This window comes from Staurois parvus, unplaced genomic scaffold (genome assembly GCF_062004578.1).
Source record: "Staurois parvus isolate SC_StPar_1 unplaced genomic scaffold, SC_StPar_1.0 ptg000756l, whole genome shotgun sequence".
Taxonomy (NCBI): Eukaryota; Metazoa; Chordata; class Amphibia; order Anura; family Ranidae; genus Staurois; species Staurois parvus.
The window spans coordinates 113495-185583 of NW_028318552.1; the positions used below are offsets into that span (position 1 = coordinate 113495).

Sequence of the window (72089 nt, forward strand, 5' to 3'; positions counted from 1 at the left end):
CATTCTATGAGAGCAGCTTCTCCCAACCATCCTCCGAGAGCAATTTCTCCCTACCATTCTACGAGAGCAGCTTCTCCCAACCATCCTTCGAGAGCAACTTCTGCCAACCATCCTCCGAGAGCAACTTGTTTGGGGCATCTGGAAAAAAACTTGTCCGGAGAAGAAAAGGTGAGCGCTACCATCAGTTCTGTGTCATGTCAACAGTAAAGCATCCTGAGACCGTTCATGCGTGGGGTTGCTTCTCAGCCAAGGGAGTGGGCTCACTCACAATTCTGCCTAAGAACAAAGCCATGAATAAAGGATTGTCCAAACACATCTTCCGAGAGCAACTTCTTCAAACCATCCTCCGAGAGCAACTTCTCCCAACCATCCTCCGAGAGCAACTTCTCCCAACCATCCACCGAGAGCAACTTCTCCCAACCATCCTCCGAAAGCAACTTCTCCCAACCATCCTCCGAGAGCAACTTCTCCCAACCATCCTCCGAGAGCAACTTCTCCCAACCATCCTCAGAGAGCAACTTCTCCCAACCATTCTCCGAGAGCAACTTCTCCCAACCATCCTCCGAGAGCAACTTCTCCCAACCATCCTCCGAGAGCAACTTCTCCCAACCATCCTCCGAGAGCAACTTCTCCCAACCATCCTCCGAGAGCAGCTTCTCCCAACCATCCTCGGAGAGCAACTTCTCCCAACCATCCTCTGAGAGCAGCTTCTCCCAACCATCCTCCGAGAGCAACTTCTCCCAACCATCCTCGGAGAGCAACTTCTCCCAACCATCCTCCGACAGCAACTTCTCCCAACCATCCTCCGAGAGCAACTTCTCCCAACCATCCTCCGAGAGCTACTTCTCCCTACCATTCTACGAGAGCAGCTTCTCCCAACCATCCTGCGAGAGAAACTTCTCCCTACCATCGTCTGAGAGCAACTTCTGCCAACCATCCTCCGAGAGCAACTTGTTTGGGGCATCTGGAAAAAAACTTGTCCGGAGAAGAAAAGGTGAGAGCTACCATCAGTCCTGTGTCATGCCAACAGTAAAGCATCCTGAGACCATTCATGTGTGGGGTTCTCAGCCAAGGGAGTGGGCTCACTCACAATTTTACCTAATAACACAGCCATGAATAAAGAATGATACAAAAACATCCTCTGAGAGCAACTTCTCCCAACCATCCTCCGACAGCAACTTCTCCCAACCATCCTCAGACAGCAACTTCTCCCAACCATCCTCTGAGAGCAACTTCTCCCAACCATCCTCTGAAAGCAACTTCTCCCAACCATCCTCCGAGAGCAACTTCTCCCAACCATCCTCTGAGAGCAACTTCTCACAACCATCCCCCGAGAGCTACTTCTCCCTACCATTCTATGAGAGCAACTTTTCCCAACCATCCTCTGAAAGCAACTTCTCCCAACCATCCTCCGAGAGCAACTTCTCCCAACCATCCTCTGAGAGCAACTTCTCACAACCATCCCCCGAGAGCTACTTCTCCCTACCATTCTATGAGAGCAGCTTCTCCCAACCATCCTCTGAGAGCAATTCTCCCTACCATCGTCTGAGAGCTACTTCTCCCTACCATTCTAGGAGAGCAGCTTCTCCCAACCATCCTTCGAGAGCAACTTCTGCCAACCATCCTCCGAGAGCAACTTGTTTGGGGCATCTGGAAAAAAACTTGTCCGGAGAAAAAAAGGTGAGCGCTACCATCAGTTCTGTGTCATGTCAACAGTAAAGCATCCTGAGACCGTTCATGCGTGGGGTTGCTTCTCAGCCAAGGGAGTGGGCTCACTCACAATTCTGCCTAAGAACAAAGCCATGAATAAAGGATTGTCCAAACACATCCTCCGAGAGCAACTTCTTCAAACCATCCTCCGAGAGCAACTTCTCCCAACCATCCTCCGAGAGCAACTTCTCCCAACCATCCGCCGAGAGCAACTTCTCCCAACCATCTTCCGAGAGCAACTTCTCCCAACCATCCTCCGAGAGCAACTTCTCCCAACCATCCTCCGAGAGCAACTTCTCCCAACCATCCTCAGAGAGCAACTTCTCCCAACCATTCTCCGAGAGCAACTTCTCCCAACCATCCTCCGAGAGCAACTTCTCCCAACCATCCTCCGAGAGCAACTTCTCCCAACCATCCTCCGAGAGCAACTTCTCCCAACCATCCTCGGAGAGCAACTTCTCCCAACCATCCTCGGAGAGCAACTTCTCCCAACCATCCTCGGAGAGCAGCTTCTCCCAACCATCATCCGAGAGCAACTTCTCCCAACCATCCTCGGAGAGCAACTTCTCCCAACCATCCTCCGACAGCAACTTCTCCCAACCATCCTCCGAGAGCAACTTCTCCCAACCATTCTCCGAGAGCAGCTTCTCCCAACCATCCTCCGAGAGCAACTTCTCCCTACCATATATATATATGGTATATAGACACCTTTACGGAAATGCTGTTACAGGACCACTCAGTGGATCTCTAAATCTTCATGAGGCCTCCTGGGGGCCAATGAACCAAGGGTAAATATCCCGTATGTTTCTCTTTTACATCGTTTTTGGAAACATCTGCCACCATCTGTATCCCCTTCTATCACCTCACTGACAAAAACTCTTATTCTGGACAGATCACTGTTGGGGTGTTGTTTAAAATGTCGGGATGCTGAATATGTATCTTTTTCCTTCTCCTCACCATTGATGATGCTACACTTGTGCTCCCCAAACCTGACTCACAAGGGACGTATAGTGCGACCAATATAAAGGAGGTCGCATGGGGAAATAAGCGCAGCCTGTACATGTATGTGGAACTGCAAAAAAGAAGTCACAAGTACTGATGGCCACAAGTATGTGATTAAGCAATTTATCGGCTGTGGAACCTCGTACCTAATCTATGGGCTTATTTGCCCATACGGCCTCCTTTATATTGGTCGCACTATACGTCCCTTGCGTTGTCTGTTGGCTTGTGAGTATGATATTTAACACGTTTTTATCAGCAAAGTGAAACCAACCATATGCACTAGGCTGGTGCGCCCTCTTTTTCTTTTTTACTTGTCCAGTATCCATAGATGTCCCAAGTCTTCAGAGGGCAGCAAGGCGAGGCATATCCGGCAGACCCAGGATTAATATCTAGTCAATTACCACCTATAGGGGATACTTCTGAGCACAGGAGACTGTGTGAAGTTGTCCCCTTTTGCGTGTGGGGGTGTCCTATATCTGCCCAGGGGCGGACTGACAACTCATGGGGCCCCCAGGCAATAGGGGATCATGGAGCCCCTGTGTCCTCACACACACTCAAACCACACCCAAAAAAGCCTATTAAAGGTACTAGGGGCATCTCATGGGGCCCCCTACTGACCCTGGGCCCTCGGGCAGCGCATAAGGGGGATATGATCTCCATGTATGATACATAAGGAGGGGATATGATCTCCATGTATAATACATAAGGGGGGTATGATCTCCATGTATGATACATAAGGGGGATATGATCTCCATGTATAATACATAAGGGGGGATATGATCTCCATGTATAATACATAAGGGGGGATATGATCTCCATGTATAATACATAAGGGGGGATATGATCTCCATGTATAATACATAAGGGGATATGATCTCCATCTATAATACATAAGAGGGGATATGATCTCCATGTATAATACATAAGAGAGGATATGATCTCCATGTATAATACATAAGGGGGATATGATCTCCATGTATAATACATAAGGGGGGATATGATCTCCATGTATAATACATAAGGGGGATATGATCTCCATGTATAATTCATAAGGGGGGATATGATCTCCATGTATAATACATAAGGGGGGGTATGATCTCCATGTATAATACATAAGGGGGGATATGATCTCCATGTATAATACATAGGGGGGAAATTACCTCCATGTATAATACATGGGGGGGGATATGATCTTCATGTATAATACATAAGGGGGGATATGATCTCCATGTATAATACATAAGGGGGGATATGATCTCCATGTATAATACATAAGGGGGGATGTGATCTCCATGTATAATACATAAGGGGGATATGATCTCCATGTATAATACATAAGGGGGATGTGATTTCCATGTATAATACATAAGGGGGGGATATGATCTCCATGTATAATACATAAGGGGGATATGATCTCCATGTATAATACATAAGGGGGGATGTGATTTCCATGTATAATACATAAGGGGGGGATATGATCACCATGTATAATACATAAGGGGGGATATGATCTCCATGTATAATACATAAGGGGGGATATGATCACCATGTATAATACATAAGTGGGGATATGATCTCCATGTATAATACATAAGGGGGGGATATGATCTCCATGTATAATACATAAGGGGGATATGATCACCATGTATAATACATAAGGGGGATATGATCTCCATGTATAATACATAAGAGGGGATATGATCTCCATGTATAATACATAAGGGGGGATATGATCTCCATGTATAATACATAAGGAGGGATACGATCTCCATGTATAATACATAAGGGGGGGTGTCAGGAATGGACTTGTGGGCTGCAGTACCAGGGCTGGCCAGCGGGTGCTCTCAGCAATCAGAGACTCAACCCTGCAGTCAGCCAAACACCTGAAAGCTGATTACGGAGGTGTATTTAAGGGATGGCCAGACCTGCAGTCTGTGCCTTGGTGTGTGTTTGTCCATGGGCCCCTGTATCTTGTTACCTGCGTTCCTGTTCCTGTTCCTGCCTGACTGACTTGTCGCCGACCCTGCCTGATCTTGAACTCTGCTGACTTCTCCTGTTTGATCCCTGGCTTGTGACCCCGAAAATTCTCTGCCTGACCCCCTGTACCTACCTGCCCGTTAGTTGCTGTACCCGGCTCGTGACCTGACTACTCTCTGCCTGCTCCTCCTGTTCCTACCTGCCCAATTGTTATTGACCCGGCCTGCCTGACGACGCTTGCATTGTATGTATTGTTATCTGTGGGTGGTTTGGTTTGTTTGCACTGTGTTTATGTTTTAGTATTGCACTGCGTTTTGTATTGTTAGTATCAATAAATTATATTGTTTATAAGGTATCTGAAGCCTGAGTTTCCCTGCTTCAGTTCACATACCTCTGGTCATACCCGGAGCCCTGACATTACACCAAGGCCAATCCTGACCAGAAGTGGCTGCGCAGGGAGGCCATCTTGGCTTATTGTTGCTGGGAAGGATGGATCATGATGAGGTTGTGTATTTATCTTTGCTAGTGTTTGATGACAAAGAGTATGCTTATCAGACTCTGAAGGAGTATCCCCGGGATCAACTGCTAGAGTGTATAAGGATCGCTCGTAGATCAGGGCACAGAGTTTTCTGAGGTGCAGCCATTGATCCAGGTTTGTGCTGAGTTGGCTCGGTCCTGTACCCCTAAAGCAGGGATGACTTTTTTCCCCATAGTGTGGATCAAGTGGAATCACTGGTATGGTTGTTGGAGGAGGATCCAGATTGTTTCCATGAGCACTATGCAGCATGTCCATCACGTGCTTATGGATTGCATAAACGCAGTGCAGTCTTTGGTCACACAGGCTAGGTGTAAGCTGAGTTTTGTTAAACCAGTACTGCAGACATGGACAGATTTGTTACACCCAGCCTCAGTCGGCTTGCAACATCATTCCTCCGCTCAAGGCACTCTTCCTGCATCCCCGACAGCACCCCCAGTGACTGCCCAGTATACTCTAACTACCACATACCAGTCCCCTGCTCCCACTCGCTGCACCTATCCTTTCTTCAACCCCGTAAAGAAGTCCTCTGTAGCAACTGCTAATCATAAAAAATAATAATATAATAATAATAAATTGAATTCAAGAATATAATCAAACCAAAAACACAGAAATTTGAAATAGAGCGCCAAGTTCGCACATTGCTCAGTTGCAGAATCGTTTTCAGTGTCTGATGAGGAATTTCCCCCAAGAATCATTATCACTCAATTCTGCAAGTGGTTCTGATTTACTATCGCTGTTCTCTAGCCGGTCTAAAACCGCGTCTGACCTAAAGGGACGCTTTTTGGACGCCATGGACGTTTCTCAGTTTCCAGGCAGAAAGAACAGTAAAAATGCAGGCAGGGCGCCGGACAAAGCACTCGGGACACAATGTATGTGAAATGGTTTGATACAGGAATGTTATACTATGTGATTTTAGTGTATTTAGTGAATGTCACTTTTAAACATTTTTGAGTTTCCCGCCAGTTCTGTCCCCCGTACATCCCGACCTCGCAGGGACCGGAACCTGGAAGACGGATGCTGTCATCGGCCGGGGACACTGCAGGAGGGACATCGCGGGAGCGCAGGACAAGGTAAGTGCTGGAGGGAATCCATGAGAAACACTGCAGTGAATTCCCGAGCTCAGGGTTACCACTTTTGGTACTGAAACTTTACCCCGACCTACACTCGGGAATACCTCCAGGGGGGTTAAAAAAATGATGTTTTAATGTTGGTAAATGTGATCTCCTGTCCGCTGCTTCCGTAGCAATCAATGACAGCAGGAAGCATAAATATCCAAACAGCAAATGTTCAGTCCGAATTTACATTCAGATGGAACACTCAGCTCAACACTAATCATGATCCAATAAGGTCTGGGGTAGGAGCGTTGCCTCTTAAGCTTTGTATGGGGAGTACATTTTCCAAGAAATACAACCCAGCACTATAAGGAATAAGAAAAATAATCAAAGATTTACAACCCATCAAAACATAAGATGGAACGCTGAAAGAAATATTCCAGCAACCCCCCAATACTGGCTTTCAGACAACCCCCCCAATCCTCATACATAAACTGATCAGTAGGAAACTTCCTTCTGATTATGATGCCAAAAATAATGGATGTAAACCTTTCAATAAAAAGACTCTGCAAACAAATTAATCCAACAAAAAGTGTCACACACTCAAAAGGGATCTTCAGTATCAGCCCTTATGTATTATACATGGAGATCATATCCCCCTTATGTATTATACATGGAGATCATATCCCCCCTTATGTATTATACATGGAGATCATATCCCCCTTATGTATTATACATGGAGATCATATCCCCCCTTATGTATTATACATGGAGATCATATCCCCCTTATGTATTATACATGGAGATCATATCCCCCCTTATGTATTATACATGGAGATCATATCCCCCTTATGTATTATACATGGAGATCATACCCCCCCTTATGTATTATACATGGAGATCATATCCCCCTTATGTATTATACATGGAGATCATATCCCCCCCTTATGTATTATACATGGAGATCATATCCCCCCTTATGTATTATACATGGTGATCATATCCCCCCTTATGTATTATACATGGAGATCATATCCCCCTTATGTATTATACATGGAGATCATATCCCCCCTTATGTATTATACATGGAGATCATATCCCCCCTTATGTATTATACATGGAGATCATATCCCCCCCTTATGTATTATACATGGAGATCATATCCCCCCCTTATGTATTATACATGGAGATCATATCCCCCCTTATGTATTATACATGGAGATCATATCCCCCTTATGTATTATACATGGAGATCATATCCCCCCTTATGTATTATACATGGAGATCATATCCCCCCTTATGTATTATACATGGAGATCATATCCCCCCTTATGTATTATACATGGAGATCATATCCCCCCTTATGTATTATACATGGAGATCATATCCCCCCCCCTTATGTATTATACATGGAGATCATATCCCCCTTATGTATTATACATGGAGATCATATCCTCCCCCTTATGTATTATACATGGAGATCATATCCCCCCCTTATGTATTATACATGGAGATCATATCCCCCTTATGTATTATACATGGTGATCATATCCCCCCTTATGTATTATACATGGAGATCATATCCCCCTTATGTATTATACATGGAGATCATATCCCCCCTTATGTATTATACATGGAGATCATATCACCCCCTTATGTATTATACATGGAGATCATATCCCCCCTTATGTATTATACATGGAGATCATATCCCCCCCCCCCCCTTATGTATTATACATGGAGATCATATCCCCCTTATGTATTATACATGGAGATCATATCCCCCCCTTATGTATTATACATGGAGATCATATCCCCCTTATGTATTATACATGGTGATCATATCCCCCTTATGTATTATACATGGTGATCATATCCCCCTTATGTATTATACATGGTGATCATATCCCCCTTATGTATTATACATGGTGATCATATCCCCCTTATGTATTATACATGGAGATCATATCCCCCCTTATGTATTATACATGGAGATCATATCCCCCCTTATGTATTATACATGGTGATCATATCCCCCTTATGTATTATACATGGAGATCATATCCCCCCCTTATGTATTATACATGGTGATCATATCCCCCCTTATGTATTATACATGGAGATCATATCCCCCCTTATGTATTATACATGGAAATCATATCCCCCTTATGTATTATACATGGAGATCATATCCCCCCCCGTATGTATTATACATGGAGATCATATCCCCCCTTATGTATTATACATGGAGATCATATCCCCCCTTATGTATTATACATGGTGATCATATCCCCCTTATGTATTATACATGGAGATCATATCCCCCCCTTATGTATTATACATGGTGATCATATCCCCCCTTATGTATTATACATGGAGATCATATCCCCCCTTATGTATTATACATGGAGATCATATCCCACCTTATGTATTATACATGGAGATCATATCCCCCCTTATGTATTATACATGGAGATCATATCCCCCTTATGTATTATACATGGAGATCATATCCCCCCTTATGTATTATACATGGAGATCATATCCCCCCTTATGTATTATACATGGAGATCATATCCCCCTTATGTATTATACATGGAGATCATATCCCCCCTTATGTATTATACATGGTGATCATATCCCCCCTTATGTATTATACATGGAGATCATATCCTCCCCTTATGTATTATACATGGAGATCATATCCCCCCTTATGTATTATACATGGTGATCATATCCCCCTTATGTATTATACATGGAGATCATATCCCCCCTTATGTATTATACATGGAGATCATATCCCCCCTTATGTATTATACATGGAGATCATATCCCCCCCTTATGTATTATACATGGAGATCATATCCCCCTTATGTATTATACATGGAGATCATACCCCCCCCTTATGTATTATACATGGAGATCATATCCCCCCCTTATGTATTCTACATGGAGATCATATCCCCCCTTATGTATTATACATGGAGATCATATCCCCCCCCTTATGTATTATACATGGAGATCATATCCCCCCCTTATGTATTATACATGGAGATCATATCCCCCCTTATGTATTATACATGGAGATCATATCCCCCCTTATGTATTATACATGGAGATCATATCCCCCCTTATGTATTATACATGGAGATCATATCCCCCTTATGTATTATACATGGAGATCATATCCCCCCCTTATGTATTATACATGGAGATCATATCCCCCCTTATGTATTATACATGGTGATCATATCCCCCTTATGTATTATACATGGAGATCATATCCCCCCTTATGTATTATACATGGAGATCACCCCCCCCCTTATGTATTATACATGGAGATCATATCCCCCCCTTATGTATTATACATGGTGATCATATCCCCCTTATGTATTATACATGGAGATCATATCCCCCCTTATGTATTATACATGGAGATCATATCCCCCCTTATGTGTTATACATGGAGATCATATCCCCCCTTAATCTACTCTTCTCAAGAGAGAATAAATTCAGTTCCTCTAATCTTCCCTCATAGCTGATCTCCTCCATGCCTCTTATCAGTTTAGTTGCCCTTCTCTGTACTTTCTCCAGTTCCCCAATGTTCTTTCTGTGAATTGGTGCCCAAAACTGAACTGCATATTCCAGATGAGGTATTACTAATGATTTGTACCGGGGGGGGGGGGGGGGGTGGTATGATATATCTCTCTCTGGAGTCTATACCTCTCCTAATACAAGAGAGGATTTTGCTTGCTTTAGTGCAGAAAATGTAGCAAAGGATCTTATGTTGGAGAAACAGGACAGAAGTTGCAAACAAGGATGAATTTGCACAGACATACCATCAAGGATCATAAAGAAGATGAATTCTGCACACCTGTGCCACACCATTTCTCACAACTGGACCACACTATGGAAGACCTCAATATCTTAGTTCTTAAAGGAAATTTTAAAACTATCCAGGAAAGGAAAACTTTTGAACTAAAAATGACATTTCTATTTGATAACGGCTTTGGACATGGGACTCCTCACTCATTATCCAACTGTTTTACGACCCCCCCTGTGACTGCTGTCCCAACACCCCCCACAGTCTTTGCTTTTGCTCTGTCTGATCTCTAGTCCACTCCTAGTTTTATAACCATTGCTGTGTATATTTGTTTGGGTGTGTTTTTTTTCTGCCCCCCCCCCCCAGAGATTGTTTCTTTTAACATTCAAAGCTAAAACTTTGTCAAGTAGTACTGCTTGGACCTTGAAGAAGGGGATATACCCTGAAAACTTGTCCTGAAAATTGTATGTTAGTGAAAATAAAAAAAGGATCACAGACAATACTACATTGTTTCTGTCACAAGTGCACTAATACGGCTACAATCACCCCAAGAAATGTATAAAAGCTTTTTTTATCCTATAAATGAGATAAAACTCATCACTTAAAATGCGAGCTTACTAAGAACATGACTTCATCGGCTTCAGCTATCATTAGAATGAGCCAAGCAAAATGTATTTATTAATATAACCAGATACATCTACATACAATATTTTTAAAGTGATCCTGAACCTAAAGAAGTATTACATGCAGCTTATCAACATATAAAAGAAAATGTTTAACTCCTTCCCGCAGGCTGTACGCATATATGCAGCTCCTCGGAGGGCGGGCCTTACTGCAGAGAGGCCGCATATATGCGCACCTAAAGATAAACGGAACTGTGCTGAGAGTGCGCACTGTGCATGCTCCAGGCACGGTTACCTGCGGATAACAGAAAGCTCCAATCTCTACTTGCGATTGGGAGCTTTCCAATCATGTGACCGCTGTGACAGCCAATTACAGCGGTCATATGACCAGACACCCTGCCCCGCCTCCCAGCATCTGAAACCCTTTAATGGGCTGGGAGGTGCCTGTGCCAAGGGGATAATATCCACCTTTCTGGAAGGTGGTGAATGAAATCTTCGCTCTCTTGAAGTGCTATGGGGGTTCAAGGCCAGTGCTTCTATTAGGCAAACTAGGTCACCGACTAGGACGCACTGTCACCTAGGGGTGCCTGGACGTAGCACAGGCTGGGACTCTCTCTGTGTGGGATGCCTCCACGTCATGAATGATCCTTCAGCTGAGGGGAGAGGTGGAAGAGGGGAGGAAGAAGAGACAGAGGAAGATGCGGGGTGTCTGGGGCCAGTGTTGCAACTGAGCTGCCTCTCCTTCCAGTGTTCCTCTCAGACTCAGTCATTTACTGCAAGCCAGCTGGCAGCTGCTGATCACTGTGGAGTTCCAGCCCCTCTCTTCCCATTTATCAGCGGAGGCGGCGCTGCTCCTGCGGAGGGAGGTAATGTCTGACGATGATGTCTCATGTCTGTGTGAGTGTGACCCGACCGGCCGGACATCCATCACATGTGTAAAGTGTCAGCGAGTGGTGACATCATCACAATCCCACAACCTGCTCTTCTAGTGCGAGCATGTGTCAGTGTTGGTGGTGGCGCGTTGTGTTGGATCTGTCACTGTGTGGGATCGCTCAGTTCAGCTGCCTGCTGGTAGTGTTTTACCTCCCCTCATTGCCTGAGAAAGTCCAGCTTGGGATCTGTCAGAATGTGGATCCATCATCCTCCACTCCCTGCAACTGTCACCCTGCCACCACCAGCCACAGACACAGTACACCCATGACACTGATTTTGTCTTTAATGTTGGTGCTGGTGGCATCTTATGGTACTTATCTTTGCAAATTAACAGAAATTTAGCAGTTTCATGTTTTGTTGATTTATTATTTTCCACTGTTTATTAAATTATTTATTTATTTATTTATTTTGTGGGGGGCACAAGTAGCTGGTCTTACCTAGAGCGAAAAATAGTCTAGAACTGGTCCTGTGGGGGTGGCATTAGTATCTGACACTTTAAGATGTTTTGGATCCCCCTCTGTTCAGTGTGATTTCTCCTCGCCAAATGATTACTTTATTCCATAGTGATGTAGCAGCTGGTGGGACGAACCATTACCCACGACCAGTGGCGGACAACTCATGGGACCCCCGGGTAACAGGGGATCATGGGGCCCCTGTGTCCTTGCCCAAACTCAAAAAAGCCTATGAAAAAGGTACCGGGGCATCTCATGGGGCCCCCCACTGACCCCGGGCCCTCGGGCAGTGCCCGAGTTTCCAAATGGTCAGTCCGCCCCTGCACACGACAAGGAACAAGGTTTTTAACAAGATGTTGCATACCAGGGATGAGCATAGCTTTTCACAAGAGCAAAAATTAGATTCACCGTCCACCGAAAAGACAAATATTAAATATTACATCATAAATAGGTAACAAAAATTAGCCTCTATGTTTCAGCATAACTGTATTGAGGTCAGGTCTAAACAGAAGTATGTAACATTTTGGGAAAAATATACAGCCAAGAAGTCCAATACTTGATGCCACAATAGCAAAAATCTCCACAGCCACCATGTCTTTCCCTTTAGTGCTCAGATAGGCCGGGATCATGGCAATCCAGACACTGCAGAACACCAGCATGCTGAAGGTGATGTACTTGGCCTCATTAAAACTGTCCGGTAATGTCCTGGCTAAAAAAGCTATAATGAAGCTCACAGCTGCCAGAAGCCCCATATATCCCAGGACAGAGTAGAAGCCGATAACTGAACCCTCATTACACTGAATGATGATCTTTCCCTGATAGGAGTGAGTGTCTTCATCCTGGAAGGGAGGAGAGATAGACAACCAAGTGACACAGATTATGACTTGAATAAATGAACACAGAGAAGTTATAAAAGCGGGCAATTTGGCTCCCATCCATTTCCTCCAGGGACTCCCAGGTTTGGTGGCTTTAAATGCAATACACACCATGATACTTTTTCCAAGTAGGGAGGAAACTCCAACTGAGAAGATGACACCAAAAGAGGTTACACGCAGCATGCAGGTTACATCTACTGGACAACCAAGGAACAAGAAGACACAAAGGAAGCTCAGCATGATGGAGATCAGGAGAAGGTAGCTCAGGTTCCGGTTGTTAGCTTTAACAATGGGGGTGTCCTTGTAATGTATAAATATCCCCAATATTAAACCAGCCAGAAGACAACAGAGGATGGAGAGAGCTGAAAATACTGCAACAATTGTATCCTCAGTGTAGGAGAGAAATTCCACCAGTTTGGGAGCACACCGATCCTTCTTCTCATTGGGCCATTCTTCATCAGGACATTTCATGCAGTTTTCACTATCTGCAGGGAACATATAAAAACAATCAGCATCTGGGTCAGAGTTTCTGGAAAAAAAAGGTTGTCTTGTGTTACAATAAAGCATACTAACAACAACAGGGACTTTAAAAGATAATTTCACCTCTGTAAAAAATAATAAGCGTGCATTTTTTTGCAGGTAAAAATTGCGCATTTATTATTTTTTTTTTTCGTTGCAGGAGCCTGCAAAGCATTGCACCAGTGATCAGCAGATCTCTGGTGCCATGCATGTCTTCTAAAAATCTTTCAGTATATCTTCTTGCCCATACGGGATGTACAGGATGTACGGGATATACGGGACTTACGGGATGTACGGGATATACGGGACTTATGGGATGTATGGGATATACGGGATGTATGGGATGTACAGGATGTAAGGGATGTATGGGGTGTATTGGATGTACGGGATGTATGGAATGTACGGGATGTACAGGATATACGGGATATACGGGATGTATGTGATGTACGGGATATACGGGATGTACAGGAACTACGGGATGTATGGGATGTACGGGATGTATGGGATGTACGGGATGTACGGGATGTATGGGATGTACGGGATATACGGGATGTATGGGATATATGGGATGTACGGGATGTACGGGATATAGGGATGTACGGGATTTACGGGATGTATGGGATGTGCGGGATGTAAGAACAAGCAGATATACTGACAGGAAGAATGAATTAACTACCACGGTGCTCCACATCGGCCACTGAGGCTATCAGGGCTTATCGTCTCTCATTCACAGAGGACTGTGAATGAGTGACGCAGCCAGGTGGGCGGAGCCCAACAAGGCTGAGATTTTTAAAAATTTTACAGCTGGCGAGGGGGGAGAAGATCCCCCGTTAGCTGTTAAAACAGAGATTGGGAGCCAGTCTGATAGTAACACGTCACACCAAGAATATGGGTGTAACATGTTATATGTTATGAAAGGTGAATTTATCCTTTAAATATGCCTCCAATAGTAATATTTTAAGACCACTCTCTGAATTAAAAACAATAACACATTTTATAATTACAAAATTTAAATAAAATATGCCATCCATGGCTTAAAACATACAAAAACTGTAAACACTTATTTGTATTATGGACCCAGGTCAAAATATCTCAAGTACAGATGTCCCAGTTGTGCGTATTAAAGACTGAAGTCTACGAGTTTGGCGGGATCCCCCTCTTTAGGACTCTTTTGGTCTCATGAGTATATCAACAGGTCTTAATCACTATGTGATATAAAAGATAATATCTATCTCATTTAACCTCCTTAGCGGTATTCCCGAGTGTAGTTCGGGGTAACATTTCAGTACCAAAAGCGGTAACCCCGAGCTACACTCAGGAATACCATGCGGCACTGCTCCGGCATGTGTTCTTCACTTACCTTACCCTGCACTCCCATGATGTGTTCCCTGCAGCGTTCCCGGCCATCTCCTCCGGCCGATGCCGGCATCCGGCTTCTGTGTCCTGTCCCTGTGACGTCGGGACGTACGGGCGCCGCCGGCGGCGGGAAATTTAAAAATTTTAAAAAATGTCATTATTTTTTTTTTACATTTTACATAGTAAAACATTGCTGTCTCAACCAATTTCACATACATTTTGTACCGAGTGCTTTGTCCGGCGCCCTGCCTGCATTTTGTCTGTTCTTTCTGCCTGGAAACTGAGAAAAGTCCATGACGTCCAAAAAGTGTCCCTTTACGTCAAAAGCAGGTTTAGATCAGCTAGAGAACAGCGATAGTAAATCAGAACCACTTGCAGAATTGAGTGATAATGATTCGTGGGGGAAATTCCTCATCAGACACTGAAAACGATTCTGCGACTGAGCTCAGCAATGTGCGAACTTGGCGCTCTATTTCACATTTCAGTGTTTTTGGTTTGATTATATTATTGAATTAAATTTTTTATTATTTTTATATTATTTTTATGATTATTTATTAAATTATAATTTATGATTTTGTGTTTCAAATTTTATCCTCCCCGGGATGTTTACTAGACTCTTGTTCGGACAGATTTCAGTGAGTTTTTCCTAAAAATTACAGGCCTACAATTAAAAAAATACATATTTCCATGCAAAAAAATGGTACCGCTTTCAGCACCAAAAATCTGAAATAATCATACCGCCAGGGAGGTTAATACATGATATTTGTGTAGCACCCTCCTAGGTCTATTGGGAGCTAGTGTTCAATTGTTAGTCAGGAGCTATAAGCTGTGTCAGTGGTTTAGTCAGATTTCGGTCAGGGCTGAGAAGCTCTGTAGACTGGTTTCCTGAGACTTCCCCCTACACTAGAATTTTGGAGATAGTTCTAGAAGCAGTGGGAGGGACTAAGGAATGGCTGGTTTGTACTCTTAAGGGATCCTGCCCAATCCCCAACAGGAGGCTTGACATGGGGCTAGGACAGCTCTTAACAGTGACTGAACCTGCTCAGTAGCAGGGAGAGTTCGGATGAAATCACAAAATTAGACTAAAGGAAGCCACCTATAATGACACTGATAGCTAGTGTCATAATCATATCTCCGACTCACTTAACATGTAAGTGTGGATCCATAAACCCAAAAAGAATTGCATACTAAACAATATGGTAGTGTGACCAGAGCACCCCTACCCAAGGAAAGGAGGTTATTAAATGATCCACGCGGAGTAATATGGGTTCAAAGATTACAAACAGTATTTTATTCGATCACATGGATCATAGGGAGGTTAAACATGAGCACGGTGTACATATCAAACAAATAAAATCATTTTAAAAGCACTTGGCGTCCTCATTTCTGGGTCATTTTGGCAAATAGAGTACCATATAAGGCAATGTAAGGTAGTGGTGTGACTTAGATTCTAGGTTTCCATAGATCTCCAGCTTGTATCAGGATAAACCATATATTCGGTAAGTATATTTTCAGTATGAGCCAGGGTGTGTAGAATAGCCTTCTGGCCCCTGGAAACTGGAACATAAAAATAGAAATAAGTATATATGAAGATGTAGGAGCTAATCACAGCTAAGCCCCACCAAACCTCCCTATAAAGTGGTCAGTGAGCACTTCATCACCTTCTCAGTTGTAAGCCTGTCATGCCCGCTTCTCAATTGTGGAGACTTCCTGGGTAGCCACCCCAAGTGAAAAAAAGTCCACAGTACCAAATGATTCTGGGGATATATATAAAAAATTATAATATGGATCACAAAGCATCAATTAAACCCTGAAAACAGAAACAAAATATGGGTATATTACCATCAATAAGGATCAAGAGGACTCCCGTCGACTTGAAATAGGATCAGGTCCTTGATGCTTGTTTAAAGATGCATATGGGGGTGGGAAGCCAGGTGGTCTCAATACGTAATTCCCAACACATATATTATGTATGTAGCAGGCCGTGAGTACCTGAGTCTATATACCCAATGAAGGGTTTCCAAAAATTACTCAATCTGAGAGAAATAAAGCGGTTTATATAGGATATGGCTTTGTCACAGCAAACAGTGCCTCAGTAGGATTGCATATGTATATATATATATTTTTTTAATCCTCTAAAGAGGATTTCCAAAAAAATTCCCCGAAAAAATAGGGTAAATTAGGCACATATAACATACCCTCTTAACTCCATATATGCTCTATGAGTCTAAACAGCAGTGAGCTAAAATAACTTGCCACCGGTGGAAGATATATTCCCATAGGGGATTGCCGTTTGCGGACCGCTGTAATAGTAGCCTTATGGTAGTTTTCAGAGGGCCTCGTGCCTTCCTAGCAGGGAGCTGTGACACCGCCGTTCTTTCCCACCTCGTGGGCGCCGCCCCGGGGCCCTCTCTCTTTTCCCTATCATAGACTGAATTCTTACAATAATTAGAATAATATTGAAATTAGGATCTTGAACCGGGTCTTGATGATCCACCCCTTGAATTACAATGATTACCTTTCTCTATTATCCTTTTCAAAGATGATCTGGTTCACTTTAGTATGGTCCCTCTTCTTTATTGCCAGCAGTCAATTTAAAATTTAAATACATGCTTTTTAATTCACTTTTGATTTTTTGAATGTAGTGATATTTTTTGAACACAAGAGGGCGATATGGAGACTCGCTGGTATGCAATTAGTGCACTATATAAGGCAAAGGAATGAAGTCCCCTCCCAGTTCTGACGAAGTCTGCGGTGATTGGCGGACGAAACGCGTCAACGTAATGACGTCACTACGCTCGGCGTCTTCATAGGGTGCGGCGCCCACGAGGTGGGAAAGAACGGCGGTGTCACAGCTCCCTGCTAGGAAGGCACGAGGCCCTCTGAAAACTACCATAAGGCTACTATTACAGCGGTCCGCAAACGGCAATCCCCTATGGGAATATATCTTCCACCGGTGGCAAGTTATTTTAGCTCACTGCTGTTTAGACTCATAGAGCATATATGGAGTTAAGAGGGTATGTTATATGTGCCTAATTTACCCTATTTTTTCGGGGAATTTTTTTGGAAATCCTCTTTAGAGGATTAAAAATATATATATATATACATATGCAATCCTACTGAGGCACTGTTTGCTGTGACAAAGCCATATCCTATATAAACCGCTTTATTTCTCTCAGATTGAGTAATTTTTGGAAACCCTTCATTGGGTATATAGACTCAGGTACTCACGGCCTGCTACATACATAATATATGTGTTGGGAATTACGTATTGAGACCACCTGGCTTCCCACCCCCATATGCATCTTTAAACAAGCATCAAGGACCTGATCCTATTTCAAGTCGACGGGAGTCCTCTTGATCCTTATTGATGGTAATATACCCATATTTTGTTTCTGTTTTCAGGGTTTAATTGATGCTTTGTGATCCATATTATAATTTTTTATATATATCCCCAGAATCATTTGGTACTGTGGACTTTTTTTCACTTGGGGTGGCTACCCAGGAAGTCTCCACAATTGAGAAGCGGGCATGACAGGCTTACAACTGAGAAGGTGATGAAGTGCTCACTGACCACTTTATAGGGAGGTTTGGTGGGGCTTAGCTGTGATTAGCTCCTACATCTTCATATATACTTATTTCTATTTTTATGTTCCAGTTTCCACGGGCCAGAAGGCTATTCTACACACCCTGGCTCATACTGAAAATATACTTACCGAATATATGGTTTATCCTGATACAAGCTGGAGATCTATGGAAACCTAGAATCTAAGTCACACCACTACCTTACATTGCCTTATATGGTACTCTATTTGCCAAAATGACCCAGAAATGAGGACGCCAAGTGCTTTTAAAATGATTTTATTTGTTTGATATGTACACCGTGCTCATGTTTAACCTCCCTATGATCCATGTGATCGAATAAAATACTGTTTGTAATCTTTGAACCCATATTACTCCGCGTGGATCATTTAATAACCTCCTTTCCTTGGGTAGGGGTGCTCTGGTCACACTACCATATTGTTTAGTAGAGTTCGGATGAAAGATGATGTGAGCAGGATGGAGTGTGGAGCATGGGAGGGGGCCCAGTTGTGAAGGGGCCTACCTACAGGCAGTGACACTGGAAAGGAGGAAAGCTCAGGACCTAGTACTCAAATGGTTACATGAATAAAACATATGCAAAGGTGCATACATAGCAGACATTTATTACACAGGGCTTTTTTTTCAGCAGGCACATAGAGAAACGCAGCCCTTGGCACCTCCGGCACCTCCAGCACCAAACGTATGTAATGACAAGGGTTGCTGGAGTGTGCTGGAGGGCACATTGATGCTGGCTGCTGGGGGATCTATTGTCACTGGAAAATATATATTTTGCTTGGGGCCTATTGTTGCTGGTGGGGGATCTATTGTCTCTGAAGAACATTTATTCCCAGATTGTAAGCTCGAAAGAGTAGGGCCCTCTTACCCCTCGTGTGCTGTTCGTAGCTGCTGTAATGTTTCATGTATTGTCCCCCCCTCTATTGTACAGCGCTGAGCAAACCCTTTGGCGCTATATAAACTCAATGTAATGTAATGTAATATTTTTGGAGGCCTATTGTTGCTGGTGGAGGATCGTTTGTTGATGAAGGGATCTTATGTTGCTGGGGGTCAATTGTCACAGAGAGGAATCTACTGTTGAGAGAGAGGTCTATTGATGCTAGCTGCTGGAAGATCTGTTGTTCTGCAGGGGGTCTATTTTTGCTGGGTTAGTAGTTGGTTGCGGGGGTCTATTGTTAATATTAAGTATTTGTACTTGTGAGCTATTATGTAGTATTTAATAAAATAAAAATAAAATAATTCCTATGATCGTGGTTCACTGACACTTTATACCCATATAACTGTGCGAAAGTGATTAATATATGTCGTTCTCCACTGTGAATAAATTATTACTTAAGTGAAAATATATGTATTTATAACACCATTAAATAAATAATTAAATACCTGTGCCAATCTTTAAAATATATTAATGTGCAATAAGTGCTCAAATAAATAAATAAATATACTCAAAATTAAATATAATCATGTCTATATAAAAAAAAATCAATGCAATAAATATTAAATACACAATATAGTGTCCAAATCAATAAATCAAACAATTGTTCATTGTTGCTGGGGGGGTCTGTGGTTGTGTGGGGATCTTCTGTTGCTGGGGGGGTCTGTTATTGGTGGGGGTCTATTTTTTCTGGCTGCAGGGGTCTATTTTACTGCTTTTCTTGTTATCATGAACAAATTCCATACAAATTACTTAGCACCACAAAGTGATGCCTGGATCCATATTTTTAAAAGGGGCGGTAATGGGAGGTAAGTAAGGAGTGGCACCAAAAGGATGCTGTTCAGAGGTGGGAATGGGAGAAAAGACAAGGGGCTACTCAGAAGGATGGGGCGGTTCCTGCATCTATTTTCTGAGAAGAAAAGCCCTGGTATTAACCTCTTGCCGACCGCGCATAGCCGAATGACGGCTTCACCGCGGCCGGCCAGTTCTGAGTGGACGTCATATGACGTCCTCCCAGAACGCGCTCTCCTGCGCGCCCCAGGGGGCGCGCACCCGGCGATCTCCGTGATCGCTGTGTCCTACGGACACAGCTGATCACGGGATGTGGTGAAAGGCCGATCCCACCGGCCTTTTACCACGTGATCAGCGGTGTCCAATGACACGCTGATCACAGGGAAAGGCAAGTGCCGGTTCTCGGCTGCACTTTCCTCACGCTGTCAGATCGTGAGGAAAGTACTGCCGAGAACCGGCAGTTGTCAGAGCGAGGATCGGCACCGATCATCAGGGCACTGATGATCAGTGCCCTGATGATCGGTGCCCAGCAGTGACACCCGCAAGTTGCGCCCACTAGCCCCGCCCACCCGTTCCCAGCAGTGCCCCCACCTGTGCCCAGCAGTGCCCCCACCTGTGCCCAGCAGTGCCCCCACCTGTGCCACTCTGCAGTGCCACCTACCTGTGCCCAGAAGTGCCACCTACATGTGCCCAGCAGTGCCACCCACCTGTGCCCACCCACCTGTGCCCACCAGTGCCACCCACCTGTGCCCACCACTGCCACCCACCTGTGCCCACCACTGCCGCCCACCAGTGCCACCCACCAGTGCTGCCCACCAGTGCCACCCACCAGTGCAGCCCAGCAGTGCTGCCAGTCAGTGCCACCAGTCAGTGCCCAGGGGTTGTGCCAGTCAGTGCCGCCAGTCAGTGCCCAGAAGTGATGCCAGTCAGTGCCGTCTATCAGTACCCATCATCAGTGTCACCTATCAGTGCCGCCTATCAGTGCTGCATATCAGTGCCGCCTATCCATGACCCCTAATTAGTGCTGTCTATCAGTGCCGCCTATCCGTGCCACCTCATTAGTACTGCCTATCAGTGCCCTTTAGTGCTGCCTATCAGTGCCCATCAGTGCCGCCTATCAGTGCCCATCAGTGCCGCCTCATCAACGCAAATCAGTGAAGGAGAAAAAATACCTGTTTGAAAAATTTTATAAAAGAAACAAATAAACTTTTTTTTTTTTCAAATTTTTTGCACTTTTTTAATTTATAGCACAAAAAGTAAAGCGCCCAGTGGCGATTAAATACCACCAAAAGAAAGCTCTATTTGTGAGAAAAAAAATGATCAAAATTTCATATGGGTACAATGTTGCATGACCGCGCAATTGTCAATCAAAGTGCGGCAGCGCTGAAAGCTGAAAATTGGCTTGGTAAGGAAGGGGGTATAAGTGCCTGGTAGGCAAGTGGTTAAATATATTTTTTTCCTGTGGTATCTGCCTGGTCCAACAATAACCTACTAACAAGTATAAATTCTACCAGAAATGTTGGATATCTCTCCTTCTGAACATGTGACGCACTCATAGCAGCATTCATGAACTTCAGTTCCAAACTTTTTTCTGGTGCCTGGTAAACAGGGTTCTGAGCATCGAGATACCGGGACCTGAAAATCAGATGTGATAATGTTAATATTCATTATTTGTATTTTGTAAATGTCCATCTTATCCAATGAGGTCATACAAAGTGTTTTGTAAGTAGGATGAGGTTCAGGTTCACCAATACCTTCGGTTTGAGGGAAAACCTGCGTGGTCGCAGCAAGTTTTTGTGCAGGATCACTTAGGAGAATTTTTTTAAACCATAATGCACTGCATAGCCTTCGAACTATGGTCAGTAGGCTTAGAAGGGTCAATAAAGGGGCTTTTGAATAAGCCAGCCCCCTCGGGATTAAAGCAGAAAACAAGCCACCTCTGGCCTATCTAGTTGCTTGTTCTGTGAAGTAATTTGTTCTCTAAGGTCCTTAACCCCCCCGGCGGTATTCCCAAGTGTAGCTCGGGGTTAACTTTCAGTACCAAAAGCAGTAAACCCCCCCCCCCCCCCCCCGCCCGAGCTACACTCGGGAATACACTGCAGCATTGCTTTGGGATCCCTCCAGCACTTACCTTGTCCTGCGCTCCCGCGATGTCCCCCCTGCAGTGTCCCCGGCAATGTCTTCCAGCCGATGCCGGCATCCGTCTTCCGGGTTCCGTTCCCCGCGAGCGTCGGGACATACGGAACGTACGGGGGACGGAGCTGACATGAATTTAAAAAATGTAAAAATTTGACATTCACTCAATACACTAAAATCTGATAGTATTCCATTCCTGTATCAAACCATTTCACATACATTTTGTCCCGAGTGCTTTGTCCGGCGCCCTGCCTGCATTTGACTGTTCTTTCTGCCTGGAAACTGACAAACGTCCATGGCGTCCAAAAAGCGTCCCTCAGACGCGGTTTTAGACCGGCTAGAGAACAGCGATAGTAAATCAGAACCACTTGCAGAATTGAGTGATAATGATTCGTGGGGGAAATTCATCATCAGACACTGAAAACGATTCTGCGACTTTGCCCAGCGATGTGCGAACTTGGCGCTCTATTTCACATTTCAGTGTTTTTGGTTTGATTATATTATTGAATTATATTTATTATTATTATATTATTATTTTTTATGATTATTTATTAAATTTTAATTTATGATTTCATGTTTCAAATTTTATTATCCCCGGGATGTTTACTAGACTCTTGTTCGGACAGATTTCAGTGAGTTATTCCTAAGAATTACAGGCCTACAATAAAAAACAACATATTTCCATTGAAAACAATGTACCGCTTTGAGCACAGAAATACTGACATAATCAGACCGCCAGGGAGGTTAAGGAATCAAAGATTACAACAGATTGGCGGGCTGATAATGTCACAATCTCTGACTCTAACAGAGGAAACTCTGTATTCATTAATAAAATACATTGCTTTCTATGAGTGGCTGAGCACCACTCAGACAGACTCTGTTGTGTTCCAGGTCTGAGATGGAAAGGTCTCGGCTCGCACCCAGAATACGGTGTTGTCTGCTGTATGTAGCCTCAGCCAACCGCTATAAATGTCAAAGCACTGTCAAAGAAATAGCGGAGCTCACTGCAGGGACACTTTTTGCCGGACTGGAATTCTTCTTCTGCTTCATCATCCTCTCTTCTTCTTCCTCCTCTTCTTCTTCTTCATCTGCTTCTTCCTCTTCTTCTTCATCCTCTTCTTCTTCTTCTTCTTCATCCTCTTCATCCTCTTCTTCTTCTTCTTCATCCTCTTCTTCATCCTCTTCTTCTTCATCCTCTTCTTCATCCTCTTCTTCTTCATCCTCTTCTTCTTCATCTTCTTCTTCATCCTCTTCTTCTTCATCCTCTTCTTCACCCTCTTCTTCTTCTTCTTCTTCTTCATCCTCTTCTTCTTCTTCATCATCTTCTTCTTCATCCTCTTCTCCATCCTCTTCTTCTTCTTTTTCTTCTTCTTTTTGTCATTCTCTTGCAGGTCACTGCTCATGCGCAGATTTTTTATCGGTAAAAAGATCGGCCGATTTGCCCATAATTGCCGCGAAAATCGCCCGATCTTTTTCCAACTTTACCGATAAAAAAAATCTGCCAAAATACCGAAAAACGGCCGACCTATTAACCCACTAATGATCCGAAAATCGGCCGATTTTCGACCCTTCTATGGCCTGCATTACTCTTACTGGACTCTTACTGCTCCCTGATGTATCCCGTTGCACTCTTGCCAACACACAGGGTGTTTTTCCTGCTAACAAGAACTAAACAGGAGGCAAATATCCAGTATCAATGGAGGTACTTTTTTCATCTCCGTACTCCAGCTGAATTCCTTACATTGTTGAAGACCTTTGATCTACCTTTAGAGCCTGAACTCAAACCATGGCCAGACCCTCCACCATCAACTGGATCGTGATCACCTTCCTGCCTCCCCCCTGGAAACAGGTTCCGATACCCAGATGCTGATGAGTGAAATCACAGGCTCTACATGCAAGACAATGCTTTGCACAATCTGCTACAAAAGTGAACTGGTATAACATAGTAACAAAGGAAATTATTTCTTGTTCATAGTCTGGAATGATTTTCATGCTTTTATATATATTTATATTTCATGTTTTCAATTTTTAATATATGTTGTTGACTTGACTGGCGTGGGGCTCTTTACTCATTGTTTACTCGCCTCCGGTGGAGCCTTTAAACTGTGCAACACAACAGCCCCTCCCGTTTGATCGTGGTGTCCATTCAGCACTGGCTGACCTCCTGGTACTTAGAGCACAGTTTCTCAAGCTTTTTCCAGTCAAGGCACCCTTTAAAATTATGCACAGGCGCCCCATTTTGAAATGTAAAAAACTCATAGTTTTACATTACACAGCAACATCCACACATGTAGGACACCCAACATTAGAGGTGATTTATTCTTCCAAAGCAAATACACTTTTGCACCTGACTACTATTCAAGTGTGTAGCACTCTCCCCTTAGGAGTTGCTGAAAATTTGGGTCCCCCTATAGTCCTCAGACTTGCATTCCAGAGACAGTAAAATGTCCTTGAGCTTGTTTTTTTTAAGCTTTATTAGGAGTATGAAACTTGGATGAGGTTGAGGGATGCATGGGATGCCCAAAGAACAGCAACCATGCACAAGTCCAATATAGGAAATGTCTCTTCATGGAAAGCTCTCCAGCCTCTCCTGGTGTACCACCCCAAACTCCAGATGATGCCTTTTCTCATCCAGATTTTCCCTGGATAAGGGAACCCAGAATCTGTCACATTAAAGGCACAGTCCCTGATGGGGGTTAGTCAAGTTTCCCACCCAAATACCCTCTTTCCTTCTCCCCTTCTCTGGTCCAGGGATTGTAGGCGTACTCACTGTTCCTCTCCTATAGGTTGATTAGACTGGCAGCTGCCTTCAGGCCTTCCACTGCGCTGGCTCCTTCCCTGACTCTACAGGTGGTCCTCTCTCAGAGGGCCAGTGAGGTAAAGTGTTCCTCCTTTCCAGATCCCACCTGGAGGTTGACCCCTTCCCACTGATTCCCCTTACAGGCTCCTACATCTCTTCCCCTCAGTTCATCTTCCATCCAAACTCTCCTGCTGCTGAGCAGGCTCTAGCACATTTAAAGGTTGCACTGGCCCCATGCCAATCCTCCTGTTTGAGAATTGGCTAGAGTCCTCTAAGTGTGCAGACCAGCCCCTTCACACCACTGCCCACTGCTTCAAGAACCTTATCCAGGTTTCAAGAGCAGGGGGAGGTATCAGGGAACTGACCTGCACTCCTTACCTAAAATGTACCCTCTGATTCAGCCCAGGCTACTACTTTCTAGTTGCAAAACTAGCTCGCTCCCCCCAGCTAACTAGAGGGGTGCTACAAATGTTACTCTTCCCCCTCAATCCCTCTCCGTCGCTTAGCTAGTGTGACCCCAGTGATGATGGAGAGGGGCAAACAAGGATGCTGTGCAGGCACCCAACATCCTCCTTATCAATCAATGATGTCATTAGTTGTTAGAACGCTGGTAGCTAGATTGTTGTAATGGTGCACTAAAAGGCCAGCTTCATCCATCAACTGGCTTGTATACAATTTTTTTTGCAATTTTTAGGCATTTTTCAAGGCACCCTAGAAGAAACCTGAAGGCACTCAAGAGTGCCTGAGCACCTTGGTTGACAGAGGCTGACTTAGACATCTCTTTAGTTCCTTCACGTTATGTTCTATCACTCATTCATGTGGACCTCCATTGGGAGTTGGGTGGTAAATATCTGTCATAGCTCCTCCGAGTCAGATACACGCAACTGTAACTTCACAACATATATTGCCCACAAAAAACTATGTGGACTTGCTGGATCCTATATAAACTACTCCCATGTAAACCACTGAACTATACAGGATCAGTACAGCAATAAGATTGATCACTAGATCACCTAGACTCTGCAATTGTGTATTTTCAGATTTTAATATATTGCCTACCCTAATCCTTCCTGCTCTTCTCGCCTTCTATTCCATACCCACCTTTTCTATCTTCCCTCCATGTCCTCCTATTCCCTACTCATGAAAGACTGAGGGTCTCTCTGGTGCTTGCCATTCTTCCTTCCCCCTAACTCCTCAACAAAATTCCTCCAAGAGCTCTAGGAGAAACCACGTGGGGCCATATAGTTCTTCTGGGGCACATCAAGTCAGGATAAATAAGAAAAGTCTGATGTGGTGTGATGGCAATTTTGGCACAAGGGATACCTTTGGCAACCAGCCAGAACCTGCTGAGAAGTTAGGAAATGGTCAATTTTACTATAGTAGTGATGAGGAGCTGAATGGAAGATGTAGTCCCTATATGTAGCATATAGAATTCACCATATATCAGTAAGGTGTAGAGCATGCAATTTGGGTTTGACCCTGTTCAAGCTAGACAAAGCCACCTGAGATTTCCCAGAAATGGTATCTAAGTAGGGATCGTGTTGAAGTCTATCTGCATGATGATAGTGCCCTCTGTGGAGTCCTTAAATAAGCTGAGAAGAGTAGACAGTAGGGACATATGGCCTTGGTTGGGGACGTAAAGATTCAGAAGTACTAGCATGAAAGGGTTGTCCATATGTTCAACATTTCAGTAGATACTTTTTTCAGTGGGCTCAGGGATTGATCAAATACATCAGAGTACACACGTTCATAGACCTTCCCAGACTCTATACCCTAACGTATATATACCATACAGTTGCCAATGAATATATTGCAGAGGCTCAAACACTGGTCCTCAAAGAAACATTCCTGGGTGTGGTGAGCGGCCTTCCTCAAAATGGACATTTTGCAGGTTTTTTTATACATCTTTCATGCTCTCCTTATCTCTGTTCCCAAGTCCTTCTTTACTACATTAAGATCCACATTGATGCACTACATGTGGAGCCATTTCTCTATCCCCATATACATTTTGACGTCCTAGTTCACAGTAAACAAACAGTAGGCTTAGGCCTGCCTCATTTGGAAATGTATTGTAAAGCTGCACTATTGATACACTTATAAGATTTGATTTTTCATGGCAAAGACCAGTTGTGAGTTAATATAGAGTTTGCTCTGACTCCTCCCCACTACTCTTCCAATCTGTTTGCCATCTACTAGAAGTGTGGGGTACGCTAATTAATGTGATATTAATAAAGGCCTATTAAAAAAAAATAACAAACATGTCATGTTAACCTGATTTACCTGCTCCATGCGATGGTTTTGCACAGAGCAGCCTCAATCCTTCTTGGGTCCCTCACTGGATCTCCTGGCCCCTTCCCCCTGCTGAGTGTCACTTGCTATGGGGAACTAATTTGTGCTCACTCCCGAGCCCCCGAGTGTGTCTATATGTCACACAGTGCATGATCAGCCGTGCCTCCCACTCTCTCCTCACTGGCCATGTGTCAGGGTCCTGTCCACGGCAGAAGTTCTGGAAGATCTGACATTTCTGCCAGTACTCTGCATGGCTGCAGAAGCACACATCAGCCTCAGTTTGGTGCCAGACAGCCTTTATAAGGAGGCTCATCACTTTCTCCAGTTGTTGGATGATCTCTAGCTCCCTGTGCACTGTTCCTGGTTCCTGTTTCCTGTGATTTTGATCCGTCATTTCCTGTTACCAACTCGGCTTGCTCCTGGACCTGTCTACTCTGCTTTACCCCTGATCTGACCTCGGCTTGGCTTACAGATACTCCCTCTCTGTGTATGACCTTGGCTATCCCATCTGACTACATCTGCTCTGATTCCCACCTGGTACCTGACCCTGGCTTGAACCAACTACCCAGTAAACATCTAAATCCCGGAAGGGCTTACATACCATGCACAGGCACCTCCTGTCTGCAGACCTATATCCGTGCACCAGCTGTGCTTTTGAGTGGACCACCAACCAGCACTCCTACAGGAGACCTGTGCAACTTTGGGCCTGACTCCCACTGTCCCACTCCCAGGGGAGACCGGATCTTAGCCGCAAGGGAAGCCCTCTCTCTATTGGCCTCCATCACCAAGTACGTGTTACTATGATGGACAGCAGTGAGAGCTCCCGGGAGAGATGTTGCTCCCATGCACAGAGCAGGACTGAGATTAAGCTCAAGTAAGTCTTTGGGGGAAGGAGGGGGGGGGGACACAGAGAAGGTTTTTTACCTTCAGGTAACTACTATAAAGTCTCAGTTTTCTTATAAAGGCCTCATGGAGGAAGAATGGAATTGTTTTACATAAGATATTCCCAGCAATATCGGATTGTTGTTGGCATTGCATGACAGTGGGAGGTACACTTCTGATGGTCCTGTCCTTTGGTCTCACCCTTCTGGATGCAGATGAAATACTGTATATAAACAAGCAGTAAACCTTTGTATCTCAGGAACACCAGAAATTGCCCTTCTCTCTATGTTCCCAGGATCAATGTCAAATACCAAGAAAGATCTCCTTTGCTTCTTTCTTATAGCAGCTAGAATGGTAATACTCGACACTAGAGAACTAATAACCCTCCTACCATGAAAGAATTGGCTACTGAATGCACCCACTCGCAATGCACGAAGGAGCTGACAGCCCAACTTTATGACAAATTTGACAAATGTATATTGACTCAGAGCATTTGAATCCACTACATGAGCACTGACCACTTCAAAAGTCATTTGATACACCGTGGACCATTGAAAAGATGAAAAAGTTGCTCCTGTCAGTGGCTACCCAACATCCTCCCCTCTCTTTTCTTCCTTTGTTCTTTCTGCACGTGTCTCTCGATTATTCTTTGCTCTCTCTCTCTAACTGTATCCCTACTGAGTCCATCCTTATAGGTCATGGGATATATAAATACATATCCTCAGGGCTTTTTTTCTCAGAGAATAGGTGCAGGAACTCCCCTCTTCTGAGTCACCCCCTTTCTCTGCCCCCTACCCACTTTTGAGCACCGTCCCTTGGTGCCGCCCCCTACCCACCTCCCAGTACCGACCCTTTTTGAGAATACACAACCAAATATCATTTTGTCGTGCTAAGTATTTTGGATGGAATTTGTAAATAATAGTAGGAAAAGCAGTAAAATAGAACATCTACAGCAAAAATAGATAACCCCCCAGCAACAATATACCCCCCTCCACAACAATAGACTCCCCCAGCAACAATGGACCCACTCATCACAAAATATCACCCCAGAAACAATACACCCCCAGCAGCAATAACAGATCACCCAGCAGCCAGCATCAATAGACCTCTCCTTCAACAGTAGATCTCTCCCAGAAACAATTGACCCCTCCAGCAACATTAGACCCCCCCCCAGCAAAAATAGATCCCCTCCAGTGGCAATAGATCCCCCAGCAGTCAGGATTAATAGACCCTCTAGCACACCCCAGCACCCCTTGCCAATACATACATTCAGTGCAGGGGGTGCTGGAACTGCCCCCATATTCCTGCTGGAAAAAAATTGCTGCTTATCCTTCCTTACACATACCCAGGTCAACCACATGACTTCCACAGGGATCAATACTCAGCATCAGGGGTGGACTGACCATTTGGAAACTCGGGCACTGCCCGAGGGCCCGGGGTCAGTAGGGGGCCCCATGAGATGCCCCTGGTACCTTTTTCATAGGCTTTTTTGAGTTTGGGCAAAGATACAGGGGCCCCACGATCCCCTATTGCCTAGGGGCCCCATGAGTTGTCAGTCCGCCCCTGCTCAGCATGTGTCTCAACCGGACCACACTAAAAAGATTGTGGAGTTCTTTCTCAAAAAAAACTGTGTATACAACCGACTGCCCAATTCCTGTGACAAACTTCAATTTTCTATATTGTTTCTGTACTTTGTTTTGTAATGAAATTGTTTAATACATTTTTACTAATTATAAGAGAAAAGAAAAAACTGACAAAACAAACAAACAAAAAAGAATATTAACCCACTAATAAGGGATACAGTATACTGTTGTAAAAAAATCACACAAATTTACTCTGAATCCTAGCACAAAAGAAACTCAGTTAACTAAGAGAAATAGTTTTTCTTTTGTAAATTCAGAAAATTACTTTTCCACAAATCAATTTGGGAGAATTCTTTCTAAAATGTAAATTAACTTTCAATTAAAATCCTATTTATGTTTTGTTCATTCTTCAAATTAAAAATGAAAAAATACAATACTATATACTACATAGAAAATTTGGAAGGTTTTACATGCAGTAAATGCTAACTCAGCCTAGTTAATTCAAGTTTAAACTACACAAATCAAGGGAAATCTAATAACAAAGATATAATAATATATTGGGATTCAATTGAACGTCAAGGTTTGCCGCAGAAAAACATCAATTAAGGAAACATTTTACTTATAAATGCAAGAAGTGAATGATAGCTTCCCTAATCAGAATGTATTAGAGACAAATGGCTTTTTAATATTTATTTATTTCAGGTACTTATATAGCGCCGTCAATTTACGCAGCACTTTCCATACATAATAAATATATATATATATATAGTACATTCACATCAGTCAATATGTATTTTAAGGAATGTAAGGAATCTATAAAGGAACACGGAACTCCTTTAATTCAAATTAGGAAACATAAGGGATATAATAAAGAGATAGCAAAAAGATATACAGTTGCAAGAAAAAGTATGTGAACCCCTTGGGATTACGTGGAGTTTTGCATGAATTGGGCATAAAATGTGCTCTGAACGTCATCTAAGTCACAACAATAGAAGAACACAGTCTGCTGAACATAATACTACACAAACATTAGATGTTGCCATGGTTTAATTGCACATAACATGTAAACATTCACAGTGCAGGGAGGAAAAAGTATGTGAGGCCCTAGCTTAATGACTTCTCCCAGAGCTAATTGGAGCCAAGAGTGAGCCAACTTTGACTCCAGTCAGTGTGAGGATATTGGATGTGTTGCTGACAGCTGTCCTGCCCTTAAAAAACACACACCTGTTTTGGGTTTACTGGTTTCAAGAAGCACTGTCTGATGTGAACCATGCCTCACAGAAAAGAGCTCTCAGAAGACCTACGATCAATTTTTGACTTGCATGAAGCTGGAAAGGGTTACAAAAGTATCTCCTTAAGCCTTGATGTTCATGTGTCCACGGTAAGACAGACTGTCTACAAATGGAGAAAGTTTAGCACTGTTGCTACTCTCCCTAGGCATGATCGTCCTGTAAAAATGACTGCAAGAGCACAGCGCAGAATGCTGCATGAGGTAAAGAAGAATCCCAGAGTGTCAGCTAAAGACCTACAGAAATCTCTGGCACATGCTAACATTTTTGTTGACACATCTACAATAAGGAAAACATTAAACAAGAATGGAGTACATGGGAGGACACCACGGAGGAAGCCATTGCTGGCCAAAAAGAATATTGCAGCACGTTTGAAGTTTGCAAAAGAGCACCTGGATGTTCCACAGCACTACTGGCAAAATATACTGTGGACAGATGAAACCAAGATTGAGTTGTTTGGAAGAACACACAACACTATGTGTGGAGAAAAAAGGCACAGCACACCAACATCAAAACCTCATCCCCACTGTAAAACATGGCGCAGGGAGCATCATGGTTTGGGGCTGCTTTGCTGCATCAGGTCCTGGACGGATTGTTGTCATTGATGGGAAAATGAATTCCAGAGTTTATCAAGACATTTTGCAGGAAAATGTACGACCATCTGTCCGCCAACTGAAGCTCCGCAGAGGATGGGTGATGCAACAGGACAATGACCCAAAGCATACAAGTAATTCAACAAAACAATGGCTGCAACAGCACAGAATACACCTTCTGGAGTGGCCCAGTCAGAGTCCTGACCTCAACCCGATTGAAATGCTGTGGCATGACCTTAAGAGAGCGATTCACACCAGACATCCCAAGAATATTGCTACACTGAAACAGTTTTGTGAAGAGGAGTGGTCCAAAATTACTCCAGATCGTTGTGCAGGTCTGATCTGCAACTACAGGAAATGTTTGGTTGAGGTTATTGCTGCAAAAGGAGAGTCAACCAGTTATTAAGTCCAAAGGTTCACATACTTTTTCCTCCCTGCACTGTAAATGTTTACATGTTATGTGCAATTAAACCATGGCAACATCTAATGTTTGTGTAGTATTATGTTCAGCAGACTGTGTTCTTCTATTGTTGTGACTTAGATGATGTTCAGAGCACATTTTATACCCAATTCATGCAAAACTCCACGTAATCCCAAGGGGTTCACATACTTTTTCTTGCAACTGTACACAAGGGCAGACTGACAGCTCATGGGGCCCCTGGGCAATAGGGGATCATGGGGCCCCTGTGTCCTTGCCCAAACTCAAAAAAGCCTATGAAAAAAGGTACCAGGGGCATCTCACGGGGCCCCCTACTGACCCCGGGCCCTCGGGCAGTGCCCGAGTTTCCAAATGGTCAGTCCGCCCCTGGATATACATTACTGAACTAATTATAGGCCATTTTCTCAGTAATGTATGAAAATACTGTATATGACGTGCACAATATCCATCTTATACATAATTAGAATTAAGTAAGTTTCATTAAATGAAGAGAAATTTGTAAAACAATTATCTTGATTAACTCTCTAAGCGAAAAATACTGATTTTTATCCGCAAACAAAAAAGTGTTAGAAAAAGACTTGAACTTCAAGTGGTTAAAATACTTTTTATCTATAGTAATACCATTTAAGAAAAAAACTAATACTAAGTTGGCTAGAAAATAAATTGTGTTTTTTCATTTTTTTACATCTTTTTGACTATTGATTGCATTGTTTTTGGTTTTTTTTGTAAGACTAGATGTCAGGAAAGGCCTGCCCACAGTGCAGGTGAAGTTCTGTGGTGCACAAATATGTGCATGCGCAGAGTCCTTACATACCAAACAGATGTGCAGGCACTTGGACATAGGCAAGCACTCGTGTGCGCGCGCATGCGCACTCGCGCATACACTAATGCTGGCGCCAAAAGGGCTACTTAAACTGGCTGCAGTAGTTGTCCCATTGCCGTATGGTCTTTTCCCTGCTCGTGTTCCCTGATTCCTGTGATTGTCTCTTGATACCGAACCAGCTTGTTCCTGACCTCCGCTTGACCGCTACCTGCCCTGACCTCTGGCTTGTCTTGGATTATTCTCCGGTCTGATTGATTTCCATTGCTGACCTGGCCTGTGACCCAACTACTCTTCCTCCTGCTGCTTTAAGCCTGATCTGCCTGACCGATACCGAACCCGGCTCGTCTGTCCCTGCATCCTCAGCGCGCTGCTCTCGGGTATCCATCCAGCACGGCTACATCAGAACCCTGCTCCCTGCCTACAACTCATCAGCTTAACAGCTATTACTGGACTGATCACAGGCACTCATACCCCACCGTGCCCCTGCAACCGCTGTCTCACCATCAGCGGTCCTTGAGCCGGAGTTGTACAGGAGGCCTGCCTCTTCACGTCAGGCTCACTATCCAGGTACGTGACACTAGATCTCTAAATGAAAGCCTTCTCAGTCCCTTAAAATGCAATGTACACCCACCAACCACTTTTATCAGGTACACCTGTTCAATCGCTTGGTAACAGGGGCGGACTGACAACTCATGGGGCCCCCGGGCAATAGGGGATCATTGGGCTCCTGTGTCCTTGCCCAAACTCAAAAAAGCCTATGAAAAAGGTACCAGGGGCATCTCATGGGGCCCCCTACTGACCCTGGGCCCTCAGGCAGTGTCCGAGTTTCCAAATGGTCAGTCCGCCCCTGCTTGGTAACACAAATTGCTAATCAGCCAATCACATGGCAGCAACTCAATGCATTTAGGCATCTGGACATGGTGGAGACGACTTGCTGATGTTCAAACCGAGCATCAGAATGGGGAAGGGAATTTTGAGCGTGGCATGGTTTTTGGTGCCACACGGGCTGGTCTGAGTATTTCAAAAATGTTTTCACGCACACCCATCTCTAAGGTTTACAGACAATGGTCCGAAAAAGAGAAAATATCCTGTGAGTGGCAGTTGTGTGGAGGAAAACGCCTTGTTGAGGTCAGAGGAGAATGGGCAGACTGGTTGCTGAGACATTCAGATGGTAGGGTCAGGATTTGGTGTAAACAACATAAAAGCATGCATCCACCCTGCCTTGTATCAATGGTTCAGGTTGGTGGTGTCATGGTGTGGTGGATCCATCCTGTTTGTATCAATGGTTCAGGCTGGTGGTGGTGATGTCATGGTGTGGTGGATCCATCCTGTCTTGTATCAATGGTTCAGTTTGGTGGTGTCATTGTGTTGGATCCATCCTGTTTGTATCAATGGTTCAGGCTGGTGGTGGTGGTGGTGTGGTGGATCCATCCTGCATTGTATCAGTGGTTCAGGCTCGTGGTGTCATGGTGTGGTGGATCCATCCTGTTTGTATCAATGGTTCAGGCTGGTGGTGTCATGGTGTGGTGGATCCATCCTGCCTTGTATCAATGGTTCAGGCTGGTGGTGTCATGGTGTGCAGGAGATTTTCTTGGCACTAACAAGGTGGACCTAATAAAGTGGCCGACAAGTGTATGTATTACTTTATTATCTGAAGTAAGGACAAAAAACCCAAATCCATAGCAGAGATATAACAATTGCTCTGGTACATAAGAAGTATAGAGCTATGAACCTACCTCATTCCCAGATGTCAAAGTTACGGCTTCAGTATTAATTTGAAGTTGCTGACCTTCTGATGCCCAGGGTGTGAAATTTCCTACATCATTATAAATCACAGTGCCATCATCTGTATGTATCTGATTTGTTATTTTGTAGCGATAAACAAATTCTCCGTGTTCATTAAAAAATGGTGCCGGCTCATCTGAACCAAATGAATATTTAATTTTTCTTAAATAGTGATACAACTTTGGTATAAATATAAAAAGAAAAAAAGAAACGTATTTCGTAAGTTAGAGAAAACTGAGTGAAATGCATATTTAACTCCTTTGTGCTGAGCGCACGTGTGTATGCCGCCTCTTGGGCCTTAATGCATATATGCGAACCCAAAGAAAAACACAACCATGCTGAGAGCGTGCACAATGCATGCTTCCGGCACAGATACCGGCACTTACCGGTTACTTATGACTGGGAGCTTTCCGATCATGTGACTGCTGTGACAGCCAATCGTAGCTGTCACATGAGCACAAACCCCGCCCTACCTCTCACAATCTGAAACCCCTTAACCTCTTCCCATCCGGCCCATGTATATAAACGGCCGGAATGTGGCAGTGCAGGGGCGGGTTGCCGTTTATAAACATCCTCCCCGCCCCTGCTTGTGCGCGCTCCCTGGAAGTGCGCAGCACCGCGACCCAATGCCCGCTGTGTCCTCCAGACACAGTGGAACACCGATCGTTGTTCAGGACCTCTGCGTGAGGTCCCGATCATGTGATCACTGATTAGCCAATCAGTGATCACATGAAGAGTAGTAAGCAAAATGTCACTTCTGACATCATTGCTTACTACGTGTGAAATCTGTGAATGATCACCGAGATCACATGGTACAGGGCTATTCACAACAGCCTTGTACCATGTGACAAGCTGTGACCAATCACAGCTCTCACAGTGTTTCTCAATGACTGCAAGAATGAATAGAAGGAGAAATGATTGCTTTTACAGCCTTTATGGGTGTAAAAAGCAATCAGTGTAAAAAAAAATGTAAAAAAATCTTCATCACCCCCCACAAGAGTAGTAAGCAAGATGTCACTTCTGACATCATTGCTTACTACGTTTGAAATCTGTGAATGATCACCGAGATCAAATGGTAAAGGGCTATTCACAACAGCCTTGTACCATGTGACAAGCTGCGACCAATCACAGCTCTCACAGTATTTCTCAATGGCTGCAAGAATGAAGAGAAGGAGAAATGATTGCTTTTACAGCCTTTATGGGTGTAAGAAGCAATCAGTGTAAAAAAAAATGTAAAAAAATCTTCATCACCCCCCACAAGTAGTACAGTGTCACTATGGTGACACTGTACTGCTAGGGTGGCAATATGTAAAAAGAAAAAAAACATAAATATTAATTTAAAAAAAATAAAATAAAAATGTAAAAAAAATTTAGAAAAATTATAATTTTTGGTTATAAACTAATTTGGGTTATTTTGTTTTTTACTAAAATGATAACTGAATCAATTTTAGCCAAGATTTATGAAGAAAGATTATTTATTTGCAAAATTTTATAAGAAAAACACTTTTTTTTTCAACATTTTTGGACTTTTTCATTTATATAGCAAAAAAATAAAAATCCCAATGGTGAATAAATACCAGTTTTATCTGTCTCAAAAAAATGCTAAAAAAACTCATATGGGTACAGTGTTGCATGACTGCGCAATTGTCATTCAAAGTGTGATAGCGCTTTTTCTTTATCTGGACTGGAAGGGGGTGAAAGTGTATGGACTTGAAGTGGTTAAAGGGTCAAGAGGCGCCAGTGTCAAGGGGTTAAAGACCTACCCTGGACTCAATATTTTCCCTCTTCCAGTCACTCCCTACTCCATTGGAATGAGGGAGCCATAGGGGGGGGCTGGATTCTAAGAGGGAAAACTCTGAACTGAAGGCAGCTGATCAGCAATTGGAAGAAACAGCGTACCGCTTCTCCCAGAGAAGATTCAGCTGCAAAAATGTATGGAGATGTGCTGGGTTAAACTGCTGGCACCAACGTGTCCCTACTTGCAGTTTTTATTTAGCAGTTTAGGAGATAGGTAGCAGGATAGTTGGGCTTATGATCCTCTCCGGGTCTATTATAAGTCTTCCTAGGTAAGATTCCTTGGATTATAGGTGATAATACCCTTTACTATGAGCATAGGGATGGGTACCATTAGCTATGTACGCACCTAGGAAGTATATATTGTATTTTGAACTTTGATACCCATTTCACTTTATGAACTTTTGCTATAGTTTATACTGGGGATGCTGTCAGCAAGTATACAAGGTCTGTACCAAAAGTAATGCAAACGTGGGCATAACTTTTTTATTAACTTCCATAGGGTGTTTAATTTTCACGTGTTGGCAGAGTAACTATTTCTTTACAGCAACTCTTATTCTGCTTCATTGCTTTTTCATAGAGTTCTCCATGAAGGAGGGGTGCAGGCTGTCCGGCATCCACAGAAGGCTACAGAATGTTTACAGAGATTACCCCATTTATGAGAGCAATGGGCACAGTTAGAAGAAGAAACTTAAAGAAGGGCAAACCAGCACTGAATACAAACCATGCAGAGGGAGGCCATCAGATGAGACCACTGCCCTGAATCACCACTGAGTTGATTAATTGAGACAGATGTGTCACAGTCTGTGAGCTTGCTGCACAACTGGACTGTGGTCACAATGCCATACAGAGGATGGCGGAAGACGTAGGGTATGGGAAAGTGTGTACCTTGACCACTACAACACACGACCAAACACATCTTTGGAAACAAAGGTGGTCCCCCGTTCACCGTACAGCCAATAGTTAGAACCATCTGACTTCCACTCAGTCCATAAATGGACAGTCTTCAAGAACAATAATTTGATGACACAGATGACGTGAAAGTGGCTCTGATTACCCCCACAGTACAATGCCATACAGAGGATGGTGGAAGACGTAGGGTATTGGAAAGTGTGTACCTTGACCATTACAACACACAACCAAACACATCATTGGAAACAAAGGTGGTCCCCCATCCACCGTACAGCCAATAGTTAGAACCATCTGACTTCCACTCAGTCCAAAAATGGACAGTCTTCAAGGACAATAATTTGATGACACAGATGAGGTGAAAGTGGTCCTGATCACCCCCACAGTACAATGTCACCAGACCAGTGCTACCAGTCAGTGTCCCTAAACACTGCTGCAGCAGTCATAATGTTCCTAATGACCACCACACCAGTCACAGTGTCCCTGATCACAGCTACACCAGTCCTATTGTCACCATAAGCAGTCGTTCACATGTGTGATGCTCTCTGAAGAGTAATCAGTGTTGAGATCGTTCCTCAGAGAACATTTACCAACTGGAGAGGAGGCATTGTATTGCCACCACCTTTAACCCCTTGGACTCTGCATAATCACCCTCATTCACTTTATTGGGCCATGATGAGCAAGCATGCAAGGAGTATTAATCCTGACACAGATGCACAGCGTCCCAGCCACAGCATGTATATGTCCCTGGCCAGTAGAATTGGGCTTGATGTTCTTATCGTAACGTAAGTTCGACTCGAGCATCGGCCATTCATGTGTTCGGCGACCACAGTAATCATAAGGGCATTTGGTGGGCTATTTGCCCATCGCACCCCATAGTGGGACCATGGCTTTTGCTGTAGGATGCAACTAAGAAAATGTCAGGAAAGACCCACTTGGGTTAATCAGAGGCACTTTAAATGAAGAGGTGTGTGCTGACTCCTATTTAACATGATTTTGAATGTGATTGCTTAATTCTGAACACAGCTACATCCCCAGTTATAAGAGGGTGTGCACACTTATGCAAACACATTATTTTAGTTTTTTATGTTTACTTTTCTCCCCTAAAAGATTTCAGTTTTTCTTTCAACTGAGTTATACAGTGTATAGGTCACATTAAATGTGGAAAAAGTTTTGAAATTACTTATCTTTTTCTAATTTTTTTACATCACAGAAACCTGATATTTTAACAGGGGGGTGTAGACTTTTTATATCCACTGTATATATATATATATATATATATATAGAGATGAGCGAAGTATTCAAAAATTCGATTCGTCTGATTCGGCGAATTCGTGGAAAAATTTTGATTCGAGTCGAATATATTCGCTGCAAATTTAACTTATAAAAGGGTGTTTCTAGGCTTCAGAGAGACTTTATATTAGTGCAGAACACTGTACCTTTAATTTAAATGCCCTTGGAGTCTGCTGGGGAAGAGAAATAATACTGTCAGTCAGTATGACATGCAGATGAGTGCCGTCGATCTTAGAATCACCGCACACTTCACTCATTTGGGCAGTCACGGGGCCAAAACCAGAGTGTGGAGCCACAGTGTGGCGGTGGAGGCAGCAGCAATGGGAGGCCATACAGCACCCTATGACAAAAATGGAAACCACCAACAGTGTGAGGAGACCTGAAAGTGGCACATGGCAGAGTGTGGCGATGGAGACAGCAGCAATGGGAGGCCATACAGGGACCCATGACACACTCTGGACCTGGCAGCAGCATGAGGAGGCGGTACAGGGGCCCATGACAGATTACGGGCCTGGCAGCAGCATGAGGAGTTGGTACGGGGGCCCATGGCAGATTACGGGCCTGGCAGCAGCAATGGGAGGCCGTACAGGGACCCATGAGAGACTCTGGACCTGGCAGCAGCATGAGGAGGCGGTACAGGGGCGCATGACAGATTACGAGCCTGGCAGCAGCAACTTGGACAGGAGGACATTCAGCTTCTGCACCGTCGGGTGCGTGCTCGCAAACTGTTGTCTCTTGGAAACGGATTCCAAGAAAGACTACTGACGGAATCCGTGAAGAGGAGTAGCAGGAGAAGGAGCATCTGAACGAGCGGAAGATGCCAACAAGCGACAACAGGGGCCCATGACAGATTACGGGCCTGGCAGCAGCATGAGGAGTCGGTACGGGGGCCCATGGCAGATTAGGGGCCTGGCAGCAGCTATGGGAGGCCCGTAATCTGCCAGCACCCTATGACAAAAAATGGAACCCACCAGCAGTGTGAGGAGACCTGAAAGTGGCACATGGCAGAGTGTGGCGATGGAGACAGCAGCAATGGGAGGCCGTACAGGGACCCATGACAGACTCTGGACTTGGCAGCAGCATGAGGAGGCGGTATAGGGGCCCATGGCAGATTAGGGGCCTGGCAGCAGCTATGGGAGGCCCGTAATCTGCCAGCACCCTATGACAAAAAATGGAACACACCAGCAGTGTGAGGAGACCTGAAAGTGGCACATGTTTGGGGCATGATTCATGGCGGATTTAGTCAGTTGTGTCAGGAACTGGTGGTTTGAAATCCAGACTAATCCACGCCTGATTCATTTTCACAAACGTCAGTCTCTCCACACTTTGGGTGGACAGTCGTGTCCTCCGCGGAGTTGCAATACCTCCTGCCGCACTAAACACGCGCTCCGATGCCACGCTACTGGCCGGGCATGACAGCCTTTCAAGGGCAAATTCAGCTAGTTGGGGCCAAAGGTCAAGTTTCGTTGCCCAGTAGTCAAGGGGATTGTCTACCTCGGTTGGCAGGGTGCTGTCCAATTAGGCCTAAGCCTGTTGTTTGAGGTCCTGCTCCAGGTCCACCTGATGCTGCTGCTGCTGCTGCTGCGGCTGGTTAGTAGTTTCCTCACTGCGCTGGTGAAGAAAGCTACTCATCATCGACTGCAGACTGAGGCAGCTGCTGCTGGTGGAGCTGCTACTGCTCCTACCACCCCACCCCTCCCCTGCTGCCATGGCAGCGGAACGCGAGCGCACAGGGCCCACAGTGTCTGAGGATGGACGTTGGCGCAGAAAGGCAGAGACCAGCTGACTACATAGGTGGTTTTTATAGTACGTTATTTTGGCCTCCCTCTCAGCAGGTGTGAAAAAGGCCACCATTTTTGAACGGTAGCGAGGGTCCAACAAGGTGGACAGCCAAAAGTCATCCCTCTGTCTGATGGTTATTATTCGGCTGTCGCTACGCAAGCAAGCGAGCATGCTATGCGCCATTTGTGCCAAGGAATGCGAGGGACTCCCTGCCTCCATCTCCACAGCATACTGCCACGGTGCGTCTGGGTCCTCTGTCTCCTCTTCCTCCTCCTCTACCAGATGCTCCTGCTCCTCCACTCCTGTCCGCTGAGTGGAAAAACCACCCATTTCACTCAATAATTCCTGAGCACCAATGTCCTCCTCTACCTCCTCCTCTTCTTCCTGTCCTGCCCCCACAGGGGTCATGTGGCGTTGAGATCTGTGCGCCACGTCTACCGCACCCTGACCAGCCATTGTTAACAGCATTTGTTCCAGGACGTGCAACAGAGGAATGACGTCGTTCATCCCATAGTCCTGCCGACTCACGAATAGCGTGGCCTCCTCAAAGGGCCTGAGCAAGCGGCAGGTGTCACGCATGAGCTGCCAATGGCTGACATCTAAGTTACACAGGGAGTACCTTTATCCGCTTTTAACATCAGGAAATCTGTGATGGCCTTTTGCTGTTCGTAAAGGCGGTCTAACATATGTAGGGTTGAATTCCACCTTGTTGCAACGTCACAGCATGAGGAATCGGTACGGGGGCCCATGGCAGATTACGGGCCTGGCAGCAGCAATGGGAGGCCCGTAATCTGCCAGCACCCTATGTCAAAAAATTCAACACACCAGCAGTGTGTGAGGAGACCTGAAAGTGGCACATGGCAGAGTGTGGCGATGGAGACAGCAGCAAAAGGGAGGCCGTACAGGGACCCATGACAGACTCTGGACCTGGCAGCAGCATGAGGAGGCGGTATAGGGGCCCATGGCAGATTGGGGGCCTGGCAGCAGCTATAGGAGGCCCGTAATCTGCCAGCACCCTATGTCAAAAAATTGAACACACCAGCAGTGTGAGGAGACCTGAAAGTGGCACATGGCATGAGACACTGTGGACCTGGCAGCAGCATGAGGAGGCGGTACAGGGGCCCATGGCAGATTAGGGGCCTGGCAGCAGCTATGGGAGGCCCGTAATCTGCCAGCACCCAATGTCAAAAAATTCAACACACCAGCAGTGTGAGGAGACCTGAAAGTGGCACATGGCAGAGTGTGGCGATAGAGACAGCAGCAATGGGAGGCCGTACAGGGACCCATGACAGACTCTGGACTTGGCAGCAGCATGAGGGGGCGGTATAGGGGCCCATGGCAGATTAGGGGCCTGGCAGCAGCTATGGGAGGCCCGTAATCTGCCAGCACCCTATGTCAAAAAATTCAACACACCAGCAGTGTGAGGAGACCTGAAAGTGGCACATGGCATGAGACACTGTGGACCTGGCAGCAGCATGAGGAGGCGGTACAGGGGCCCATGGCAGATTAGGGGCCTGGCAGCAGCTATGGGAGGCCCGTAATCTGCCAGCACCCAATGTCAGAAAATTCAACATACCAGCAGTGTGAGGAGACCTGAAAGTGGCACATGGCAGAGTGTGGCGATGGAGACAACAGCAATGGGAGGCCGTACAGGGACCCATGACAGACTCTGGACTTGGCAGCAGCATGAGGAGGCAGTATAGGGGCCCATGGCAGATTAGGGGCCTGGCAGCAGCTATGGGAGGCCCGTAATCTGCCAGCACCCTGTGTCAAAAAATTCAACACACCAGCAGTGTGTGAGGAGACCTGAAAGTGGCACATGGCAGAGTGTGGCGATGGAGACAGCAGCAATGGGAGGCCGTACAGGGACCCATGAGAGACTCTGGACTTCGCAGCAGCATGAGGAGGCGGTATAGGGGCCCATGGCAGATTAGGGGCCTGGCAGCAGCTATGGGAGGCCCGTAATCTGCCAGCACCCTATGACAAAAAATGGAACACACCAGCAGTGTGTGAGGAGACCTGAAAGTGGCACATGGCATGAGACACTGTGGACCTGGCAGCAGCATGAGGAGGCGGTACAGGGGCCCATGGCAGATTAGGGGCCTGGCAGCAGCTATGGGAGGCCCGTAATCTGCCAGCACCCTATGTCAAAAAAATTGAACACACCAGCAGTGTGTGAGGAGACCTGAAAGTGGCACATGGCATGAGACACTGTGGACCTGGCAGCAGCATGAGGAGGCGGTACAGGGGCCCATGGCAGATTAGGGGCCTGGCAGCAGCTATGGGAGGCCCGTAATCTGCCAGCACCCTATGACAAAAAATGGAACACACCAGCAGTGTGAGGAGACCTGAAAGTGGCACATGGCAGAGTGTGGCGATGGAGACAGCAGCAATGGGAGGCCGTACAGGGACCCATGAGACACTCTGGACCTGGCAGCAGCATGAGGAGGCGCTATAGGGGCCCATGGCAGATTAGGGGCCTGGCAGCAGCTATGGGAGGCCCGTAATCTGCCAGCACCCTATGTCAAAAAAATTGAACACACCAGCAGTGTGTGAGGAGACCTGAAAGTGGCACATGGCATGAGACACTGTGGACCTGGCAGCAGCATGAGGAGGCGGTACAGGGGCCCATGGCAGATTAGGGGCCTGGCAGCAGCTATGGGAGGCCCGTAATCTGCCAGCACCCTATGACAAAAAATGGAACACACCAGCAGTGTGAGGAGACCTGAAAGTGGCACATGGCAGAGTGTGGCGATGGAGACAGCAGCAATGGGAGGCCGTACAGGGACCCATGAGACACTCTGGACCTGGCAGCAGCATGAGGAGGCGCTATAGGGGCCCATGGCAGATTAGGGGCCTGGCAGCAGCTATGGGAGGCCCGTAATCTGCCAGCACCCTATGTCAAAAAAATTGAACACACCAGCAGTGTGTGAGGAGACCTGAAAGTGGCACATGGCAGAGTGTGGCGATGGAGACAGCAGCAATGGGAGGCCGTACAGGGACCCATGAGAGACTCTGGACTTTGCAGCAGCATGAGGAGGCGGTATAGGGGCCCATGGCAGATTAGGGGCCTGGCAGCAGCTATGGGAGGCCCGTAATCTGCCAGCACCCTATGACAAAAAATGGAACACACCAGCAGTGTGAGGAGACCTGAAAGTGGCACATGGCATGAGACACTGTTGACCTGGCAGCAGCATGAGGAGGCGGTACAGGGGCCCATGGCAGATTAGGGGCCTGGCAGCAGCTATGGGAGGCCCGTAATCTGCCAGCACCCTATGACAAAAAATGGAACACACCAGCAGTGTGTGAGGAGACCTGAAAGTGGCACATGGCAGAGTGTGGCGATGGAGACAACCCACCGACTGTTTTGCTCGCTGCCAAGCTGCCACCCTCTTCTCCTGATGATGCGGAAGCAATAGCCTGATGACGACGAGGCTGCCAAGTGCGATCAGCCTCATCATCATCAATTAGGGTCTCCGCCTCACTACTAGCCCCCTCGGCTGCGTGTGGGTCAGGAGACAGACCTGTCTCTAGACCGGCTACCGAGCCACTCTCCTCGCCACTACTTCTTCGCCTGGCTGCTGAAGAGGCGGATGTCTCCCCCCGTTCCTGACCGCCCTCTGTTAGCTCTTCCTCACTGTACTGGATGACACCGGGAGCACTGGCCTCTGGCTGCGAATACTGCTGCCTCGACCCCTTCCTCTGCTGCCACGTCTGCTCGCTCCTAAAACATTGCCTCCTCTGCCACTCCTCTGCATGTTGTCTGACATACTCTTTAATTCAACGATTCTGTGTCCCTGAGTAACAATTCTGTGTCTGTCCCTGAGTAACAATTCTGTGTCCCTGAGTAACGTTTCTGTGGCCCTAAGACACAGTTCTGTGGCCCTCAGTAACAATTCTGTGTCCCTCAGTAACAATTCTGTGTCCCTCAGTAACAATTCTGTGTCTGTCCCTCAGTAACAATTCTGTGTCCCTCAGTAACAATTCTGTGTCCCTCAGTAACAATTCTGTGTCCCTGAGTAACAATTCTGTGTCCCTGAGTAACAATTCTGTGTCTGTCCCTGAGTAAGAATTCTGTGTCTGTCCCTGAGTAAGAATTCTGTGTCCCTAAGTAGCGTTTCTGTTGCCCTAAGTAACGTTTCTGTTGCCCTAAGTAACGTTTCTGTGGCCCTAAGTAACGTTTCTGTGGCCCTAAGTAACGATTCTGTGGCCCTCAGTAACAATTCTGTGTCCCTCAGTAACAATTCTGTGTCCCTGAGTAACAATTCTGTGTCTGTCCCTGAGTAAGAATTCTGTGTCTGTCCCTGATTAACAATTCTGTGTCCCTGAGTAATGTTTCTGTGGCCCTAAGTAACAGTTCTGTGGCCCTCAGTAACAATTCTGTGTCCCTCAGTAACAATTCTGTGTCCCTCAGTAACAATTCTGTGTCCCTCAGTAACAATTCTGTGTCTGTCCCTGAGTAACAATTCTGTGTCTGTCCCTGAGTAACAATTCTGTGTCCCTGAGTAAGGTTTCTGTGGCCCTAAGTAACAGTTCTGTGGCCCTCAGTAACAATTCTGTGTCCCTCAGTAACAATTCTGTGTCTGTCCCTGAGTAACAATTCTGTGTCTGTCCCTCAGTAACAATTCTGTGTCCCTCAGTAACAATTCTGTGTCCCTCAGAAACAATTCTGTGTCCCTGAGTTACAATTCTGTGTCTGTCCCTGAGTAAGAATTCTGTGTCTGTCCCTGATTAACAATTCTGTGTCCCTGAGTAACGTTTCTGTGGCCCTAAGTAACAGTTCTGTGGCCCTCAGTAACAATTCTGTGTCCCTCAGTAACAATTCTGTGTCCCTCAGTAACAATTCTGTGTCTGTCCCTGAGTAACAATTCTGTGTCTGTCCCTGAGTAACAATTCTGTGTCCCTGAGTAACGTTTCTGTGGCCCTAAGTAACAGTTCTGTGGCCCTCAGTAACAATTCTGTGTCCCTCAGTAACAATTATGTGTCTGTCCCTGAGTAACAATTCTGTGTCTGTCCCTGAGTAACAATTCTGTGTCCCTCAGTAACAATTCTGTGTCCCTCAGTAACAATTCTGTGTCCCTCAGTAACAATTCTGTGTCCCTGAGTAACAATTCTGTGTCCCTCAGTAACAATTCTGTGTCCCTGAGTAACAATATTGTGTCTGTCCCTGAGTAAGAATTCTGTGTCTGTCCCTGAGTAACGATTCTGTGGCCCTAAGTAACGTTTCTGTTGCCCTAAGTAACGTTTCTGTGGCCCTAAGTAACGGTTCTGTGTCCCTCAGTAACAATTTTGTATCCCTCAGTAACAATTCTGTGTCTGTCCCTAAGTAACAATTCTGTGGCCCTAAGTAAAGTTTCTGTGGCCCTAAGTAACATTTCTGTGTCCCTAAGTAACGATTCTGTGGCCCTAAGTAACGTTTCTGTAGCCCTAAGTAACGTTTCTGTAGCCCTAAGTAACGTTTCTGTGGCCCTAAGTAACGGTTCTGTGGCCCTCAGTAACAATTCTGTGGCCCTCAGTAACAATTCTGTGTCTGTCCCTAAGTAACAATTCTGTGGCCCTAAGTAACGTTTCTGTGGCCCTAAGTAACGTTTCTGTGGCCCTAAGTAACGATTCTGTGGCCCTAAGTAACGTTTCTGTGGCCCTCAGTAACAAATCTGTGTCCCTCAGTAACAATTCTGTGTCTGTCCCTAAGTAACGTTTCTGTGGCCCTAAGTAACGGTTCTGTGGCCCTAAGTAACGGTTCTGTGGCCCTCAGTAACAATTCTGTGTCCCTCAATAACAATTCTGTGTCTGTCCCTAAGTAACAATTCTGTGGCCCTAAGTAACGTTTCTGTGGCCCTAAGTAACGGTTCTGTGGCCCTCAGTAACAATTCTGTGTCCCTCAATAACAATTCTGTGTCTGTCCCTAAGTAACAATTCTGTGGCCCTAAGTAACGTTTCTGTGGCCCTAACTAACGATTCTGTGGCCCTCAGTAACAAATCTGTGTCCCTCACTAACAATTCTGTGTCTGTCCCTAAGTAACAATTCTGTGGCCCTAAGTAACGATTCTGTGGCCCTCAGTAACAATTCTGTGTCTGTCCCTAAGTAACAATTCTGTGGCCCTAAGTAACGATTCTGTGGCCCTCAGTAACAAATCTGTGTCCCTCAGTAACAATTCTGTGTCTGTCCCTAAGTAACAATTCTGTGGCCCTAAGTAACGTTTCTGTGGCCCTAAGTAACGATTCTGTATCCCTCAGTAACAATTCTGTCTGTCCCTGAGTAACAATTCTGTGTCCCTAAGTAACGTTTCTGTGGCCCTAACTAACGATTCTGTGGCCCTAACTAACGTTTCTCTGTCCCTAAGTAACGTTTCTGTGTCCCTAAGTAACGTTTCTGTGGCCCTAAGTAACGTTTCTGTGGCCCTAACTCTCTCCCTGCATACAGCCAGGTCTGCCTCTGTTGAATGACTGGAGGCAAATGGAGAATTCTAAAATGGCCGCTATTTATAGCTCGACCATTACACAGTGCTGGCTGGCTGGCTGCTGATTGGCTAATGCGATCACATGTCATGAATGAATGCATTATGGGTCAGCGCGCCTTGTCTGCGCGCCTTCCCAGACATCCCCGCTCCGTCGCCGCACATGTCGCCGCCATTTTAGGAAAAATTTAGATTCGCGCATCCAAAGTCTGCTTATTTTCGGATTCGACGCGAATCGAAATTTTCCTAATATTCGAAACGAATTCCACTTCGCCTACTTCGATTCGCTCATCTCTATATATATATATATATATATTTTTTTTTTTATCTCTATATATATATATACATAGATACATACATACACACACACACTGTATGTTAAATATATATACAGTGGAGCAAAAAAGTAATCGGTAGCCATCTTTCAGCAGCTGGATGTTCAAGTCTTGGTTGATCTGCTGCAAGGGCAAAAGACAACAACATTGTTAGATACAGGATGTCAGCGTGCCTCTTCATGTCGCCTAACACAAGGCTTATACTATATAAAAAGGATCAAAATTGGGTCACCACATTCATGGTACTGATCGTGAGGTTCTCTTGGGAACCTTGCTCTACCTCGAACCTGGCAGTTGCAATGTGCACTATATACAGTGGGGCAAAAAAGTATTTAGTCCCCACCAATTGTGCAAGTTCTCCCACTTACAAAGATGAGAGAGGCCTGTAATTGGCATCATAGGGAGACCTCAACTATGAGAGACAAAATGAGAAAACAAATCCAGACAATCACATTGGCTGATCTGGAAAGAATTTATTTACAAATTATGGTGGAAAATAAGTATTTGGTCACCTACAAACAAGCAAGATTTCTGGCTCTCACAGACCTGTACCTTCTTCTTTAAGAGGCTCCTCTGTCCTGCACTCATTACCTGTATCAATGGCACCTGTTTGAACTTGTTATCAGTATAAAAGACACCTGTCCACAACCTCAAACATTCACACTCCAAACTCCACTATGGTGAAGACCAAAGAGCTGTCGAAGGACACCAGAAACAAAATTGTAGACCTGCACCAGGCTGGGAAGACTGAATCTGCAATAGGCAAGCAGCTTGGTGTGAACAAATCAACTGTGGGAGCAATAATTAGAAAATGGAAGACATACAAGACCACTGATAATCTCCCTCGATCTGGGGCTCCACGCAAGATCTCACCCCGTGGGGTCAAAATGATCACAACAACGGTGAGCAAAAATCCCAGGACCACACGTGGGGACCTAGTGAATGACCTGCAGAGAGCTGGGACCAACGTAACAAAGGCTACCATCAGTAACACACTACGCCGCCAGGGACTCAGATCCTGCAGTGCCAGACGTGTCCCCCTGCTTAAGCCAGTACATGTCCGGGCCCGTCTGAAGTTTGCTAGAGAGCATTTGGATGATCCAGAAGAGGATTGGGAGAATGTCATATGGTCAGATGAAACCAAAATAGAACAGTTTGGTAGAAACACAACTTGTCATGTTTGGAGGAGAGAGAATGCTGAGTTGCATCCAAAGAACACCATACCTACTGTGAAGCATGGGGGTGGCAACATCATGTTTTGGGGCTGTTTCTCCGCAAAAGGGACCAGGATGACTGATCCATGTACAGGACAGAATGAATGGGGCCATGTATCGTGAGATTTTGAGTGCAAACCTCCTTCCATCAGCAAGGGCATTGAAGATGAAATGTGGCTGGGTCTTCCAACTTGACAATGATCCCAAACATACCACCCGGGCAACGAAGGAGTGACTTGGTAAGAAGCATTTCAAGGTCCTGCAGTGGCCTAGCCAGTCTCCAGATCTCAACCCCATAGAAAACCTTTGGAGGGAGTTGAAAGTCCGTGTTGCCCAGCGACAGCCCCAAAACATCACTGCTCTAGAGGAGATCTGCATGGAGGATGGGCCAACATACCAGCAACAGTGTGTGCCAACCTTGTGAAGACTTACAGGAAACGTTTGACCTCTGTCATTGCCAACAAAGGATATATAACAAAGTATTGAGATGAACTTTTGATATTGACCAAATAATTATTTTCCACCATAATTTGCAAATAAATTCTTTCCAAATCAGCCAATGTGATTGTCTGGATTTGTTTTCTCATTTTGTCTCTCATAGTTGAGGTCTCCCTATGATGCCAATTACAGGCCTCTCTCATCTTTGTAAGTGGGAGAACTTGCACAATTGGTGGGGACTAAATACTTTTTTGCCCCACTGTACATACACACACACACTGTATGTTAAATATATATATATCCATATATATATAGATATATATCTATATACTGTATATATCTATATATATAGATATATATACACATGTTTTTTTCCTTTTGTTTCAGTAAAGGGGTTGAAGATTTGAAATTTCACTGTATTATGTTAACTTTCTCCACAAAGCATTCTGCTGCAGACCAAACATTGATATGTGTATATATATATATATATTTTTTTTTTCCATTTTTTCCCCCTTTTTTTCAGTAAACGGGTTGAAGATTTGAAATGTCACTGTTCCACTTTTTTACGTTACATTTTAAATGCAATTCAAGCAAAGTATTATTTTATAAATGCCCTTAATTCCCTAAGAAAATATTGTACTATACCATATGTCTGTAATAATAAGGCTGCTTTTGCTGCAATTTTGTTTTTAGGTATAGATTCACATCATGCAATGCTTTGGCCATAACTTCTACCGCATAATAAATTCGTGGACTGAGGCCTTGGTGCACAAAATGAAATAAATTTGGATACATTTGTTTTCCCATACAACCATTCCTGGTACATATTGGACATACTATAGTACTGTTTTTGTTTTCTTTGTTTGCAGACATACACTTCGCAATTGATAAAATATAAAAGGAAAGTGCTGAAATATTTTTGGTATACATGTTTTCAATACCATCAAAAAACGTTTCTTTATTTGGAAGGAATAGTGGGAATAGTTCAACAGCGAAGCTTCCATTAAAGCCAGTTACTGGAATAAATAAAGAAAGTCTGTGAGACCTCAGAGGAGGAACAATAAATGTTTTATCATAGATAGCATAATACAAATCAAAATGCTTATTAAAAAATGTCTCAAATAGTTCGTGACTGATATAAGATCCACAGAGCACAATTACTTTAGCACTGGATGATGTAATGACTTTAAAAATATTGTTTCCTAAACTGTCTATTGCACACTTGTCATAATTAAGCATAACAGGCCCGAATGATATTGTATAATTAACACAAATACCATGACTTCTCATGTACTTTACTAATATCTCTTTATCTTTGTCTCCGGCATCATCTTGTGATGCAAATATTCCAACCCACGTCCAGCCGAAATGTTTCAGCAACTTAGTTACAGCCATATAATGCACATGGTCATTCTGAACTGTCCGGAATACACGAGGATACAGAAGTCTATTGGTCAGAGAATAGTCCGTAGCTCCATAACTGATCTTTAAAACAGGAAAACAGTCATTATCTTCCATGTTTGTAGCCAATATTAAAAAATATTTCTAAAAAGTTAAATTGAAAAAGCCAACTAAAGTCTTTACATACAATAGTTTTTTCAATATCTTTATTTGTATTTTTATCATTTACAAATATTGGTTACAACAACTGTGCTGAAGGAATACAAATTGGATTTGTATGATGATGAATTTGCAATGAACTTCCAAGTTCTCCTCGAACATGAAATGTTGGCAAAGTTTGCACTGCGAGAATTTTGGTTCTCACCCAGTAGTGTATTTAGGTTTTGTGCTGCCCTAGGCAACACGAAAATTGTGTGCCCCCCCCGCCCCTCAATGGGAGACCGATAGAATTCAATGAGTGTGTGTGTGTGTATATGATTCTCTCTCTCTCTCTTCCCCCCTCTTCTCTCGCTCCCTCTCTTTCTCTCTCTCTTCCCTCTCTTTCTCTCTTCCCCCATCTTCTCTCGCTCCCTCTCTTTCTCTCTCTCTTCCCTCTCTTTCTCTCTTCCCTCCCTCTCTCCCCCCTCTCTCGTTTCTCTCTCTCTTTCTTCCCCCTCTCTCCCTCTCTTCTCCTTCTCTCTCTTCCCTCTCTCTCTTCCCCTTCTCTTTCCTCTCTCTCTTCCCTCTCTCTCTCTCTCTTCCCCTTCTCTTCCCTCTCTCTCTTCCCTCTCTCTCTCTTCCCTCTCTCTCTCTTCCCTCTCTCTCTCTTCCCTCTCTTCTCTTCTCTCTCTCTTCTCCTTCTCTCTCTTCCCTCTCTCTCTTCCTTCTCTCTCTCCCCCCCCTCTCTCTCTTCCCCTTATCTTCCCTCTCTTCTCTCTCTCTTCCCTCTCTTCTCTCTCTTCCCCTTCTCTTCCGTCTCTCTCTTCCTCCTCTCTCTCCCCTCTCTCTCTTCCCTCTCTCTCTTCCCCTTCTCTTCCATCTCTCTCTTCCCCCTCTCTCTTTTCCCAATAATCTCCCACTCTTCCTCCTCTCTCTCTCTCTCTCTCTCTCTCTCTCTCTCTCCCCCTCTCTCTCTTCCCTTTCTCTCTCCCCTCTCTTACCTCTCTCTCTCTTCCCCTTCTCTCTCTTCCCTCTCTCTCTCTTCCCCTTCTCTTCCCTATCTCTCTCTTCCCCCTCTCTTTCTTCCCTCTCTCTCTCTCTCTTCCCTTTCTCTCTTCCCTCTCTTATCTCTCTCACCCCCTTCTCTCTCTTCCCTCTCTCTTTCCTCTATCTCTTCCCTATCTCTCTCTTCCCTATCTCTCTCTTCCCCTTTCTCTCTTCCCCCTCTCTCTACCCTCCCCCTCTCTCTCTTCCCCCTCTCTCTTCTCTCTCTCTCTTCCCTCTCTCTCTATTCCCTCCCTCTCTTTCCTCTCTCTCTCCCCCCTCTTCCCTTCCTCTCTTCTCTCCCCCCCCTCTCTTTTCCCTCTTCTCTCCCCCCCTCTCTCTCTTCCCCCTCCCTCTTCTCTCTCTCTCTTCCCTCTCTATTCCCTCCCTCTGTTCCCTCTCTCTCTCCCGCCTTCCCTCTCTCTCTCTTCCCTCTCTCTCTCTTCCCCCTCTCTCTTTTCCTTCTTATCTCCCTCTCTTCCTCCTCTCTCTCTCTCTTCCCTCTCTCTCTCTCTTCCCTCTCTCTTTCTCAGATCGTATGGGACTGCACACAAACACAGTATAATTACCCCCCCCCCCTCTTTCAAGGGCTGATGATCTCCGGGCAGCAGTAAATGTGGGCAGGGGGTGGTAATCTTCCTCTGTGTGTGCAGTCCCATACGATCTATCAGTGTATCATGTGCTGGATGGACGACAGGAGGGAGAGCCCAGAGAACACATCACAGCTCACCTCCTCCACGCTCTTTCCTCTCCACCACTTCTCCTCTCGCTGCTCCAGACTGTCCCCTGGTCCTGGCTCTGAGTGTGGGTGGGGGAAGGAGCTCAGTGGAGAGCGGCCACTCAGGAACACCAGGGCACCCCCTCCATCTGGCCAGGTCTGCCTCTCCCTCCAGCAGCAGAAAGCCGTAGGGAGGGAGAGGGGGAGAAACCTCAAACCAGCTTTCAGCTGCTAGAGCAGTGGTTCTTAACCTGGGTTCGATCGAACCCCAGGGGTTCGGTGAGTCAGTCTCGCGGGTTCAGCAGAGGTGAAGACCCACACCCGACTCATATGATTCGTGCAGTAAATATTCATTATTATGTTTTTGTTTTTGTGTGAAAATCATGTTTTAATGGTTTTGTTCTTTGTTCTTAACGGTTTTGTTCATTTTGTGCACCTATGTATAAATATATACCTATGTTTTGAATTTTAAAAATCATATTTTATTTCTCCAATTAAGAAGGGTTCGGTGAATGCGCATATGAAACTGGTGGGGTTCAGTACCTCCAACAAGATTAAGAACCACTGTGCTAGAGGAAGAAATACACAGGGCATCCTTCTGCAACTGCTCTCCCCCACCACACCGATCCTCCTGCTGTCCGGGCCAACTTACAGGAGTACCAGTGTTACCCCTCTGATGGTGGCCCTGCATGGCTCTGTCTGTCACTGCTCACCGGGTCCTTTCTTCCGGGGGGGCGGTCCCAACCCCCTAAAAATTGCCTCCTTAGGCAAACGCCTTGTTTGCCTCGCGGTATATATGCCCCTGTTCCCACCCACAATGTCCTGTGCACCTTGGACCTTGGCCAGCAGTCTCATCCAATAATCAGAAACGAGTGGTGAAAAGAAAAAAAAAACAACGAAAAAGGCATCAGGAGGATATATGAATGCATGTCCTGAATTCATGTCAGCTGCTGCTATACTGCCATCTGAAAAATGATCCACCTGTCTTAAAGAACTGAATAGTCTACTGGAACCAGGGGCCGGGACAACAAGTGGGCAGGAGGGGCGACTGCCTGGGCATTGTGGTATCATGTAAGGTGGGGGAGCACCACCTGGGAGAGGGAATTTGTGTTTGGGGTCGGAATTTGGGGGGAGGCAGGGGTAAGAATGGTTCTAAGAGGGGAAATTTGGGGAGGAATGCTAGGAGTGGTAATTTGGGAGGGATTGTGGGGATAGAGAGGATTTCAGCTGGGCGGACGGCAAATATTTTTGCCATGATAGGGGAGATTTCAATTGTGGATTTGTACTGGGAGGAGGGGGAATTTATGCTTAGGGGGTAAGCATGCACATTCGTGTTCAATTCTTTTTTGTGGGAGGGGGGATTTTTTGCTGAAACATGCTCATACATCTTGGGGAAGGGGGGGGCAATTTGGCATGTTCTCCCTGGCTCTAGGAGACCTGTCCTGGTGCTGATTGGAATTGAGAACAACTGTTTGATGACTGTTATAATGCGTGTGTTTAGCAGAAGTCACCATAGCTCCTAGTCAAGGCTTTGGCCACTAAGTATGCCCTAAGGTTATGTTTTCTGAATAAGGTGTTTTTAATTTTTTTTTCCTTCAACCTCTTCACACCGGCCGCGCGCAAATGTGCGACCTCCTGGCGTCTGGGCCTTGACGCCGAGCGGCTGCACATTTGCGCGCAATTAAGAAAACATATGTGCTGAGAGCACAGAAAGGTCCCGATCTCCTCTTTTGATCGGGGACCTTTCTCGATCGTGTGACCGCCGTGACGCACATGACCTTAAAACCCTGCCCCGCCTCCCAGCTTCTGAAACCCTTAAAGGGCCGGGGAGGCGCCAGCGCCAGGGGGTTAAAATACAGAAACTAGGTTTCTGAAACATACAAAAATAAGCTATAGCAATATTACCGCATAAGCCATTACACTTAAAAAAACAACTATGTTCACCCCTTGGTCAGGGCACCTTCAGAAATGTACCCCAACCACTGTATCAGTCTGGGGGGGAAAGTGAGAGCTTCAACTTCTTCTTAGTATATGTAAAACTGCAGGGATACAGCAAGACCAGGTGATGCTGTAAATTGAGTCCTACTGTAAATCGCTGTTGGTAAAAAATTGAGAGCCGAAAAAAGAGAACCATGAATATAGAGAAACATAAAAACTGGCCATCGGTGACCATGACCATAGTACAGAGAAAAGTTGAGTCTACTTTCAGGACTCCCAAGGTGTTAATAAGTCCAGTGCTGGGGCAAGGTCATTCAGCACCCAGAGCAAAGATTCCAAATTACCCCCCCTTCCCCCATGATGTGCCAGCTTAGGAGATCACAAGCCCAGCAGCCACTCACGTGTCAAAATCACTGCCACTATCACTACTCCTGCCAGCCTTGTAACAGAAGTAAGGTGACCCCATCCCTATAGTGAGCTATTGCACCCAGGGCAGCCGTCCACCCCTTACCCTTGCACTGAGTAAGTCTGGCTTTTGCATAACAGATTGTGTTTCTGAATAAAGACATTAACTACTGAATTTTTTTTTCCATCTCCTGAAGAAATGGATGGTCTGCATTTTTTGCATTTTGGCATCCAGTTTTTCTCATAGAAACTACCGTTTGAGGTCTTTTATTACATCTTGAAAGATGGTGAGTGAGGCACATGACAGGCATGTATAATACTGTGTCTGGTGGTAACTAGACAGATTTATAGCCACTCAGAGCCCCTAAACCAGTGGTTCTCAACCTGTGGGTCGCGATCCCTTTGGGGGTCAAACGACCCTTTCACAGGGGTCCCCTAAGACCATCAGAAAACACATATTTCCAATGTGTAAAGAGCAGCTACTGTGTAGAAAGCAGCTGCTGTGTTGAAAGCAGCTACTCTGTTAAAAGCAGCTACTGTGTTGAAAGAAGCAGTATTGGAGGTAAAACGACACTCATGAATTATAATTACTGGGTAAATAATTTTATGGTTGGGGGTCACCACAACATGAGGAACTGTATTAAAGGGTCACGGCATTAGGAAGGTTGAGAACCACTGCCCTAAACAGATTCTTCTGCATAGATATTATTATTATTATACAGTATTTATAAAGCGCCAATAGTTCGCTCAGCGTTGTACATTACAAAGGGGTACAGAACATGTGACAGAACAATACCAATACAATGCAAAACATGAGGGGATCGAGGGCCCTGCTCTTTCGAGCTTACAATCTAGGAGGGAGGGGATGGTGGCACAGGAGGAGATAGCTGTGGGGGATGGAGTGGTAGGAAGAGTGGGGGAGGTCGGCAGGTTAGGAGGGGGTGGGGTAGGCTTCCCTGAAGATATGGGTTTTCAGGGTGCGCCTAAAGGAGAGGAGAGTAGGTGATAATCTGATGGGTTGGGGCAGGGAGTTCCAGAGGATGGGTGACACCCTGGAGAAGTCCTGGAGGCGGGCATGGGAGGAGGAGACCAGGGAACTAGAGAGAAGGAGGTCTTGTGAGGAGCGGAGTGTGCGTGTTGGGCAGTACTTGGATATTAGGTCGGTGATGTAGTACGGGGCAGTATGGTGGACAGCTTTGTTGTTTCATAACTAAAAAGTATGAGGAGAAGATCAACGAGAGGAGTTGAAGCAAGAACCCTAGGTGTACAGTATATATCACAACCTGTGTCCAAAAGGCAGAAATCATTGGCCAAGTCCAAAAGCAATGTGATATCAAAGACCACTGTAGGGCACCTTTTGGGCAGCTGGAAGAAGAAGCTCCTCTTAAAGTGGGCATCAATTCTTTTAAAGTGGGAGACATTTTCCTATTGATGATTTTGAATGGAGTGTCCCGCCATGTTTCCTTCACAAGAATCCTTCTGATTTTACTTGTAAAACTTTTTCTGGGAAATCAGAAGGGAAGTCTCTGTTCCAGGGGCGGACTGCGGACTGACCATTTGGAAACTCGGGCACTGCCCGAGGACCCAGGGTCAGTAGGGGGCCCCATGAGATGCCCCAGGTACCTTTTTCATAGGCTTTTTTGAGTTTGAGCAAGGACACAGGGGCCCCATGATCCCCTATTGCCTGGGGGCCCCATGAGTTGTCAGTCCACCCCTGCTCTGTTCTACTTTTGACATTAGTGCCCCCCAAAGGTCAGTTATAGAGCATATCTAAATGTGAATAGAGTTCAGAAGTGGGATAGTCCTTAGTCAGCCTAAGACTATCCAGAAAAGTCTGGGTGAATAGGGCACTTTGTTGATTTAATGTTAAAGTGTTCCTAAACCCCCAACAGTACAATCAGTCTGTAGATGCAGTAAAGCGTGCTTGTTATACTCACTGTGGGACCTAAGGGGTTAATCGTCAGCATTGTGTAAAAAGGCTGTTTGATCCTGTCTTCTCTGATCCTCCACTTCTTGAAATGACCACCTGATACAGACTGAACCCCTGGTCACATGCACATGCTCAGTTTGGTGTATTGCTAGAGAGGTCCTCTTAGAGCAGAAAGAAAACTCCTCCTACAAGCTTTAACCAGTGCTCTGCTGAAGTCACAAAGACTGCTCTAACTGCTGATGAGAAAAGGTATTTAGCAGTTTATATTTACTAAAATAATTGCATTTCCATGTTGTGTGTTCTGTGGGAGACCAGATATAGTGAATGCGGGGTCCGGGGTGACCAGATATAGTGAATGCAGGGTCCGGGGAGACCAGATATAGTGAATGCGGGGTCCGGAGAGACCAGATATAGTGAATGCAGGGTCCGGGGAGATCAGATATAGTGATTGCAGGGTCCTGGGAAACCAGATATAGGGAATGCAGGGTCCAGGGAGACCGGATATAGGGAATGCAGGGTCTGGGGAGACCGGATATAGTGAATGCAGGGTCCTGGGAAACCAGATATAGGGAATGCAGGGTCCAGGGAGACCGGATATAGGGAATGCAGGGTCCGGGGAGGACACATGGGGCCCCTGTGTCCTTGCCCAAACTCAAAAAAGCCTATGAAAAAGGTACCAGGGGCATCTTATGGGGCCCCCTACTGACCCTGGGCCCTCGGGCAGTGCCCGAGTGTCCAAATGGTCAGCCCGCCCCTGTATATACCCCAGCACTGCAATTCAATCTTAGTTTGTTAATAGGGCTGAGCTGCCAGATCATAGATTTGGACTTTTTTTGCTTGTTCAGTTCAGCAAGTGGGTAAACTAAATAGATGTTCATTTGAGCTGAACCAAGGTATCTGGAAAGGATACACTTAAATACGGCTGCTAATGGTGATAACTTCCACTTAGGCTGCTAGTTAGGAAACTACCAATGCAGTCCTGGGCAGTAAGGATTATGTAATTGGAGAGAAAGCTACGTAGGTTATCAGATTAGATGCGCTCTTCTTTACAAAGGAATAAGAATATATGGGGGAATGAAGGAGTTAAAAAAAATACTTGCACTGTGGCATGGTAATAAATGAATTCCCTATCATTGTGGCAGTGCTTTATTAGAATTGTCCATTGGGTAATCCTGATGGTGAAGATAAAAGGCTTAGCACCTACCTGTGTATATCCATAGATTCCGAGTATTTGTGCCATTGGAATTGTTGTCACTGAAAAAAGATCTCCAATAAAACCAACCAGTTGACCTTCTCCAGAATATACGTAGTTAGGGACTGTCTTCTGTGGTCCAGATAAAATGCTTAGAACATTCCTTACAGCCATACTAGGATGTAAACATGAATCTAGAACATGAAATCCCAGTGTAATATTGGGCAAAATGTCTGGATTCTGGTTAACATTGTGAATAGCAGAAAGAAAAGCCAAAACGTGTGTATATGTTTCTAAATCCATACTGTAGAGGCAAAAAAAATGATGGTTAATGAGTGTAAGTTTTAAAAACATGACAACTTCTTGCTGGCAATGGTTGTTAAAAATGCCATCAGGTTGGAGGCACCTCTGAGTTCCTAACAACTAATGATGTCAACGGCAGGGGCGGACTGACCATTTGGAAACTCGGCACTGCCCGAGGGCCCGGGGTCAATAGAGGGCCCCATGAGATGCCCCTGGTACCTTTTTCATAGGCTTTTTTGAGTTTGGGCAAGGACACAGGGGCCCCATGATCCCCTATTGCCCAGGGGCCCCATGAGTTGTCAGTCCGCCCCTGGTCACCAGTCATTTGCTTACATGGCCAGGAATCCCTGGGGCAGGAATAGTTTCAAAAATGCCATGGGATTCTTCCTCAATTCATACAAGGATTTTTAGGTCTGATATAAGTGGGAGTCCAAAGGAAAAAAAAACACTTCAAACCCTCTTCTGAGGATGTAGCTTGCTCTCCTCTTCTGAACTATACCAGATCACATTTTCTCAACATGTTTGTGAGTAAAAGGGCCTCTTGCCTAAAATCCTGACCTAGTGGTTGTGGGGGTGCAAGGGCCCTCTTTAACAGACAGAAGACTCCCAGATACTGCCCCCATGTAAATGAGTCCCAAGATGTACATTCATAGTTACAATGCCTGATGCCCACTAACCAGCCAGAAAACAAATGCTGCCTGCCAACACACAGCTTGTTCCTACTGACAGGTTTGGCAGATGACAGCTGATATATATACAAAGGGGATAGGGTCTCCAAAGGGGTGCCTGGGAGTGCATTTTCTGTGCTTTTGCAGCAAGGCAGCAAAACGTGTCTGCTTAATGCTACAGCTGATGGAGCGGGGTTGGCAGAAATGGAGCAAGATTTCAACCTGCGCTTGTCACTACTTTAGATGGTACCATAACAAAGCTCTTCCCTGCTGGAGGAGCTACAGGGTAGACCTCTGACCAGGGGCAGACTGACAGCTCATGGGGCCCCCGGGCAATAGGGGATCATGGGGCCCCTGTGTCCTTGCCCAAAATCAAAAAAGCCTATGAAAAAGGTACCAGGGGCATCTCATGGGGCCCCCTACTGACCCCGGGCCCTCGGGCAATGCCTGAATTTCCAAATGGTCAGTCCGCCCCTGCACACGACAAGGAACAAGGTTTTTAACAAGATGTTGCATACCAGGGATGAGCATAGCTTTTCACAAGAGCAAAAATTAGATTCACCGTCCACCGAAAAGACAAATATTAAATATTACATCATAAATAGGTAACAAAAATTAGCCTCTATGTTTCAGCATAACTGTATTGAGGTCAGGTCTAATCAGAAGTATGTAACATTTTGGGAAAAATATACAGCCAAGAAGTCCAATACTTGATGCCACAATAGCAAAAATCTCCACAGCCACCATGTCTTTCCCTTTAGTGCTCAGATAGGCCGGGATCATGGCAATCCAGACACTGCAGAACACCAGCATGCTGAAGGTGATGTACTTGGCCCACCCCTGCCTCTGACCTACCTGCTGAATTGGAATGATGTATATTTGGATTGGAGGTGGAAAGAGAGGAGCTGGAAGGAGAAGGAGGATGATTGCTGCCCTTTTCCTGAAGATCCTTCTGATGCTGTTCCCAATAAGCTGCATGGTGAGAGGTCAGATTTCTTTTCATACAAATGGCCAATGGTATTGTCATGCTTGATATGCTGGAGGCAGGGAGTGGAACTAACAACAGAGCGGTCTGCTGCAAACATGTTAAAAAGGCTAAATAGAAAAGGGAGTGAGCGCCTAAGAGAGAGTGAAAGCAGCTATGCACCAAAAGGGTAACCACTAAGCCAATAAAATATGGTAATAAACATAAAAACGTGCAGCGCTAAGGTAAGTATATGTATATATGATAACCAAAAAGTACAATGAAGGAAATACAACAAAAAACTGAGTATATATCAATATTCAGAGATATCTCAATAAAATAAAAATAAAAAGTTCCAATATGGTGACTTCAGTGCATCTAGGTCCGGTAATTAGTGCCAAGGTGGTGTAAAAAATGCGCACTCACCGGACGCGCATATTAATAGCGCTATAGTAAGTTAAATCCAGATGTCATCTATTGGAACCTGATGCTGACAGATCTTCCCTCTATGGGATGGGTCATCAGGTGATGTGCAAAACACTATGGATCCTTATTCCCACCCGGGGTGGTATCATCAAGCCTCCAAGAGGGATATCAGCCTGTCCTGGAGTGATGGGTCTAAGGATTTAAAATACTCCCCCGAGGAGTGGAAACAGGAACACTCCCATAGTGTAGTAGGTTTGATAAAATTACTTTATTAATGATGCATCAAAATGACAAGGATAAAATAATGGGTAAATCCAGACAGTGATGAGACTGACCATCAGGTATTTAAAGATGGCCGCCTGGCGAACCACCTCTGAGGACGTGTTTTGACACGATACGCGTCAGGAGGAGCCACATCACACCGTGACGTCACGCTGCCAGAGCAACGTGGAGCTCTGGCGGCCATCTGATATGCCAACAAAAATGGCTAACCAGAACTATACAGTGGGGATGAATAGGTGATGTGCCACTCAATCTAATAACAAAGTCAGCAGACCAGTCCACAGTGAGCACTGAGCAGTCCTGCAGGCAGCCCCCCTCACACCTGTACGCACTCAGCCCCCCACACCTGTACGCACTCAGCCCCCCACACCTGTACGCACTCAGCCCCCCACACCTGCACGCACTCAGCCCCCTACACCTGTACGTACTCAGCCCCCACACCTGTACGCACTCAGCCCCCTACACCTGTACGCACTCAGCCCCCTACACCTGTACGCACTCAGCCCCCTACACCTGTTCGCACTCAGCCCCCTACACCTGTACAAACTCAGCCCCCTACACCTGTATGCACTCAGCCCCATACACCTGTGCAAACTCAGCCCCCTACACCTGTACGCACTCAGACCCCTACACCTGTACGCACTCAGCCCCCTACACCTGTACGAACTCAGCCCCCCACACCTGTACGCACTCAGCCCCCCACACCTGTACGCACTCAGCCCCCTACACCTGTACGCACTCAGCCCCCTACACCTGTACGCACTCAGCCCCCTACACCTGTACAAACTCAGCCCCCTACACCTGTATGCACTCAGCCCCCTACACCTGTGCAAACTCAGCCCCCTACACCTGTACGCACTCAGCCCCCCACACCTGTATGCACTCAGCCCCCCCACACCTGTACGCACTCAGACCCCTACACCTGTACGCACTCAGCCCCTTACACCTGTACGAACTCAGCCCCCCACACCTGTACGCACTCAGCCCCCTACACCTGTACGCACTCAGCCCCCCACACCTGTACGCACTCAGCCCCCCACACCTGTACGCACTCAGCCCCCCCACACCTGTACGCACTCAGACCCCTACACCTGTACGCACTCAGCCCCCTACACCTGTACGAACTCAGCCCCCCACACCTGTACGCACTCAGCCCCCTACACCTGTACGCACTCAGCCCCCTACACCTGTACGCACTCAGCCCCCTACACCTGTACGCACTCAGACCCCTACACCTGTACGCACTCAGCCCCCTACACCTGTACAAACTCAGCCCCCTACACCTGTATGCACTCAGCCCCCTACACCTGTGCAAACTCAGCCCCCACACCTGTACGCACTCAGCCCCCTACACCTGTACACACTCAGCCCCCTACACCTGTACGCACTCAGCCCCCCACACCTGTACGCACTCAGCCCCCTACACCTGTACAAACTCAGCCCCCTACACCTGTATGCACTCAGCCCCCCACACCTGTACACACTCAGCCCCCTACACCTGTACGCACTCAGCCCCCTACACCTGTATGCACTCAGCCCCCCACACCTGTACACACTCAGCCCCCTACACCTGTACGCACTCAGCCCCCTACACCTGTACGCACTCAGCCCCCTACACCTGTACGCACTCAGCCCCCTACACCTGTGCAAACTCAGCCCCCTACACCTGTACGCACTCAGCCCCCTACACCTGTACGCACTCAGCCCCCTACACCTGTACGCACTCAGCCCCCTACACCTGTGCAAACTCAGCCCCCTACACCTGTACGCACTCAGCCCCCCACACCTGTACACACTCAGCCCCCCACACCTGTACACACTCAGCCCCCTACACCTGTACGCACTCGGCCCCCTACACCTGTACGCACTCGGCCCCCTACACCTGTACACACTCGGCCCCCTACACCTGTACAAACTCAGCCCCCCACACCTGTACAAACTCAGCCCCCTACACCTGTACGCACTCAGCCCCCTACACCTGTACGCACTCGGCCCCCTACACCTGTACGCACTCAGCCCCCTACACCTGTACAAACTCAGCCCCCTACACCTGTACAAACTCAGCCCCCTACACCTGTGCAAACTCAGCCCCCCACACCTGTACGCACTCAGCCCCCTACACCTGTGCAAACTCAGCCCCCTACACCTGTACGCACTCAGCCCCCCACACCTGTACACACTCAGCCCCCTACACCTGTACGCACTCGGCCCCCTACACCTGTACGCACTCGGCCCCCTACACCTGTACACACTCGGCCCCCTACACCTGTACAAACTCAGCCCCCCACACCTGTACAAACTCAGCCCCCTACACCTGTACGCACTCGGCCCCCTACACCTGTACGCACTCGGCCCCCTACACCTGTACGCACTCGGCCCCCTACACCTGTACACACTCGGCCCCCTACACCTGTACAAACTCGGCCCCCCACACCTGTACAAACTCAACCCCCTACACCTGTACGCACTCAGCCCCCTACACCTGTACACACTCAGCCCCCCCACACCTGTACACACTCAGCCCCCTACACCTGTATAAACTCAGCCCCCCACACCTGTGCAAACTCAGCCCCCTACACCTGTATAAACTCAGCCCCCTACACCTGTATAAACTCAGCCGTGCTCATACCTGTATGTACATAGTCCCCCACACCTGTATGCACTCAGCCCCCCCACACCACACACACCTGTACGCACTTATGTCTTATCAGGGCAGCCATTAGAAATTTTGGGGCCCCTTACACAGCTTTAGGCCTGCACAACCCCCCCACCCCCCCCCTCGGGCTTGACCACCAATATTCCCACCACCCCCTTCCAAACCTGTATGCACTCAGGCCCACTCGCACAAACTCAGCCTTCCTCATACCTGTACGCACTCAACCCCCACACCTGTACACATTTAGCCCCACCCACACACACCTGTATGCACACAACCCTCCTCATACCTGTACACATTCAGCCCTCCCACACCTGTATGCACTCATCCCCACATATCTGTATGCACTTAGACCCCCCCACACACACACACACACACACACAGGAATAGATATATTAAAAGGAAGCATAGAAACATTCATTTGTGCAAACTGCTAGTTTATTTCCATAAGAAAGTTAAAATTCCACTCATATGTTGAAAAGTTCATAGAGGCATGTCACAGGCTATTAGCATACATGACTCTCCAAAATGGCGCCTAAGTTTGGCCCAGCGTGATGAGGTCACTGACCGTCTGATGCGTTGCGCCCCAGTTAGCTATCTCAAAGGCTCAGGCTAGTCAACTGCACCACGCTCTTATATATCTACCTCCACTGGAAGTTTGTCTCCCCTTGGAGAATTGGTTATATACAGTATGTACCATATTCAAAGAGAACATGAGTGAGCCGGCAAAACACATTTCTTTATTTCTTATGGGATTCCCATTCTGTAACTGGAGGTGATAACAGAATGGCCCAATCAGAAAACAGAACATGGCAACAAGTAAACCAATTAAATGCCCCCTGTTCAAAAGTCTGCACCCCCTTAGTTCCTAACCCTGTGTATTGCACCCTTTAGCATCATATTTCATTGCTTTAAGTAAAAAAAAAACAAAAAAACAAAAAACAATTTTCTTTAAATATCATGCTGAGGGGTCCCCTTAAACTATCTGCAAAGCTGCACATCTGTACAGTGTATAGAACCTGCTGCAGCAGGACTGACATTTTTTTAACCTACCTTCTAGGAAGGTTAGGAGGGACCCCAAAGTAAAAAAATGTAATAAAAAAAAAAAAAGTGTGTGGGTTTCCCCCTAAAACCATACCAGGCCCTTTAGGTCTGGTAGGACTTTTAAGGAAAACCCCACCCCCAAAAATAGGGAAAAAAGATCGAGCAACCCCCTCCCTGCAGGTTACCAGGCCACATGCCCTTGACACTGGGCGGTGTTGTGAAGAGCAGTGTGGTGGTGTCAGTGAAGTGTCAGTGTGTTTTACAGCACGTCTACGTCACCGCTTCTCCCATTCTTTTTTCTTTAATGTATAGAACCTGCTGCAGCAGCACTGACATTTCTTTAAAAAAATTTCATTTTTCTAAAAAAAAAAAAAAAAAAAAAAACAGTGTGGGGTTCCCCCTAATCCTTTCCAGACTCATGGCATTGGAAGGGTACTCCTGCTGCCATGGAGTCCAACAGGAAAGGAAAATTACGGTAAGTATTTGATAGGAAATTTTCCATTTTCCTGACGGACTCCATGGCAGCATACATATGGGAAATAACTAGCCATATTCACACGTATGGGCAGTTACTCAAAGGATAAGGAGGTAGGCTCTACAGAGTAATGAGCGAGAAAAGTGTTGATTGAGGGCCATGAGGCCACTCTGCAACTCATCTAAGGGTCGACAAGCCGGGAAGCCACCCAGGACGTAGCCACACTTCTGGTTGAGTGTGCGGTCAGGCGCCAAGCCCTTAGCTCTGTAGGCTATTTGGATGGCCTGGATAATCCAGGCCACGATTGACCTGGGAGAAGCTCGGTCTCCTGTACTCTTCCCATGGAAAAGGATGAATAGATGGTTCAACCTGTGGAAGGATGCTGTGGTCTGCAAGTATAGCATTAAGGTCTCACCTACATCCAGGGGGTGAATGTCATTGACTCCAGAGGCTCTAAACATTTGCAGGACAATCTCCTGGTTCTCGTGGAAGATCGAGGTCACTTTAGGATTAGAACCTAGCATAGGGATGAGGACCACCCAGAATGTAATAAACAGTTCTTTGCAACCAAGGTTCCTGAATTCAGAGACTCTTTTTGCCGATGTAACTGCCCCCAGAAAGGCCGCCTTGATGGAGAGCTCCCTCACTATAAGTGGACCAGCTAATTCTGGCACACCCCCAGAGAAGAAGTCTAGGACAAGTAGAAGGTCCCATTTTGGGGACCTTGGTTTCCTATAGGGCCTCAACCTTCTTGGAAGAATTGCTGAACCAGAGAGTGGTCGGCCCATGATGCTCCAGTGAAGGTTGAGATGGCTGACACTTGAACCCTGAAGTTGCTGATCCACAGGGGCAGGTCCAGGCCTGACTGTAGGAATCCCAGGACATCCTAAACCCTCTTATTACTAAGGGATCTGCCCACGGTCGAGATATAGTCCACGAACTTGGACCAGATTCTTCCATAGACCCTGTTGGTACTTGGTCTTCTGGCATTCATCAGGGTTGGGATGACTTCAGCAGGACAGCCTAAGTCCTCCAACCTCCCCCTCTCAAGAACCAGACCATTAGATGAAGTTGGGCTGCGAAAGGTTAAAGAATGCCCCCCTGCAACAGCAGGTCTGGCTTATGAGAGAGAGGAACCAGATCCTGAAAGCTGAGCTGCGCTAGTAAGGGAAACCATGGTTGTCTTGGCCAGAATTACATCCACTACCTTCACTGCTTCTGCCCTGAGCCTCTGAAGAAACCTGCGGATGATAGGGACCGGAGGAAATGCAAAACCTCCACTGATCCATCAGAACATCCACCCCGAAGGCCTGGGGACAGCGATTCCTGGTGTAGTACCTCTCCAATTTGCTGTTGCATGGGGAGGCAAATAGGTTCGAGACACTGTAAGATAGAGGGACTTTTTTTTCTTTTTTGGCACAGGCGGATGAACACAACATCCAGTGATGCATACGCTGGATAAAATATGGCTCACAATCTTTGCTGCTGGCGGAGTGATATCTTCCTCACTGCCGGCTGAGAAGAGGGCGGTCTCCGGCTGAGGGGATCATCGGAACGGCAGAACTGTGGTAGGCTCAGGAGCAGGAGGAGAATTAATCCTGTAGGGGGCGTGGCTGCACACAGTGAGTGACAGTCAGATCTGGATAGAATCCTCCCTGTGTGTTCTCATCGGCATTACAGTAATCACACAGCACAGCAGGAGCTCTGTCATGGCTCTGTCGCAGTGTCACACAGCACAGCAGGAGCTCCGTCATGGCTCTGTCACAGTGTCACGCAGCACAGCAGGAGCTCCGTCATGGCTCTGTCGCAGTGTCACACAGCACAGCAGGAGCTCCGTCATGGCTCTGTCACAGTGTCACGCAGCACAGCAGGAGCTCCGTCATGGCTCTGTCACAGTGTCACGCAGCACAGCAGGAGCTCCGCCATGGCTCTGTCACAGTGTCACACGGCTGTTGGGTGCTGACTTTGTTACCTTTTGGCTGTACTGTGTGTTAAAAGTTGGATTGTGACACAGTACAGCCATAAAGTCAGCACCCAAAAACTCCTGTTCTGCTGCCCCATCTGTCACACTGCCCCCTCCTGTTCTGCTGCCCCCCTCCTGTCCCGCTGCCCCCTCCTGTTCTGCTGCCCCCCATCTGTCACACTGCCCCCTTCCTGTCCCGCTGCCCCCTCCTGTTCTGCTGCCCCCCATCTGTCACACTGCCCCCCTCCTGTCCCGCTGCCCCCTCCTGTTCTGCTGCCCCCCATCTGTCACACTGCCCCCCTCCTGTCCCGCTGCCCCCTCCTGTTCTGCTGCCCCCCATCTGTCACACTGCCCCCCTCCTGTCCCGCTGCCCCCTCCTGTTCTGCTGCCCCCCTCCTGTCCCGCTGCCCCCTCCTGTTCTGCTGCCCCCCATCTGTCACACTGCCCCCTTCCTGTCCCGCTGCCCCCTCCTGTTCTGCTGCCCCCCATTTGTCACACTGCCCCCCTCCTGTCCCGCTGCCCCCTCCTGTTCTGCTGCCCCCCAACTGTCACACTGCCCCCCTCCTGTCCCGCTGCCCCCTCCTGTTCTGCTGCCCCCCAACTGTCACACTGCCCCCTCCTGTCCCACTCCCCCCCTACCCACCTCCCAGTACCTCTCCTGATAGAGAATACAGAGCCAACTATCACTTTGTGGTGCTATGTGTCAATGCTGGCATGAAATTTGTTAAAGAAACAGGAAAACAAGAAAAACTCGATCCCCCGACAGCCAGCAGCAATAGATCCCCCCAGCAACAATGTACCCTGGCAACAACATACCCCACAAGCAACAATAGACCCCCAGAAATTACAACCGATTCCCCAGCAGCCAGCATCAATAGACTCTCCAGCAGCCAAAAACAACAGACCCCATCCTCAGCAGTAGATACATTCCAGCAACAATAGACCCCCCAGCAGCAGCAACAGATTCCCCAGCAACCAGCATCAATGGACCCTCCAGCAGCTAACAACAATAGACCCCATCCTCAGCAGTAGATACGTTCCAGCAACAATAGACCCCCCAGCAGCAGCATCACATTCCCAAGCAGCCAGCATCAATGGACCCTCCAGCAGCCAAAAACAATGGACCCCTTCCTCAGCAGTAGATACATTCCAGCAACAATAGACCCCCCAGCAGCAGCAGCACATTCCCCAGCAGCCAGCATCAATGGACCCTCCAGTAGCCAAAAACAATAGACCTCCTCAGCAGTAGGGTGGAGGAGACAAGAAGTGATTCAGAAGGAGGAGTTCCTGCACCTATTCTCTGAGAAAAAAATCCCTGCCCTTCATGGAAAATTGTACATATTCCTGACTGTCTGCGGTCAATACATTGTGAGGAAGGAGACAGAGACATGACTTCTAACTGAGAAAGTCAAAATTCTTCAGCTTCATGTGATCCCAGGTCTGTGAACGAGGAGGAGCTGAATCTGAAGGATCAGCATGTTGGCCAGAAAATGAATAACTGCAGAAGGAGAGGTCACCAATGACAGTCCCATACTTCCCCAGTACCAGTCCATAAACACTTCATCAGAGACAACTGCTTGTGACAGTTCCTGAATATTTCATCCATTGCATTTTTATTAAAAAAAAAAAATGTAGAAACACAAATGCAGGCCATAGACGGGTCGAAAATTGGGCGATTTAAAAAAAAACCCCTGAAAAATCACTTGTCCGATGTTAAAAAAATCGGCAGATTTTCGACCCGTCTACGGCTGACATTAACCCCATAACTTCTGTCCCTTGCAGAGATAGGGGAGGAAGAAGAAGAAGAAGAGGAAGAAGAAGAAGAGGAAGAAGAAGGAGGAAGAGGAAGAGGAAGAGGAAGAAGAAGAGGAAGAAGAAGGAGGAAGAGGAAGAAGAAGGAGAAGAGGAAGAAGAAGAAGAAGAGGAGGAAGAAGAAGAGGAGGAAGAAGAAGAAGAATTTCAGTCCACTATTATATTTTATATGAAAAAGTCTTGCGGTTGCAACAAATGTATCCATTTGTATCCAAATAAAAACATTGTAATACATTATTTGGATACAGATGTTTTTATTCGGATACAAATAGATACATTTGTTGCAACCGCAAGACTTTCATATACAATATAATAGCGGACTGAAATTCTTCTTTTTCTTCTGCTTCTTCTTCTTGCAGGTCACGGCTCATGCTCAGATTTTTTATTGGTAAAACGATCGGCCGATTTGCCCATCATTGCCAGGAAAATCGGCCGATCGGCAAAATCGACCATTAATTTTCCAACATAACCGATAAAAAATATGTGCAAAAACCCCAAAAAACGGCCGACCAATTAACCCACTAATGGTGCGAAAATTGGCCGATTTTTTTTTTCACCCGAAAAATCAACCGATTTTCGAACCGTCTATGGCCAGCAAAAGAAAGAAAATTGGAAATGAATATTGCTACTTAAAATAAATGAACTACCTGAGTATGCAGTTTCCCCATAACTTACAATAAAAATAAACAGTCAAATCTTAAAATCCATCAACCAAGCAAATTAATAGTCATTAATAAAAGAATTGAGATCAAATTCAACATTTAGGCCTCTCGGGCCTCTCATGTCATGTATCCAGCGTGACTCAGCTTGGCTTAGTTTTTTTATCTTGTTGCTGCCTCTCCAGTGCTTTTTATATTTTTCTATACCCCAGAACTGCATACATGACATGAGAACGCTAGTCCCGAGAGGCCTAAATGTTGAATTTGATCTCAATTCTTTTATTAATGACTATTAATTTGCTTGGTTGATGGATTTTAAGATTTGACTGTTTATTTTTATTGTAAGTTATGGGGAAACTGCATACTCAGGTAGTTCATTTATTTTAGATTAGTTGTTCGAGTGAGAAGAGTATACTGTGCATTATCATTATATTTTTAAGAATATTTTATTTTAATTTAATCTAGGACTTAGATTTGCCCACATCTTATTATATTAATTATATGTTACGTAGAGAGATGGGTTGAGGTTTACTGATTTTGTACAATTTTTAATGTATTTCGATTATAATGAATTTTGAGCTTTTTAAGTATAGGATGTATTCTTTAATATACAGCTGGGTTATAGACTGGATGGGGAGACCAGTGTGGATTATGGGTCTCTCATTTAGTTTCATGGTATGGGTATATTTTTAATATTATTTATTTTTCATTATATATTTTAAAGGTATATTTTTAATCATATATTTATTGTGAATAAAGGTATTTGTATTAGGTCTGTAACGTAGTGGCTAGTCTTGAGAAGAAAGCTTATATATGTTTTAGTTTGCGATCATAGGATTAGCAAGAGGATATTCACATTAGTAGAGTATCACCATATATGTCCCTGTAAATTAGGCTCCAAGAAAATGGCGGCCGTAATTAGAATGGGGATTAAAGGGTGGGTTAGTTGTTTCCACCGCACTATAAAAGAAGACAGCGTCTCCATAGCGATACCCAGAAGAAGTCACGAGGTACGTGACGTAACGCGTAGGCAAAGCGTAGACGCTACTTCCGGTATCCGGAGTGTCGCACTTCCGGTGTGGGACGCCATTTTCCTGGTTATCAGGAAGTTACTATCAGAGGTTGCAGTTTACCCATAGAGGGACGCATTGAGGCTGTACAACCGAATGTAAGTCACCTTTTGTTGCTATTTGTGAATAAACCCGACTGATTGGAAATACTACACAATGGAGGATCTGTTTTTTCACTCACTATCTTTGTGAGAGAGAGCTTGCAGACAACCGCTGGTGAGGAACCTGGGAGGCATAGCAGTGAAGGAGTGGAGGAGGCCTGATAGGAGGAATATCAGGAAGGTGCTAAACCAAGAATCTTGAGGATCCAGGGTGATCCTAAAGGCTTGTGGGCCCCTTGGGGTCGCAGGAAGGAGGTGAGCAGGCATTGCAGCCGAAGTGGATAGAAGTGTGTTGGTTCACGAGTGGCACTATCTACAAACACTATGCATGTTTATAAAGAACACTTTGAATAGATGGATGTGAATTGGAATATTGGACATTGAATGAAGTTGAAGTGGCACCGTCACCCGATATTGATTTATTTATTTATTGTTTGAAGTGACACTATCACTTAATATATATTATTTTTTGATTTATGACCTTATTTTCAATAGAGTGTTACTTAGTGGTTTAGAGCACTGAGAAGAGCACAGCACTTGTCACATTTATTATTATTATATATATATTTATGTTTAAAGCGCTACACTAATTCATATAGATTTATATTTCTACACTGATCAGGGGTATTGGTTTGAGTGTTAGCAGCTTATTAACTAGGAGGGGGGTTGTCCATAGAAGCGCAGGAGGATTTCTAATCATCATCTGTCTCTGGCTTACTTACCCCATACGGTAAAGTCTCTGTCTCTGGCCTACTTACCCCATACAGTGAAGTTTCTGTCTCCAGCCTACTTACCCCATACAGTGAAGTTTCTGTCTCCAGCCTACTTACCCCATACAGTGAAGTCTCTGTCTCTAGTCTACTTACCCCATACAGTGAAGTCTCTGTCTCTGGCCTACTTACCCCGCACAGTGAAGTCTCTGTCTCTGGCCTACTTACCCGTACAGTGATGTCTCTGCCTCCGGCCTACTTACCCCGTACAGTGAAGTCTCTGTCTCCGGTCTACTTACCCCGCACAGTGAAGTCTCTGTCTGTGGCCTACTTACCCCGTACAGTGAAGTCTCTGTCTCTGGCCTACTTACCCCGTACAGTGAAGTCTCTGTCTCCGGCCTACTTACCCCGCACAGTGAAGTCTCTGTCTCCGGCCTACTTACCCCGTACAGTGAAGTCTCTGTCTGTGGCCTACTTACCCCGCACAGTGAAGTCTCTGTCTGTGGCCTACTTACCCCGCACAGTGAAGTCTCTGTCTGTGGCCTACTTACCCTGTACAGTGAAGTCTCTGTCTGTGGCCTACTTACCCCGCACAGTGAAGTCTCTGTCTGTGGCCTACTTACCCCGTACAGTGAAGTCTCTGTCTCTGGCCTACTTACCCTGTACAGTGAAGTCTCTGTCTCCGGCCTACTTACCCCGTACAGTGATGTCTCTGCCTCCGGCCTACTTACCCCGCACAGTGAAGTCTCTGTCTCTGGCCTACTTACCCCGTATAGTGAAGTCTCTGTCTCCGGTCTATTTACCCCATACAGTGATGTCTCTGCCTCCGGCCTACTTACCCCGCACAGTGAAGTCTCTGTCTGTGGCCTACTTACCCCATACAGTGAAGTCTCTGTCTGTGGCCTACTTACCCCGCACAGTGATGTCTCTGTCTCCAGCCTACTTACCCCGCACAGTGATGTCTCTGTCTCCGGTCTACTTACCCCGCACAGTGAAGTCTCTGTCTGTGGCCTACTTACCCCGTACAGTGAAGTCTCTGTCTCTGGCCTGCTTACCCCATACAGTGAAGTCTCTGTCTGTGGCCTACTTACCCCGCACAGTGAAGTCTCTGTCTGTGGCCTACTTACCCCGCACAGTGAAGTCTCTGTCTGTGGCCTACTTACCC

The 72089-nt window shown here is 45.9% G+C and overlaps 1 protein-coding gene across 1 annotated transcript; it reads right to left on the reverse strand.

Annotated features, from left to right (window-relative positions):
* Positions 1 to 12571: 12571 nt before the first annotated feature.
* Positions 12572 to 58094, reverse strand: LOC149444987 (vomeronasal type-2 receptor 26-like). The gene is made up of 7 exons (XM_089654330.1): positions 57804 to 58094; positions 50187 to 50510; positions 47431 to 47496; positions 36307 to 36321; positions 34754 to 34981; positions 21695 to 21818; positions 12572 to 13470 (listed from the first exon to the last, which is right to left on the reverse strand). Exons 1-7 carry the CDS (start codon positions 58092 to 58094, stop codon positions 12572 to 12574), a joined length of 1947 nt encoding a protein of 648 aa, XP_089510456.1.
* Between the last annotated feature and the right edge of the window lie 13995 nt (positions 58095 to 72089).

Coding starts and splice junctions, on each gene's coding strand:
- LOC149444987 (XM_089654330.1), bottom strand. CDS start 58,094: ATGGATTTAGAAACATATACACACGTTTTGGCTTTTCTTTCTGCTATT. Junction 50,511..57,803: donor GAATCTATGGATATACACAG/GTAGGTGCTAAG, acceptor CCTGTTTTAAAG/ATCAGTTATGGAGCTACGGA. Junction 47,497..50,186: donor TTACATCATCCAGTGCTAAA/GTAATTGTGCTC, acceptor TTGCCCTTGCAG/CAGATCAACCAAGACTTGAA.